The following is a 72,089-nucleotide window of genomic DNA, read 5'->3' on the forward strand; positions in this document are numbered from 1 at the left end:
TTGTAGAAGCACGACAAAAGGAAAAAAGTTGTAATCCTAAGAAAAGAGATTTTTTTTTTCAATGGAAAAGAAAATGACGGGTCATTTAATTACACGCTATAAAAATCCACTTTGTGAATACACACTTCATTTAAACAGCCCCTGGTTTGGTGCAGTGGGATGGGGGCCTAGGCCACTAGGCAAGCGGTCTAGGTTCAAATCCCATGGGCATCACTCCTTGCGCAAGTGGAAGCGTGATGACTCCTTGAGGGCAAGGGGGTAAGACCACAAAGTTTTACGCTGCCAGAACAGTGATCATAAGTACGATAGAAGAGCCAGCACAACTAGGTCTATTGGGGGCGGTTTCTCCTAATAAATATATATATATATAAAAAAAAACTTCATTTAGACATCAATATGTTTTTGTGTTCCACAAAAAGTGTGCACATGAACGCAAAGCAAACATCTAGTAATTGGATAGTCTGTAATTAATGAGATGATGGAGTGTTTGTGTATCAACCAAATAGATATTTGCACAATATTCCATGAGTTAATTAACCTCCAACCATCCCAAAATGTGGGCCTAAATAAAATCAATTTTATCCAAGGCCCTGGATAAGAGGTAGCTTAATTCTACACCCCCCACACAGGGTGGGAGTTGAAGCTGGAAAGAAGGGGTCGACACCTTCTTCCCAGGCCCGCTGCCACTCAGTACCGACTTGTGCAGAGTTAACTTCAACGGGCCGGGTTTCCCGGACCCAACTCGAACCAAACCCTATAGGGTTCGGGTATTGTGATAAATAATAAAAACCCAGTCTGGATCCGAAGGTCCGGTTAATGCACGGACCCGGGTATAGTTTGTAAAATTTATACCAGACCTAGACCCAACCCCGATTAAGACTCCCAAATTTTCAATGTAAAAATGATAAAAAACATGGTTTTACCGGGTCTGGTTCATGTAGTTCTTCCCGGGTCTGGGTATGATTTTTCTTATAGTGGACCCGAGAAACTGAGTCCGAACCAAACCTGACCCGTTGACACCCCTAGTCCTAATTAAGGAAAAAAAAGAAAATTGGCAGAAAAACTGAAAAGAAAATTGGCATTGAATATGTGAAATAACCTTGATTTGTCATTGGCTAAGAGATCGACACTTTAGGTATACTAGTTAGATCGATTAATATCCAGTCGAGATGTATCCATATTCAACCATAGACGATGTGGATCGTAGTTGGATCAGGTTTGGATCTTTAGACTATTGGCATCAGACGTGGTGTTAATATTTTGGTTTTCTATGCTAAATAAACACCAGAAAAATGTCTTTACTTTTTTCCTTTTGTTTTTTCATGCATGCATCAAAAGTGGAGAAAAATGATCAACGAAAAAGTTGTCTGATGGTTGATTTTCTTCTTGGAAAAAGTAGTCCAAGAAAGAAATCAAAGTTTCTTTTATGACTTTATGAGCTATGTACCCAAACATGATTACACGAGGACACACAGGACGCAGGTTCATTCAACTCGCAAGTAGATTTTTTTTTTTAAGAACGGTACACGAGGACAGAAATTTTTAATGCTTTTAACAAATGAAAATCGTAATCAGCGTGTCCTGCTCGTGTCACTTAGGGACACAGGGCAAAAACAGCATGTCCTTGGAACATAACATAAATAAGGATGCAAACGGGTCGAAAGTCAAAACCCCGTAACAACCAAATACATATGGGGCCTCGAATCCGGATTGAATTTGTAACAGCTAAAAATTTCAAAACCTTTATTCTGGATCCGACCCATTTGCATCGCCCGGCATAAAAAAGTGGGCCCCATTGCAATCTGGTTCGGATTCAAATCCATCTGAAATTCGGTGGGCCCGTTTTGGTTCATAGCTTTCCTTCCTGCATAAGGAGTGTTTTTATCTTATTGCTTCAATTTTGTTTCATTTTCTCTGCTTCTGAGCTCTCCTAAAACCCTAGAAATTCAGGTTTTTTCGAAGCCGCTTGGTTCGATTAAAGGAAGGACCATCGGTAAGGGGTTTCATCGTCGCGGTGAGTGATCGGAGAAGAATCTCCTTTCGTTGATACTAATCGTCTTCACGGTCTGGCCTATTTGTTCGATTTTTCGTATTTTCATTTTTTGGGAGTTTTCTCTCCTCTGAAACTCCTCAGAATTTTTTCTCTCGCTTTCTTCTCGTTTGAGCCCTTTCGGAGTTTTTTTGCGATTTAGATGGATTTTTGCGTCTTCTTATGCTTCGAACGATATAATTATCAATTTCCCGATTTTATGATGTTTTATTTTCAATAGTTGTTCAAATTTCTTGTTCGATTCTTGTTGCGCGGGTTCTGAAAGTTGTAGGTGGTCGTTCGTTTCGATCTATTAATGATTAATTGTATTGGATTTTCGATATGCTGTTTCATGCCTTCCTGATCACTTCATGGCATCCATTAAAAGAAGAGTTCGTTGTTATGAATTCTTTCCGTTTTTCTGCTTATACAGTATCACTCTCTCTCTCTCTCTCATTGTTTCTTTGCTCTTGCGTGGGTTAAGTTGGTCGGTAGGCATACATGCATGCAAATTGCAGATAAATATATTTGTATTAAAGTGTTTAGAGACTATCTTAAGTATAAGAATATGGTACCAAGCAAATACGAGCGCTAATCTTTGAGATTATGGTTCTGTTTTGCTGTACGAACACCCATCCATGATTTTTTGAATTCGTAGAGATGCTTTGCCTTTTCCCACCTGTCTTTATTGGCTAGGATAGCTGTATGCCAGATTGAGGCCTTGGTTGCCTTGTTGGTATACCTTACTAGGAAGGCATCTTTGCAAACAACGTACATCACAGCTATTCTATTCGTGTAAAAGTTGTTGGGGTTGACCTATCATGCACTGATTAGCGATGCACCTGTTATGGTTGCTATAATGTCGCTGACTTGAGACTTCAATGGGTTAACCCATTAACAAGACCATAAAAAAATAAGTCATGCTTTCTGGTGACCTTTTCATCCAGCAGACCCAAAATTTTAATACTTATTCAGTTGAAATTCTTGCTAAGACGCCCTTGTGTCTATCTAACTTTCATGTAATTTAAGGGAATAGTGCTCATTGGTATTCACTTTAACTAATAACTGGTTGAGCTTACATTTTTCCCTCCTCATTTTAAGCTTAGTGCTTCAAATTTGCGTTTGTTGGGTTTTTATTTATCATTCCTTTATGTTTTTTTAGGTTTTAAATGTGTTAACGTTCCATGATATTTTGTGCATTGGTTGTATTCTTGTAAATAATCATTTCTAGTATCTCAAGGCCAGAATTTTGAGAAGAATATTGCTTAAAAACCTATATTAGGATCTCTGGGATTTTTTTCTGCTTTTCAAAGCCCAACTTCTGCTTGTATGAATATTCAAACCATGAGTCCATTAAACATTGACTAGGTAAAATACTTATTTAGTCTTATTTCAAGGACATTGGTAGTTCATACATGCTTGAAGATGGAAAACCCATGTACCAAATATTTTAGCTTCCAGAGCTGCATAGGGATGGTAAATCTTGTGTTATGACTTATGAGTATGTAACATTCTGCCATATTTTCATTAGTTTCTTATGAATGTGTCTTATTTTGGTATATATGGGCTAAATGTGTACCACTCTTTAGTATTCTCATTGGTTGCTTATAAATGTGTCTTATTTTGGTATATGTTGGCCATTATAGGTTTGGTACTGAGTAAGAAAAGTTGGTGAGTATGGGAAGTGAGTCTTCTATTCCACCTAATCTGACAAATGGTGAGGCTAACTGACTCGGTATAATTTGAGATTTGATGCATGTTTTATTGTGAATTTTATACCTCTTTACTTCCTTGCAACCTTTTGCTTTTGCATGCTTGTGTTAAAAAGAAAAGAATTAGTCACTTTGAATAATTTTATGGCCATTTTCAGTGCAAAAAACAGAAAAAAGAGGTGCTAATGCTTATATGGAATTTTTTGTTTATGAAAGTACTGAGCTTTCATCTGGATCTTTGTTTTATTAGTTAATTGATCATAGGATTTATAATTTGGATGCATGCCATGAACTTTTTACTTCCTTTTATCAAGTAGAGCCTTATCCATTAAATTAAAGACCTTTATGCATATACTGACTTCCTGTTTTCACTTTTTCTACTGTAACCTGCTAAAATGTTGGTGTATCATGCATTTCCATAATCAGGCATGATCATGCACTGATTGGTGTTTATGGTTTTGCTTGATGAAAATGTCATACTGCCATAGGTTGTTACTTGGAGAAAGGGCCAACCCCAGTGATTGATCTTTGAAATTCTTTTGAAGTGCACTTTGCTTCTTGAAAACTGATGCCAAAGGCCAAGTCTTATTTATTATCTATTCCTTCTTGTTGTCTCTTTAAGAACAGTTGTCTATGTGGGAAATATCATTAAAATAATTTTTCCTTTCATTTTTGGTAATACTGGACTATTATCATGACTTGGTTTTATGATAACTGAGTTATCCAGTTTGCTACTAGAATTCAATTTGATCCCTCAAAATTGACTTCCAACAGTGAAGAGGTTTCTTCAACTTGTACATTATTGATTATTCTTTGGTTCTATTGGAGTATTTGGAGGGGGAAACAGCTACAATTTTGATTATTACAATGTGTCGTTGTTGTGTATATAATATACTAAAATATAGGTTCCTATCTATGTCATATCAAGACTGGGAATCTCTTGTTAAGGGAATACCTTGCAAAATGTTTTAGCAACTTGCTTTCCTTGGGATACTTTTGAACATACCTTGGGGAAAATGAAAAAAGAAATTTGGGAAACTTTTTGTTTTTTCAGATTTAGAAAAATTCATGATAGTATTATAATCAATTTTATCCTGAAGATATTTCTAGATACCGTGTCATTGTCTTTTCTCCCAATTTGGCTGAAGTTAATAGAGAAATGATCACAGTAATGAATCAAATATTGACCATGGTCGTGTCATCCTTTCTCTCATTAAGACCTATGGATCTTGCATGAAGGCACTAGATTCCCATCACTAATGACTTTGCCCTGGAATAAAATGAACTACAGTTTGGTCTAACTTGATGAGCTGAGGCCTGAAGTATTGATTGTTTTCATTGTTTAGAAATTCATAACATGAAAATTTTGTTTGCCTCTTGCGCTTTTTATCAATTCAAGTTGTTTGCTTTTAGCTCATTGAAACATGAAGTTTGAGTTATTTGATTTATGATTCCTGAACCAGGGTCGGAATCAGTGAAGCAAATGAAGGAAGATGATCAAGATGCCAAAGGGGAGTCTTTGAATGAAACTATTGGAAATTCAGTTTTTGTGAATACAGAACCTATGAGAGAGGATCAAGTCCAGAATGCTGTGAAATTTCTCTCAAATCCAAAAGTTAGAGGTTCTCCTGTCATCTACAGGCGTTCTTTTCTTGAAAAGAAAGGCTTGACAAAGGAGGAAATTGATGAATCCTTCCGGCGTGTACCTGTAAGCAACATATTTCATATATTTGATCTAGGAAAGTTACTTGGTCTTCCCTTGAAATTTACTTGTTAAATTTATTTTTTATTTTCTCATAGTTTAGGTTCATGTGTTGCTAGACACATATCAAGGATCAATATTCTAATGGCAGTGGTTTTCTAAACAGATCGTTTATAATTTCATAGTGAATTTGAATTACAGGATCCACCTTCAAATGTTGCAAGTTCACATGTGCCTTCTTCAACTCAAGGTGTGTTTTTAACACCCTTTTCAAATGTTTGTTGAGTTATAGTTTATTAATTTCATTTGAAGCTGATTTTTAGACCTTTATCCCTTGATTTCTCCCTGACACAACCTAACATCATATGATTATTAGCTTTGCTGAAGCCAACAATTTCTAGTAAAATCTGTCAACATCTCATCTTATGACCAACAGATGGCCAGTTGCAGTCTTCTTCAGTATCACAGTCTCAGGCTGCCCCTCAAACTTCAAAACCTTCATCAGTATCCGTTAACAATATGCCCACAGCGGCCAATTCACAAGTCTCTCTCTTTCATTGGTCCTATGCTCTTCTTGCTGTGGGATTGCTTACTGCTTCAGGAGCTGGAACTGGTGTCCTTTTTAAGGTAGGTTTTGATCTTTTTCTTTTTTTTTTTGTATAAGGAAAGATGTAATTACAAGAATTTACCTTCTAATAGCTTTTTTTTAACAAAATCTCCCATTAGCATTAGCGGTGTGGATATGATTTTTCAGTTCCTTGTTTGTATGTTTTTTGTTTAGGTTTCATTTTCTTTGACTCTGCAACTTTCTTATTGGTCTTTATGCTAGTCTATTTATGGCTACGTATGGTCACGTTCCTGTGTAGACTGCAGTCATCCCTAGGTTAAAAGCTTGGATACGTAAGGTTGTATCGGAAGATGAGGATTCTGAAAAGCCAGCACATTCAAGGCCAAATGCAATTGAAGAAGCTGTAGCTGCTGCTGCTGCTGCTGCAGCAGCAGCGGCTGATGCAGCAAAAGCAAGTCAAGAAATATTGACTGCGAGAAATGAAGGTTAGACCTCAAATGAAGGATAAGACATTTCTTACTTCTTCCCTAGAGTTTCATGCAGCTCTTCTTGGTAATTAATTACACTCTCTCAAATTATATGTTCTTGTTAGAGAGGAGATACTTTGAATCACTTATGAGGGTGCTCGATACCCAAGTAGGGGAAATGAAGTCTATCCAGAATGCACTCCATAAATTGGAAGGAAGAATAGATATTTCTCTCTCAGCCAACAAGCAGACAGATGAAAACTTGCAAACAGAATCATCTGGTGTGTTTTCTTTTCCTAATTAACATTTATCTACAGTGATGTGCGTGGTGCAGGTTTGCATGGGTGTGTGTGCATGTGGGCGTATGTGTGTGGGCGTATGTGTATGTGTGTGCATGTCTGCGTTTGCGTGTGTCTGTGCGTGTGCATGTGCATGTGCATGTGCATGTGCCAGCACATGTGGTTGTGCTAGTTTTTCAATCAAGTAGTTTTCTTAACATATCCACCCATGTGCATAGTGTGAATTATGATCTAACATGATGAGACCGCTCATTTGAATTATGTCAAGAGTTAATACCGGTGGTCTCCACCATGAATCCTATCTCTGCGTGTTTTTTGACTTTTGATACATATAAGTTGAAGTCATTAGTGTTGTTTCTTCCTTTTGCTCTTTGAGCCATTAGTTTTAGAGAAAGGAGTGAATAATTGGACCAGATTATAACTGGCTCTGGCATCTTGTCTCATGGTGGAATAAGGCCATTATTGGGCCGTATTAGGATCTATGTAACCGCCACACGACAAAGGGGTAGCCGTACCCGTGCCGACACTACGCCGCGGTTTCAGGTCCAGCGCAGACCTGAAATCCTAATTTGAAAAGGGGCGCCCCACCTCAACAGCAGCAGCAGCAGCAGCAGCAGCAGCAGCAGCAGAAGAAGAAGAAGAAGAAGAAGAAGAAGAAGAAGAAGAAGAAGAAGAAGAAGAAGAAGAAGAAGAAGGCTCTGAGTGTGTAACCGTTGACGGATTTGTGCATCGCGTTGCCGAAATTGGAAAGGCTAGACGCGATTGACATGAAGAAACTCTTCTACTCCTTCGGCGCCACCCAGATCAGTAAACCCTAGACCAACGACGAGAGAGAGAGAGAGGTACCTACCTCCTCCGTCTTCTTCCTCCTTCGTACCCCCATAGAGAGAGCAGAGTTAGAGAGAGGCGGTGAGGCCGTGGGAGGTGGTGTTAAGTAAAAAATGAACCTTATTGTATTGCATCTTTAAAATTTCCGACCATCCCCCTTATTTTTTCAAAATGTCATTTAAAGACACCGCTTTATTCATTTTTTATCTACACCCCCTCTTTTATTCAAAATATCATTCCACAACTCCCTCTTTTACTAAAACCTGTTCCTCTTTTACTAAAAACTTCATTGGACCTACAAACCATTATATGGATCTTGCATTGGACCCACGCTATATATTATATATATATATATCTGTGTCCCTGTACCCTCATTTTTTGAAATTACTGTTTCGTACCTCCGTACCTGTACCCATACCCATACTTAGGTGACAGATTAGGATCAAATTCCTGCATTACCTGAATCCATATTATTCAGGAACCTATATCGCACAAATGCTCTATTTTGACTCCTGTTCCATATCTCTTTATATATTTGTCATACTGGAATCTTTTTAAAAATGGCCATGTTGTATCCTCAGCCATACCTATGTGACATAGTAACTCTAGTAAGATCTAAAACTCAATGAAGAGCACGTTGGATTTGGTTTAGCTTTTTCCCTACCCAATCAGGTTGTCACTAAGATGGGATTAGACTCATATATCAGATGCCTGACCCAGCTTGACCTGACACTCCCGTGAATACATAATGTCATTGGGATTTGATAACATGTGGTCTGTGTCAAAAAGTAGGGAACACCAAATGTACAGTATTGTGGTATGCTACATATAGTCAGGTCCAGGTTGTCAATAACATGGTCATACTTGGATTTTGTTGAGTATATTGTCTCCCCTTGCTTGGTTTTGAATGAGGAAAAAAGTAAGGAAAATCAGACCGAGCCCCTTCTCAAGCGGTCTAAATTCTTGATTATGGGGGAACAATAGACAACCAATGAGAATTGTGTTCTGATTGATTACAGATGTCAGAGGTTTGAGTTCTTATCTCTAGCTCATGATCATATTGGAAATCGAGTTTTAGCGAGTTGCTCTTTGAGGTTTTATTGATTGGTTGAGATGCCTGAAAAAGAAGGCTGTTAAGTGTTGGGTGGGCTCCTAATTGAGCCTGATACAGACTGAAACTAACCGGTTGTTAGAACTAGTTCAATATAGATTGTACAAGTCTGATTGTAGGCAAAGGCTACTTCAACAATTGGTTGTTTAAGCTTAATTTGATCAATAAAGCTGATTCAGCTTCCGTTTATATGCTTGACTTGTATGATTTATGTCATGCTAGATTATGACATGTTAATCATAAATCTTTAAGAAGCATGTGTAACTTAGGACTTATTTTTAAATGTAAAAATTGAGCATGTTAGAAAATGTGACGTTTGCATTCAAGCCAAGTTTGAGAAAAAATCTTTACCAAGTGTTAAGAAAATTCAAAACTTCTTGATTTAATACACAATGATGTTTGTGATTTGAAAAATACTCCAAAATATGGGGGTAACAACTACTTTATCACTTTTATCAATAATTTTTTAAAATATGCTTATGTTTACCTCATAAAAACTAAAAATGAATCTTTTGCAAAATTTAAGATTTTCAAAGCAAAAGTTAAAAATTTTCATAATTGCAAAATAAAGTCTTTCAAATTTGATAGAGGTGGAGAATACCTTTCAAATGATTTCATCTTTTTTTTGTGAAATTCATGGGATACATAAACAAAATACTGGTCCATATACTTCTTAAGATAATGGTGTAGCTGACCGCAAGAATAAGACTCTAGTAGATGTGATTAATGTAATGCGATATCATTGATTGTGAATTATATAGTTGAATTCAAAAAATAAATTTCAATTTGCATACTTAAATTCTACACCATTAGGCCCGCTTTACTATATGGTACGGAATGTTGGGCTGCCAAGAGACATCATATTCAAAAGATGAGTGTAGCTGAGATGCGTATGCTTAGATGGATGTGTGGAAATACAATAAAAGATAAGATTCAGAACGAGGAGATACGTAAGAAGGTAGGTGTTGCACCCATTGAAAATAAGATGAGAGAGAATCGTTTACGGTGGTTTGGACATATTCGACGAAGGCCTAATGATGCTCCAATTAGAAGGATGAAGAAATGGGAAAATATATTAGTTAAAAGAGGTCGGGGTAGGCCTAGGAAGACTTGGATGGAGATGATAGGAAAGGATATGAATGCTTTGAACCTCACCGAGGACATGCATTGGATAAAAATGATTGGAGGAGAAGGATTCATGTGGAAGACCCAGAATGATTTTCTTTTTTGGTTCATATCGCCGACCCCAATTATTTTGGGATGAAGGCGTAGTTGTTGTTGTTGTTGTATACTTAAATTCTAATTTAACTTTAAAGATCAAATTAAAATTAAAATGTAACTTAGATATTTCAAATCAAATTAAAATTTCAAATTCAAGTTCGAAACTTAAATTGAATTAGAAATTTCGATTCAAAACTAAATTAAAAACTCAAACCTAAAGTTGAATTAGGCATGCAAATCCAAATTAAATTCAAATTTGATTCCAAAGTGAAATCTAAAGAGAAAATCAAAGATGAATTTTTAATTAGAATTTGAATTCAAACTTGAATTTCGTTATTGAATTCCAATTGAAATTCAAATTCAAACTTCATCCAATTTTAATTTAAGATCGATGTTAATTCAAATTTTATATTTAAAATCAAAATTCATATTCAAATACTATTCCAAATCCGAGATTCAAATTCAATTTTGAACTCAAACTTAAATATTTGAAATTCAGGTTTGGTGTTAACTAAAACTTAAAATTTCAAATTCAAGTTCAAAGCTGAAATTGAATTAGAAGGGCACGCCTTGCAAGATAAGAGGCCAGGATCGAATCTGTGACCTCAACCTTGTATCTGTCTTGCGGACTGAAGTTTTGATGCTCACATGTTTGCCTCCAACCTAAGCAAACTTGGTATGTTTCATTGTTTTTTAGTTGTCTATGTGAATGTAAATGCATGAATAAACTGGCAAAATTTGTGAAAATAAGTGTTAAAATGTTTTCTATAAGTCTTTTAGGGATATTTGTGATGTTCAGATTGCTGAGAAAAAATATTACTTTTCTGCTATTATAGAAAAGGACTCTGTTAGGTGTGACTCTGCATGGATTTAAGGTGTTTTACTTTTTGAACATGTTAAACCTAATTAAGGGGAGATCTGCAGTATACATGGTAAATATTCTACGGTGCAATCATTTTGTTGTTGCAATTTCCTCCTTCGTTTCCTCTAGCGTTTTAAGGTCTTTCTCTTCCTATGTGATTGCAACACTGTGGATTTGTGAACTCCAATATATTCATTATATCTACTACTAAGGAAGTGGCTAACATGATTATTGTGTAATTGCTCTCATTGTGAGTTGAATGACCATATTATATATGACTACGAAGTTAGCTAGAGAAGTGAAACTTTTGCCACAACTTGAACTGGACAAAAACTTGTATTTGACAATGATGTCCAGATATTAGCCTGGTTATTCATTGACTGGGAATTACCGACCTACACCATCATTTAGTTGCTTAGGTTAAAAGTTGAAACTCAAATGTCCTGAAACCTTGGTGTGTGATGATAAAGATTGTGTTCTTTTTTGTTTCTACCCTTTTTCCTTGTTTGACAATTTATAACAATTCTTTTTTTTCGATAAGAATCTATAGCAATTCTTTATCTGGTTGTAGTTGATTCTTTTGTTATTAGAAAGTTGCCCGTTTCTTATGAAAATGACTTGAGCCAAGGTCAGTCCAGATATACCGTGTCACTCCTTTTGCTTAATTCTGTACCTGGAGTTAGAATCATGTGGGTGAAACATCCACTGTGCTGATTGCATCAACTGTAGAATGCTTTCTGTTTCTAAGAAGGTTAACAAATGCATGCTGATATGATTTTACATCATTCAAAGGTGTGAGATGTTTTAACACCATTTTATCATTGTTCAAGTATTTTCCTCCTGGTTTCTGATCATGTTCAAATGCTTCTCTTAGGAGGAAAAATATAATAATCTGCTAATCACTAACAAAGCTTAAGGTTTCTCTCATATCTTCATTGTTGCGTTTTACCTGTACAAAGTAGACATTTTTCTTTTTCTTGATTCTGACATGCAGTTTTTTTGGCAGTGAGACCTAATTCAGCATCTGCATCTATGGAACCTGTGGCTGCTCCACATCCAAAGTCTTACATGGATGTAAGCAACTTCATCTAAAATTTGATTTTTGCTTTCTACATTACAAAGTTGATGGACTTCTATTAGTCATGCTTGCTGCAGTCTTTTTACATATATTGTCCTATCACTTATACAGTTTATGACTACTTGGCATTCTTAAATTATTTAGTTGTGGAATGTATCGGATGCTGAATGCATGGTTAAGTACTATTGCAACTCTTGCTGTATTTATGCATTATATTTTAGTTCTATTGGCTTAGCCTGGATGATCATTAAAAGGCAATTTTTTTGTTCCAATCTTTGGTTTGCTCCACACATTTCTAAATCTGTTTCTTTTGACATGTGATGTCACTTTTGTAGGCTTGACATAGACATGGTATCCTACATCATTCCCCACCTATGCTCGACCGTCTTTGAGTGAGGAACCATTGCAGAAAGAAGAAACTGCCCTCACATAGTCCATAATGGACCTCTATACTCTAATCTCTTTATCAGCAGCTACAGCTTGCATAGTCCCAGTTGTAGCGTTGTAGCAAAAGTGCACATCCTCTTCACTGAGAGTTGTTTATGTGAGCACTTTAGAAAGCTCAACAGCTCGCTTCACATAGGCTGCACTCATTCTTCCTACAATAGAAATAAGTTCAGGAATTAATGGGTATTCAGTGTGGCTTAGGGACTGATGGAACTTAAAAATTTCATGAGAACTCTAGTAATTGCTGGAATTCTGGTTCTGCTTGTCTTTTGAGTTTAAAGGGGGATGAGATTCTATGAGGGGGGAATTCAGACTAGGAATCAGTGGTACGGAGTGGCGGAGGGAATAAAGAAGCCTCAAGTTTTTCCTATTTTATTTTAGAGAGGGATGGGATTCTATGGCTATTGGATTGAACCCATGCAGTGCCTAAGTAGCTCATTCTGGGGTTTGACAAGAAGGAAATTTTCTAGTGTCCAAACCATGGTTGCCAGTTGAGGAAGCGGGAAGCGAGGCACTTTCAAAATTTTAGGAAGCGTGGGACCACTTAGGAGCGAGTCGGGAATCGTCTCGGAAGCGACCTAGGAAGCGAACCGGAAGCAACCTAGGAAGCGAGGGGAAAATAACAACAACAACTACGCCTTCATCCCAAAACAATTGGGGTCGGCGATATGAACCAAAAAAGAAAATCATTCTGGGTCCTCCACATGAATCCTTCTCCTCCAATCATTTCTATCCAGTGCCATGTCCTCGGTGAGGTTCAAAGGATTCATATCCTTTCCTATCATCTCCATCCAAGCGAGGGGAAAGCAAAAAAAATAAAAATAAAAAATACAAAAAAATTTAAAAAAAATGGGGAAGCGTGGGGAAAGCGTGATGGGAAGCACGCTTCCCATTTAAAAGTGGCGCTTCCCCGCACGCTTCTGAAGCGCGACGTTTCGTGCTTCCGAAGCGCGCTTCCCCTTTTACCTAGGCGCTTCCGGTAACTCTGGTCCAAACAAATTTCCCATGGTGGTCACAGTTACTACCTCAAGTCACCATGTCATTTTTTAAAATTTCTTAGGGGTATAAATTTTTGGTGAATTTGTGAATGCCATAATGTTCTAGGTGAATTTTCTTGGTCCCACTTTCTTACATCTGATTTCTTTCTGTTTCCCCTCCTGCTTTTTATCTTGTTTAGCAGGGGAAAACCAACTTAAATTGCTTTATTCATTGTTAATTTGTTAGGGTGATACTTAACCGTCTGCTCAGCCAAGGCGTCAATATGTTCTGCTCATACCCATAGGTTCAGCCGGTTGAACAGTGATCTAGAGATATGTTTAACCATCAGGTTCTTGTTAAATTATATGTCAGTGTATATATATACTGAAATACCCATCAGGGGTATTTCAGTCATTTTACCCATCTAATAGGTGTCAGCCTATTACAGGCTTGTCCTCGTTTTTATTTTCTTTTTCTTTCTTTTTTTACTTTTTGTACAATATGGTTGTTGGGACAGCCCAACTTGGCATTGGGCTGCTCCCAACCGTTGGGGGGCTAGCCCAATGCCTAGTTGGGCTGCCCCCTTTCCCTCTCTTTTGTATATAAATAGGGGTTAAAACCCTTGTAACTCCAATGCTTTCTAGTATTTTTTATAGTGAAATTACATGTTTTTTATGTGTTGTGTGTGCCCTTCATGGCTTGTGTGTTGTATGCCATAGTGGCTCTTGTATGCAATTATTGTGCTTTTGTAATTGTTCTTACTTTGTTGTTGTATTGTCCCTTGGTGGACTGGTGCTTGTGCACTATCTATTGTTTCTTGTTTACCCCTTAGTGGGTTTATCATTATATTTCTCCTTGTTTCGTGACATGGTATCAGAGCTTGGAATTGTGTAAAGCTTCTTCAAAGTTCGTGTTTGCAAAGGAAGGATCCTCTACAACTCTCCCCATCTCTCTTCATCTCTATCCATCCAAATGGGCAAAAAAGAATCCATGACGGTAATTGCCTTTAAGCTAAATGACTCCAACTACTTGATGTGGGCCATCGCTATGGATTATCATATTAAGGGCATGTTTAGAAGCAAGAAAAACTCTCATAGGAAGAGAAAATGTTGCTTATGAGAAATTTTGGTATGATAACTTTTCAAAAATGAAAAGTTTTCACTTGATTGTGTTGCAGGAGAAAAACAAAATGGGAAAATGTGAAAAAATGAGAGAGGGAGGATGGTGGTAGTGAGATGGATGGTGGTGGGTGGTGGTGGTGAGATGGATGGATGATGGTGGTGGGTGGTAGTGGTGGTGAGATGGGTGGTGGGGAGTGTAAAAATAAATTCTCTTGGTAGGGAACATTCCTCCACCTCCCCCCATGGAGGAATGTTTCCTGTAAAAAAGTGTACTTTTTAGAAAAACTCTCTCAAAGAGAAAGTTTCTCTCATTTGGGAAGGTCGGAAAAACCGTATGGTTTTCCTACCTCGTATCACTTTTCCTACATCTTTCTCGCTTCCAAACCTACCTTGAGGAAAATAAATTATAAGGGTATGTGAGTGGTACTACATGTGAACCAAAACTCATACTCACCAAAAATGATGGTGATAAAGTGAAAATCCTCAATGATGATGAAAGAGAGATTGCACTCAAAGAACATACATCAAGGTGGAGGATTGAGAAGTCAAAAATGCCCAAATTCTTTCTTGATTCCTTAATAGCATGAAACTCAAGATTGCGGCAAGCATAGTCAAATTAAAAAAAGCAAGTGAGGCTTGGATTTTTCTCAAGCGTATGTTCGTGCAAAAAGTTTTGGCATGAAAACATTTTCTACTTGAGGTATTAAACAAGGAGATAAGAGTGTGAGAGATTACTATGTTACTCTCTCACCTCTTTGGGATAGCTTTGCTTGAGGCTAATTGGGAAAGTCTTGTTATTGAAATGAGGTAAAAACAACTTGCGGAGGAACATTTGTTTTCTTTTTTATTCGGGTTAAGACTCGAGTTTGAGCAAGTTAGGTCCAATATCCTGCATAGGACCGAAACTACCTCTCTTGACGATCCTCTTGGAGAGATATATCAAGCCGACACCAGACTTGGCATGACTAAGGGAAGTGAGGAGGTTCTTGTTGTATCAAGACCCGGTAACAATGTCAAAGCGTATAAACCTCCTCAATTTAAAAAAGATAACAATGGAGGAACATAAACCATAGAAGGAGAAGAGGAGTTATTTGTCACTTTTGCCAATAAGTGAGACATATTAGACCAAATTGTCCCAAGCTCAAAAGAAAGGTAGCAACCGAAGAACACCACCCAAAAAAGGTGGTGAAGGTACCATGAAAGAAGAACTTAAGGATTCTATTAAATATCTAACTGAAGCATTTCAACTATCCCTTAAGAACTCATTCACATTTACTTTCGGGTCGCAGTGTCTACTTCCTCTCCTACATATACGCTTTCTTGAAATGATTCCTTTAGAATCCCTCTTATCCGAATGCACATAAACTTTTTATAACTAATGTGTTTTTACGATTGATGAAACTAATCTAGAAATTAAAAGTATTGAAACTTTTTCAAACATTTCAAAAAATTTTCAAGTACCAAAAGTTAGAATTGTTCCAAAACTTAATTTAAATTATTACCCATCTCTTAAATTTTGGATTATGGGTATGAGGTCTCATAAAAAAAATGTTGTGTACAAGATCGCCAATGAGGAAAACTGATTGGCGAAGGCAGGAGGGGAAACCTCTACTATATGCATTTTCTTCATCTTCCCTGTCCTAAAAATAATGACACACAAAATGAAGACATTGAAAAGATAACTTGCAGTGAATCTCAATTTGACATTCAGTATAATGAATCCTAGGATCATCCAACAATCATTCAATACCAAAGAAGAAAGGATAACGAATCACTAAGAGCCTTAAAAAAATATTCAAACATAAAAGAACAATAAACTTCAATCATTAGGCACTCAGAGAGACCACATACTTCAGATAGGTTTGTACCATATGAATCATTTGAGCCTCATTATAAAGCTTGTTTAGCAATTTTTTTTTTATATTTTGAACTTTCTACCTACAATCAAGCGAAGGACTATCCTGAATGACAAGATGCTATTAATGAAGAAATTAGAGCCTTAGAAAAATCCCAAACTTGGGAATTATCTGAATACCAACCAATAAAAAAACAATAGGTTGTAGGTGGGTTTTTAAAGTTAAAATTAAAAGTGATGGATCTTTAGAAAGGCATAAAGCTAGGTTGGTCGCCAAAGGATATGTTCAAGAATATGAAATCGATTATGATGAAATCTTTTCTCCTGTAGCTAGGATGACCACTGTTCGTATACTCAACTATAGCCACTGTTAGGAAGTGACTAATTTTCCAGATAGACGTTAAAAATTCATTCTTAATGGTGATCTAAAAAAAGTATATATGGATCCAGCCTTTGGATATATTGTTCCTAAAAGAAAAGTTCTTCATCTAAAAAAAGCTTTATACAGTCTTAAGCACATTATGAAGGTTACTGCATAATTTCAATTAATAACAAACTATGCAACTGATAACTGACAAAGTAAATAAAAGACAAATACATAATTCAAATTAATAACAAACCATGCAATTGATAACTGACAAAGTAAATAAACGGCAACTACATAATTTAAATTTAAAACACAATTAAAACCTTAACTAACAATATTAAATTCACATCTAAGTCATACTAAAATGTTATAAGTCATAATAAATTACTAAGAGTTCATGATAACTAGAAATATTACATTTAACCAACGTCTTACATGCCAATCTTCATCTCTAAAGTTATAAACTATAAAGATCTTAAAACTAAACTATCTTTTAGAGCCTATTTGCTAAATATTAGGACAATATTTTTTCACTATTGGTATTGTTATTTTGCTACTTTATGTTGATGATATGATCGTAATTGGAGATGATAAGCAAGATGTAGATCAAGTTAAATTTATTCTTAAACAAAATTTTGAAATGACTGACCTTGGTTTTCTTAGATTTTTCGTAGATATTGAGGTTTTATATTCTCCTAGAGGAACTCCGCCTGTGTATAACTGTTTAGTTATACACTGCCGGTCCCAAGCCCGGATAAAGGAGGAGGGTTGCGGTAGGCCAGTGACAGCCAACATAAAAAACTTAGTCATACCCTATGAATATGAACCAATATGAGAATTTCGTTGGGGCGTTCCCTACTGAGCAACGCGCTGTACTCTATAGGCCCGGAGGCAGTGATAAATGGGCAAGGGTTCCCTCACTTTGTTGGACGGGTGGGGGTAAAGAAGTTAGTCCATGACCATAAAATTAGGTTAGCCACTTGGAATAGGGTCTTTAACTGGTAAGTTTGGTAGAGTTAGTAAATGTTATGTGTAGGAGAAAGATTGATATTTTATGTCTACAAGAGACCAAATGGGTAGATGAAAAGGCAAAAGTGATAGAACCTCGGGGATATAAAATTTGGTATACAAGAATAAATAGAAATAGGAATGGAGTAGGGATTGTTATGAGTCGTGAGTTTATAGATAATGTAGTTGAGGTATGTAGAAAGGGTGATAGGATTTTACTTATTAAATTAGTATTAGGTACGGATATTATTAATATTATTAGTGTTTATGCACCTCAAGTAGGTTTAGATGATTCCATTAAGCGTCAATTTTGGGAAGATTTAGATGGAGTAGTACAAGGGATACCTTATAGTGAAAAGCTTTTCATCGGCGGTGACCTTAATGGACATGTAGGCATTAGTAGGGATGGATTTGAGAGTAGGGATGGATTTGAGAGTATAGGAGAAAGAAACGAAAGTGGAGAAAGGATTTTAGATTTTGGTGTGTCCTATGATATGATCTTATCAAACACTTGGTTTAGGAAGAGGGAGTCTCACCTAGTAACATTTAAAAGTGGGGTTAATATGAGTCAGATAGAATTTTTCCTACTTAGAAAGAGCGCTCGGGGTTGTTGCATCGATCGTAAGGTTATACCGGGAGAAAGTGTAGCTACACAACATAGAGTTTTAATTTTAGATCTTAGAATTAGACAATGCCGCAAAAGGGATAGACATAGGATAGATCCTAGAATTAAGTGGTGGGCACTGAAAGGAGCTAAACAAAGAATGTTTGTAGAGCAGGTAGTTAAGGAAGTTGATTGGTGTCTCGAGGAGGATTCAAAATCAATGTGAAATAAGATAGCGGGTGTCATGAGAAAGGCGGCTAAGGAGGTATTGGGTGAGTCTAAAGGCGGTGCACCGCTAGGTAAGGATACATCATAGTGGAACGAGGATGTCAAATTAGCTATTAAGGTTAAAAGAGAGTGTTATAGAAATCTAAGTAAGAGTCGTGATAATGAGAATTTGGAGAAGTATATGATAGCAAAGAAGGAAGCTAAAAAAGTAGTTCGAAACGCGAGGGATAAGGTATATAAGGAGGTTTATGACAAGTTGGATACCAAAGAGGGCGAGAAGGATATTTATAGGCTTGCAAAGATGAGAGATAGGAAATCGAGGGATCTGGGTATGATTAGATGTATCAAAGATGAAACACAAAGGGTTTTAGTCAAAGATAAGGAGATTAAGGAGAGATGGAAAGATTATTTTGATAAGCTATTTAATGAAAGTCATGCCCAGGATCTTGGAGACTTGTCCATTCCTTTTCATGAGATGAATCGTGACTTCATGCGCAAGATTCAAAAGAAAGAAATTGCAGAGGCTTTGAAGAAAATGAAATCAAGAAGGGCAGTTGGCCCAGATGGTATACCTATCGAGGCTTGGAAATGCTTGGGAGAGAAAGGTTTAGAATGGTTGACAAATCTTTTTAACAAGATTTAGCGGACAAATAAGATGCCTAATGAGTGGAGGAAGAGTACTTTGGTGCCTCTATATAAGAATAAGGGTGATATACAAGATTGCACAAACTATCGTGGTATAAAACTCATAAGTCATACTATGAAACTTTGGGAGAGAGTGATTGAGTCTAGGTTGAGGAAGGTTGTCATGATATCGGAGAATCAATTTGGTTTTATGCCTGGAAGATCAACTATGGAAGCTATACATCTTTTTAGACAACCTATTGAGAGAAATAGAGAGATGAACAAGTATTTGCATATGGTTTTTATTGATTTGAAGAACGCATACGATAGAGTACCTAGGGACGTTCTCTGGTGGACAATGATGAAGAAAGGTGTTTCTCTCAAGTACATTAGTATAATTAAGGATATGTATGAAGTAGTAGTAACCAATGTCCGCACTTGTGGAGGGGTGACAACCAATTTTCCTATAACGGTTGGGTTACATCAAGGATCTGCTTTAAGCCCTTTCCTATTTGCTATAGTGACGAATGAGCTTACGAGATCAATTCAAGAAAATGTGCCGTGGTGTATGTTGTTTGCTGATGATATTGTTTTGATTGATGAGTCTAGAGCTGGGGTTAATGCTAAGTTAGAATTATGGAGACAGACATTGGAAGCAAGAGGTTTTAAGTTGAGTAAGAGTAAGACAAAATATATGGAATGTCGGTTTAGTAAGCAACAAAGTAGTGATGAGAGTGTAGTGAAGCCTAGTGAGCAAGAAATACCGGTGGATGATTGTTTCAAATATTTGGGATCTATCATTCAAAAGTATGGAGAAATTGATGGAGATGTAAATCATAGGATAAAGGTTGGGTGGATGAAATGGAAAAGTGCAACTGGAGTGTTGTGCGATCGTAGAATGCCATTGCGGTTGAAGGGAAAGTTTTATAGGATGACTATTAGGCCCGCTTTACTATATGGTACAGAATGATGGGCTGCCAAGAGACATCATATTCAAAAAATGAGTGTAGCTGAGATGCGTATGCTTAGATGGATGTGTGGAAATACAATAAAAGATAAGATTCGGAACGAGGAGATACGTAAGAAGGTAGGCGTTGCACCCATTGAAAATAAGATGAGAGAGAATCGTTTACGGTGGTTTGGACATATTCGGCGAAGGCCTAATGATGCTCCAGTTAAAAGGATGGAGAAATGGAAAAATATATTAGTTAAAAGAGGTCGGGGTAGGCCTAGGAAGACTTGGATGGAGATGATAGGAAATGATATGAATGCTTTGAACCTCACCGAGGACATGGCATTGGATATAAATGATTGGAGGAGAAGGATTCATGTGGAAGACCCAGAATGATTTTCTTTTTTGGTTCATATCGCCGACCCCAATTGTTTTGTGACGAAGGCGTAGTTGTTGTTGTTGTATATTCTCCTAGAGGGTACTTATTATCCCAATCCAAATTTGCAGTTGAATTTATTCATAGGTCTGGCATCACTGACGACAAAAGAGTAGATACACCTGAAGTAATAAACTCAAAGATGAAAATAGATTATGGAGCACCACTGGACGGTTCCACTTCATATCAATAGATGATTGGGGCATTGACATATTTGACTACAACCAGACCAAACGTATCTCGTGCAGTTCATACAACCAGTTAATTTCAGCATTTCCCTACCACTATGCACATGAGTGCTGTGATGCGTATTGTCGTATATTTAAAAAATTCTACCTCCAAAGGATTATTTCTATTTTCTTCTTCTCCTCTTGATTTAATTGCATATTCTGATTGAGGGGGAGACCCTAATGACAGATGCTCAATTACTGGTTTCTGGTTTTTTTAGGAGATTCTTTGGTATCTTGGAAGTGTAAAAAGCAAAAAAAGGTATCTCTATCCTCTACAAAAGCCGAGTATTGAGCTATGACAACTACTACGACTGAAATTTTATGGTTGAGACGTCTTCTCAGGGATATGAAATTGATTGCGACAGAGCCATCACGACTATGCTATGATAATAAGAGTGTAATTTATATTGCTGAAAATCATACTTTTCATGGGCGCACTAAAAGCCTTGCCTTCCCCAAGATTTTATTTCTTATTGGACAAACTTTTGGTGTTCCCACCGTAAGTTTGAAGGGGAGTGTATATATATATACATAAGTATTTTTGTATATTTGTATTTCAGGAGCATTTTTTGTCTTTTCACATGTACATAAAAATAAGTGTATAATTTATATTTTATTCTTTTACTTTCCTCATTTTTTTATTTATTCCCAGCCACAATGGGCAGTATGGGAATAATGTAGGAGTGGTTGAACCCTACCCAACGACTAGATTTCTAGCCATTGGGTAGGTCCCAACGGCTCTCTATGAGCCTTCATTTGTATATAAAGGGGTTAACCCAGAGTTATTAGAAGCTTCTTAGATAGGTGGGAAGCCCATGTTTAATTCCTTTATATTGCCTGATAGGGGCATTTTGGTCTTTTTACTTGTATAATAAGTCGTTTATTAGCAACAACTTTTTTGTCTTTTTTTTTCCTTTTTTCTTTTTATTCTTTTTTTTGTTCTTTTCTTTTGAGCATTGGGGCCCCACATTTGGAGTCGTTGGGGCCCCAACGATCATAAATATGATCGTTGGGATCTCCCCAACGACTCCAAGAGTGGGGCGCTCCTAATGGCTCCTTCTCTTTCTTGTATATATATAGGGATGTCCCCCTTCATTTGTAAGGTGTTCTTACACCCATATTCTCAATAATATTTGCCTTTTTGCCTTTTGGCATTATCCCTTTGTGGATTTATGTGTGTGCACTTAAAGTGCTTGTATTCTCTCTTTGTTTATTGTCCATTGTTGGACTTGTAAGTGTTCTACACTTGATATTTGTATTTTTGCTTACTTCATTACATGGTATCAGAGCCAAAAAAACTCTTCTTGGCATTTTGCCTCTTTTGAGTCTTGGGATTTTTTGGCTCAAGTTCGTGCTTCGTGAATGATTCATGATTGTTGTGTGGATTGGATTCAAGGAAAATATTTACCTGATATGTATCTTATATTTTTAAGTATTTCTTGTGTTATTTATTTCATGCATTATGCATAAGAAAACACTTATTTTCTTTATCGTTATATATATATATATTTATTATTTTAAAACAAAAAAATCTCTTTAAATGGTTCTTTAATCATCGTTGGATTTGTTTTTTTATTAAATATCTCATAAAACTTATTTGTATGTTTTGAAATCATGTTTCTTAAATTTTTTCAAAACTTGCTTTGATATATATATATATATATATATAAAATCATGTATGTTTGACCATGTATTGTTGGCATTTAGATGTTTTATTTGTACAAGTCATGATTATAAATGTCAAATCATGTTGGTATTGTTGAACATGGTTTTGTTCTTTTTGATAAATTGTTACATATTTTAAAATAATGATGTGTATTTTACAAGTATAATTTTATGAAATTTTGCTTGAACTTGAGTTTAATATTTCTCTTTACTCTTGGTATATTAAAAGTAACATATGAAGTGTTAACAATTATGATCTAGCCTATAAAATAATTTTTTCTTAATATTTGATCCTTATACACTTATAATTATCTTACACGATGAATAAGATTGTTTGTTCATGCATAAGGTATTGAGCATAATTTCTTATGGTGTGAGATTTTTAAAATCTCTCTTTGAAATTTCTAAACTTTTACTACTTGTTTTTATGGAAGATGTTTATAGATAAAAACTCCAAGCATTTTTGCATACCCATGATAATCTTATTCTTTATATTGTGAGCCTTCTTGTGTGCTCTTTTGTGGGTTTTGTTGTATGTCCCTTAAATAAACACTTGTATACTGTTATGATGGGGACGTTGGTTCATAATTGAAGGTACGTGATTCTTTATATTAAATTCATGTATGTTATGTGCATTTTATTGATAAAAATAGTTATCTTTTTATTGTTGTTTCATGTGCATTAAATATGCTTTAATTGCATGATGTATATATGCGTGTATTAGCTTGGTTCATATAATTGTATGCATGAATTTAATTAGCTTTTTATTTTATTATATGCATGATTGAAATGCTTAGGATATTATTTATGCATAATTGTTTATCTCTTCTTGATGAATCATATGTCCTTTAATGATCAAATTTTTTTATGATTAATGTTATGTTATGTTTTCTTGAAAAATAAGTTGATTTTATGATTATGATTCGATTTCATAAAAATTCATCTTTGAGGAATACTCATTTTGTCTTTCTTAGTGATTATCTAATGTTCTTAAAATTATTACTATTTTGTTTGAAAAATTCTATTATTGTTTTCAAATATATTGGTTTTAAAACTTTATAACTATTGGGCTAGGATATTTTTCTTGTGTACTTGGAACCTTTTAGTTTGTTCTTTCTATACAGGTTCTTAAAGATGTGATGGATTGAGAAAGGAATACCTTCGATACATCGTGGAGATAACCAATGAAGGTGCTTGGGGATGATCACCAATAAAGATATTTGAAGACTTGTATTTACACAATTCTCTTATATGCTATAAAGATGGAGATTCCTTCTTTTGATTCTTTTTTGTATTTTCAAACTTTCAGTATAACTTTTTTCCGTCAAGTTTGAGGGGGAGTGTTAAAAATATATATATATATATATATATATACGTACGTATATATACATATATATATACGTACGTATATATACATATATATACATATAAAATCTATAATTCCTTTGTATTGCCCAATAGAGGCATTTTGATCTTTTTACTTGTATAATAAGTTGTTTATTAGAAATAACTTTTTTTTTGCTTATTTTTCTTTTTTTCTTTTTATTCTTTTTTTTGTTCTTTTCTTTTGAGCATTGGGGCCCCACATTTGGAGTCGTTGGGTATGACCGTTGGGAGCTCCCCAACGACTCCAAAAGTGGGGAGCTCCAAATGGCTCCTCCTCCTCTTTCTTGTATATATATAGGGGTGTTCCCCCTTCATTTGTAAGGTGTTCTTACACCTATATTCTCAATAATATTTGCCTTTTGGCCTTTTGAGATTATCCCTTTGTGGATTTATGTGTGTGCACTTAAAGTGCTTGTATTCTCTCTTTGTTTATTGTCCATTGTTGGACTTGTAAGTGTTCTACACTTGATATTTGTATTTTCGCTTACTTCATTACAACCCGCTTCCTTGAAACTCGCTTCGAAAGCACGATACTCCTCGCTTCTGAAACTTGATGAGAATCTCGATTCTCCCACACTTCTATGATTTTCACATGCTTCATCTATTCTTGTTATATGTTTTCTCACTCTACTTTTCATGTTTTTTATGTGTTTCTTCTCACGCTTCTCACTCACTTTCATGTGCTTTCTCTAAATTGGTAGTCATCATTTTTATGTTTTGTTAAAAATTTAATTCTTAAACTAAAAATCATGAAATTTAAGAATGGTCACTTTTATTTTAGTTTTTATTTGTGTTTCATTTCTATTCCCATTCAATTTTTTTATTTCTCACTTTCCGCTTCCTATATATTTTAAAATGCATCACTTTTCGCTTCCACTTCTCGTATCGTTTCCCGTTTTTTCTTCCTAGTCTGGCAACCTTGGGTTAACCCCCCTCTCTATTGCATATTTTTCTTTTAAGGGTTATTCCCTAATAAAGTGTTTATTTTCTTGAGTGTTCTCATCCCTTAAGTGGCTTCTTTAAACTTTTCTTTGTGTTAGACCCATAAGTGGTCATTTCTCAAGGTGTGCTTTAGCCCATGAGTGGCTCCCTAAAGAATCACATTAGTTCATGACATCAGCATGCACCAACTACGCTGCACATGAGTGTTGTTCTACGAATTGTCAGATATATCAGGAATTCTATAACCAAAGGGTTATTTCTGTCTTCTTCCTCTTCTTTAGAGTTAATTGCTTGTATTGACGTTGATTGGGGAGTAAATCTCAATGCTAGAGTCTCAACTACGGGTCTTTGCTTTTAGGAGACTCCCTCATATCTTGGAGGTGTAAGAAGCAACAAAAGATCTTCTGTCATCCACTGAAGCTGAATATCGAAGCATAGCAACAACTATGGAAATTATCTGGCTGAGGGGTCTTCTCAAAGAAATAGGCTTAATCATCTCTAATCCTTCAAGGATGTGCTCCGACAATAAGAGTGCAATCTATATTGCAACCAACCACACCTTCCACGTGCAAACCAAGCATATAGAGATGGACTGCCACTATGTTCGAGAGAAATTTTTGCAAGGGACCTTTCAATTACTTTATATTACTTCAAAATGTCAATTGGCAGATTTCTTCACTAAGGCCTTGCCTTCACCTTGTTTTTTATCTCTTCTTGACAAACTTTTGGTGATCATACCGTAAGTTTTAAGGTGAAGTGTTAAATTATATGTCAATGTACACACATATATTTGTAAACTGAAATCTTCCAATCATTTTACCAATGTAATAAGTGTTAGCCTACTAGAGGCATGTCCTCTTTATTATTTTCTTTTTTTACTTTTTGTACAATATGGCTGTTGGGGCAGCCTTGTAACTCCAATGCTTTCTAAGCATTTTCGTAGTGAAATTATATATTGTTTATGTGTTGTGTGTGCCCGTCGTGGCTCTTGTGTGCACTTATTGTGCTTTTGTAATTGTTCTCACTTAGTTGTTGTATTGTCCCTTGGTGGACTAGTGCTTGTGCACTCTCTATTGTTTCTTGTTTACCCCTTGGTGGGGTTATCATTGTATTTCCGCTTGTTACCTTACCCTTCTAGGCTATACTATCAAATGACAAGAATGAAAGAGGACATTCAAATTGCATCAAGTATACCACAAAGATTAAAAATATAATGTTGATGTTGTTAGGGATGGCGGCAGATGTACTTCCTGTAATGAAACACAAGTGCATAAGCACAAAATAGTCCACTAAGGGACTATACAAGAGCCAAGAGGCAATGCACAATCAGACAAACACAAAAGTGCTAATAAGGCTTATAAAGAGCCAAACACAAGAAGACAAGCACAAAAGTGCTAATAAGGCTTACAAAGAGCCAAACACAAGAGTGCTAATAAGGCTAAGCCAAACACAAGAAGATAAACACATAAAAGCAATAGCTTTTATTGAGATAGCTTAAGAAAAAGCATCAAGTTTATGAGGGCCTAATACCCTCTATTTATACCAGGGTTACCGGAAGTGCCATAGGACATGGGGAAGCATGCTTTTCAGAAGCACGTTTCGGAAGCACGAAACGTGGCACTTTCGAAACGTGCTCGCAAGCGCAAAAAAAAATTGGGAAGCGTGCTTTATCTTCTTTTCTCATTTTTTTATGTTTTTATTTTTATTTTTATTTATTTCTTCTCTTTGCTTCCCCCTCGCTTCCTAGGTCGTTTCCGGTTCGCTTCTCTTCTCACTTCCGAGACGATTCTTGGTTTGCTTCTAAGTCGTCCCACGCTTCCCGCTTCTTAAAATTTTAGAAATGCCTCGCTTCCCGCTTTCACCTACTGAATCACTTCTCGCTCTCGCCTCCCAAACTGATAACTGATTTATACACATAGGGAGACCAAGGAGGAGCTTCCAGTGGTCATATTTATGATAGTTGGGGTGACTCTCAATAGCTCTATGGGATGCCAAAACTAACCTTGGTAAAAAAAGAATAAAAAATAAAAATAAAAAAGGAAAATTACAATATAGTCCCTAGTGGACTATTCTAATTACATATGATAAAAAAGACCAAAATATTCTTATAAGTTATGATTACTTATAAAAGTATACATATATATATATATATTATATATATATATATATAAATGCATTTTAATCATACAATTTAACACCCTCCCTCAAACTTACAGTGAGATTATCGAAAGTTTGTTAAGAAGAAAAAAAACCGAGGTCCAAGAAGAGCTTTGGTAGAAAAATTTGCAAGCCTGTACTTCGTGGTGACGTACGACAACTCAATAATTCCTTTGAGATACTCATCACGTATATAGTGGCAATCTATCTCAATATGTTTTGTTCTTTCATGGAAGGTGTGATTACTTGTAATGTAATTGATGCTTTTATTGTCACAACACATCTTCGAAGATTTGGAGATGAAAACTCCCTTATCTTGGAGAAGAGTCATTAGCCATACCAGCTCCATTGTAGTTATAGCCATTGACTTATTGTTTCTTGCACCTCCAAGAAATTAAGGAATCTTCTAAGAAAACACAAAAACTAGTTGTTGAGATTCTATCATTTGGGTTACCACACCAATTTACATCAGTATAAAGAGTTAAATCTAAAGATGAAGAAGAGGATAAGAGAATCCCTTTTAAGATTGTGTTTTTAATATATCGAACAATCCTCATAACTGCAACCATGTACACTGTGGTAGGAGCATGCTGAAACTGGTTTGCTGCATGGACTGCATGAGCGATATCAGGTCGGGTAATAGAGAGGTAGGTGAGAGATCTAATCAATTGGCGATATGGAGTAGGATCTTCGAGCAATACACCATCTTCAAGCCTTAATTTGACATTTATGACTTTTGGGGTCTCCAATTTCTTTTCATCTGAAACTCCTAACCTAACACATATGTCAACAACCAATTTCATCTAAGAGAGAATATATCTTCCGGGTGAGTAGGCAACCTTAGTTCCTAAAAAATATCTCAAAAACTCCAAATTAGACATATCAAATTTTTTCTTTGAGACAAATTTAATTTCAATAACTCCTTTATCATTTCCTGTGATGATCATGTCATCAACATATAGAAGAAAAATCATAATTTTTGTACATGTTTTCTTGCTAAAAAGAGAAGTATTAGTATAACAATAGATAAATCCCAATTTAATCAAAACATTATTAAATTTATGATACCAAGCTTTAGGGGCTTGATTAAGAATATACAAGGCCTTTTTAAGTTTAATTTTTTTTTATTTATATTAACTCCTGGAGGGGGTGTTCATGTAAACTTCTTCGCCAAGTTCTCCATTTAAAAAAATATTTTAACATCTAATTGATAGATGAGTCATTTTTGGATAGAGGCAATGACAATTAGAGTTGGAACCAGAGTTACCGAAAGCGCCTAGGTAAGTGGGAAAGCGCGTTTCGGAAGCGCAAAATGTCGCGCTTCTGAAACGCGCGGGGAAGCGCCACTTTTAAATGGGAAGCACACTTCCCTTTTATGGGAAACACACTTCCCTTTAATGGGAAGCACACATCCCATCACACTTCCCCCACACTTCCCCCATTTTTTTCAATTTTTTTTGTATTTTGTATTTTTATTTTTTTTTGCTTCCCCCTCGCTTCATAGGTTGCTTCCGGTTCGCTTCCTAGGTCGCTTTCGAGACGATTCCCGATTCACTCCTAAGTGGTCCCATGCTTCCCGCTTCCTAAAATTTTGAAAGTGCCTCGCTTCCCGCTCTCGCTTCCTCAACTAGCAACTATGGTTGGAACATTTGTCATTCTTTCGACGGAGGCAAGGTTTTTCTCATAATCTATTACATATTCTTGTGCATATCTTTTGACAACCAATCTTGCTTTATACATTTCTAATGATCCGTCACTTTTGGTTTTGACTTTAAACACCCATCTACGTCCTATAGGTTTCTTGCCTAGAGGAAAATCAACTATTTCAGATGTGTTGGCTTTCCTTAGAACATTAAGTTATATTTTCATTGCTTTATTTCAATGAGGATATTGTTTGACTTCATTATAATAAGAGTGAAGAGTTATTAAACATGCTCTAAAATTAGGAGAAAATAAGTCATGATACAAATCTACTAGGAACATTAGAGATTCAATTAGATCTCCTAAGTTGGGATTCTTCTAAGGATATGTTTTGAGAGAACTTGTCAAGTGCACATTGATAGTCACTTTGACCACACCGAGTATATACATGCATATCATTAGGTGCATTCATTTAAGCTTTCATTTTGATGGCTAACTTTATCAACAACCGGATGTTCAATATTAGAGTTATCAATTAAGCAAGGGTCAAGCACATCAATAGAGTTACGGTCATCATGTCTTGGCAATAGATCAAATAGAAATGAATAGTCAATTTCTTCTTTAGTTCTTTTGCTATCAACTCCATTTTCATTTTCAAGGAAGGTAACATCTTTAGAAATATAGAGTTTGTTGTTTATTGGGTCAAAACAATGATGCTTTTTTTTATTTTCTCCATATTCTAAGAAAATACATTCAATGGATTTTAGAGATAGTTTATCATTTTTATCGGTAAGCACATAACGCTTACAACTAAAGATTCTTAGTCATTTTAAAAAGTTTTTCAAATGAGGAGACATTTTGTAAAGATGAAAATGCTATATTTATTAAGTTAAAGTTAAAACGGTTTCGACTCAAATTTTTTTTGGAATGTCCCTAGAAATGAGAAGGGTTCTAATGGTGTCTACTATATGTCTATGTTTTCTTTTTGCTAACCCATTTTGTTGAGGAGTTCTAGGGCAAGATCTTCGATGACAAATTCTATTTGGTTTCAAGTAATTTTGAAAATCATTTGACATATATTCCCCTCCCGAACCCAACTTAAGTATAAATATGTTACTAAAAATTTGATTTTTAATCTTCATATGAAATTTCTTAAAGAAAGAGAACACATAAGATTTAAGATTTAGAAAATAAACTGGTGTATCTAGTGAAATCATCTACAAAAATAACATAATAGGAATAATCTCCTTTTGATATGACTAGTGAAGGACCCCATACATCTGAATGCACTAATTCAAAAGATCGAGTAGAAATAAAGGATCTATGAGGAAAGAGAATAACTTTAATTTTTTTAAAAATGCAATCTTTATAAGATATATCTTTTTCATTACAAATATTTTCTAAAAAATGAAAGAGATACATCTTCGAAAAACTAGGATGCCCAAGTCTCTTATGCTAAATATCAATATTTTGTCTTGTACATAATTACAAAATGACTTGGGTCGAAGTGACAAAAAATCTATAAAGTAAAGGTCGCTTCTCTTATGGCCTTGCCCAATCAACTTTCTTGACTGGAGACCCTGCACAATGCAATCTTTAGATGAGAAAAAATTTTTGCAACCATGGTCGAAAATTTAAGAAATGAAAAATAGGTTTAAATTTAATTTTGGAATAACCCTTATTTTTAGAACAAGAAATTATTGAGAATTTTAAGAATTTTTAGAATCAAAAGTTCTAATACTATTTATTTTCAAAGAAGTTCCATCGGTGGTTGAAACATAAGATGAAGTAAAATTAGTGCAAACTTCAGAAAGGTGATTCTTACGAGGGGTCATATGAAAGGAAGCACCCGAGTAAAAAATCCACATAGTTGGAGGAGAGGAAGAAGATGCAGTAGCGACGCTTGAAGTAGAAGATGATTTGAAAAGTTGTTGAAGTGTCTTCGATATTTGAGTAAGATTGTTTTTTATATCTCCTCTATTCTTGCTAGATTTTTCCTTCTTGGGTGTGATTTCTACAACGGAAGTAATTTTGTCCTGAAGCTTTGGGCAAACCGGTTGTTCGTTACAATAGTGACAAATGGCACCCTTCTTATATCCATTATTATAGTTGGATGCACTATTATAGTTATTTTTTACAAAGTGGGGGAGGGGGCTTATAAGCCCTTACATTGATACCCGGCCTTGTAACGGCCAAAATATCATCACTCTTATTAGTCATGACAAGGTGAGTTTTTTCTTGGCATACTTCGACAAAAACATCTTCAAAAGACATAGCTTTTGGCCCTATGAATAAGAAAGGACATCACTTGTTCAAATTTTGATTGCAGACCATGGAGAAATTGAAAGAAGTGTTCTTTTTCAATTTGCTCTCTTCTAAGCTTAACATCTTTGGGAGCCACTCATTTTGGTTCAAGTAGTGCCAATTCGTCCCAAAGAGGAGATGACAGACATGTTCCCTTGTTTAGTGGTTCTAATATTGTCTTGACAAAAATAGTCTATTAAGATCTTTTTGGGTATACATGCCCTTAAGAAAGAATCAAGCTTCATTGGCTATTCTAAACTTAGCAATGGTAAAAAAGAATAAAGAAAAATAAAAATAAAAATAAAAAAAGGAAAATTACAACATAGTCCCTAGTGAACTATTCTAATTACATATGATAAAAAGACTGAAATACCCTTATGGGTTATGACTAATTACAAAAGTATACACACACACACCCACATATATATATATATACATTTTAACACTTCCAACACATCTTTGCATGTGTTGATGTCTTGCATAGGGATGCTGTTATAACTGGATTTTCTTTTGATAGGCAAGCTGGGGAATAACCCCATGCTATGTCACATGGATATGGATGTAGGAACAGGACACGATGCAGATATGCTTGGTACGATACAATAATTTTCAAAAATTAGGACATGGGGACCCAGGCATACACACATATAGACTTATGTATGTTTGTGTGCGTGTATAAAACAAGTCTAAATGTTGACATGGATTAGGCATGCTAAGTGAAGTATCTGTGTGACGTAGCCCCCATGGGATTTGACCAAGACCCCTCCTCCAGCTATCTCATTCAGTTCATTATATTTGGACTTTTGATGATCTCAATCTCTTTAGTTTAACATGCTGTAACAAATTGTTTAGTTAAATGCTCCCTCTCCTTAAATTTTGATATCTCTTTGAAGATGAAATTATGCAATTTACTACATTTAGCTAACATGACTTGATCTGCAATTTATATTGGTTTCTTTCATGAAGGTTGGGCTTTGGTGCGTAATGGTTAGTTGAAAGAAAATGTATAATAATCTTAAAATTTAAAACCATTTCCCTGTTGTATTGGACTCCAAAGGTGTGAAGATTCTGAAGCTAAGGTCAATTGTTGTAAGTTTGACCAACTGGAACAAAGAGCCAGGCCGTGAACTTTTTTTCCGACCTGGTTTTTGTCCTTTTGAAGAAGTTGGTCATGCATGTTCTGAGATGTGTTGCATGAGATCTCTTTAAGCATCACAGTGTGATGTTTAAGGCCAATTTACTTGCATTTGATTAATTTCAACCACCATATCATTAAAAACAATTCTGTGGTTTCCTACCAACGTTAATTGCTTGTTTGGATTTCTATTATGTGATATGTTCCTGTTTAGCTATTTCATTTCTATCGTTATATCCTATGGGTGCGGGTGCGGGGGTGCGGCAAAAAAAAAAAAAAAAAAAAAAAAATATATATATATATATATATATATATATATATATATATATATATATATATATATATATATATATATATATATATATATATATATATATAAGGGGGTTCCGGGGCTTCCCCCGGTGCGGATCCCGCTGCGCGGTCAGCGGGCGGCACACACACACACAAGATTTTTTTTTTTAAATTCCGCAGCCCATTTCATAGGGCAATTTAAAAAAAAAATTCCAAAAATCGACCAAAATGACCCTGGGTGCGTTGACCGCACCCAGGGTCGGGTTGACAGCACCGGCGATGCGGGTGTGGCACCTATCTGGCTAAATCCCTGTGACATAGGTTATTATATCTTGGCAACTGACATGCATTTATGGTGTTCATTTGTGTGGTTCATGAATGTGTGATAGACCTAGCTACTCTCTCTCTCTCTCTCTCTCTTGCTGTTTTGATTTCGTCATGTGTGCTCAGGGAAAACTTATCTAATGTATGTTTGTCCTGGGAAAGCAAGTATAGTCTTTTGGTACTCTTTTGTGTTCTTTGACTGCAATTATTATTCATCTGATGCCAATCAAAGAAATTATTAAACTGATGGTGCATTTTTCTTTTCAAAAAGGAAAAGAATTAGATAGCTGTAGCAAAAGATTTGCCTTCTGGGCATCGTGCCAATCATTGATGGCATATTCTTCCTTTTCATGTATACACTTTTTGAGAAAACTTGTGTAATAATGAACGAGTTCTTAACCATTGAACGGACAATAATCTTCTGGCACTTATTGTTTGAAATCATTGCAATTTAATTTTAACGAGAAACTCTTAGAATGTTCCAATTTGTCAAACAGATAATGGCAATGATACAGAGAGGTGAGAAGCCTCCTAATATTCAGGTAATTGCTATATTTATTACACAATTCTCCACTATCCACGAATATCCATTAGATTAGGAAGATCTTATATTAACCATCATCTTTAACTTGTCTCCTGTCGGTTGATGCCAAGGAAATTAATGATAAGCCTCTGAACCCGAATCAGCCACTGTCAAATACCCGTCTCTTGCCAAGACCCAAGGTACGTTGCTTTGTGAGGCCTGTATATTTTCTGCCTCAGTAACCCATTTGTCCAGAATTTTAAAGGGAGTCTAAAATTAAAGGCATGATGCTGTGAACCTTTGTTCTACCTTTTTGTCTTTCCCTCTACTACCTCTATTTTGAAATGGTTCAATATAGTCTAGTTCCTCTCTTGGCCTATGAGTGGTCTTTACTGGTAATTGCATGTACAAACTGTTGCATGGTGTTGATTTAAAGTCACCCTTTTGTTATTGGGCAGCCATGGGAGGTTAATCAGAGTCGAACAAGTTATGAAGTTAAGTCGGTATCAGGATTGGAGCCTCATGTCAATGGGACTTCTCAGTTGAATGCCAGATTCACTAGTTTTTCCCCCTTTGACAATTCAGAGACTTGGTGGCAGCGCAAGACCCTTAAAATAACCGACATTGAGCCTGAAAGAGGGTGGAAACCCGTCTCGGATGAAATGCGACTGGACGATAGACCAGCTCATCGAGGTTGGGTCCCACCGCGACCGCCACTTATTTCCATGCCCGAAGCTGCTGCATCTATCCGACAGCCAAAATCCTTGATTCCAAATGAGCTGATCACTGGAGAGCAGCTGATGCCACATTCTGAAATCAGTGGAGAGGCAGAGATCTCCAGAGCTCATTCTGCAAGTGTTGCTGAACTCAAGGAGGTCATTGGAGTTGCAGAGTTGAAGAAAGCGGACGTTGAGACATCTCACATGATTTCAGGTGGCAATTCATACATCACAGAGATTGAAGAAAGTGGCTGACATCAATGGAGAGACTCTAGAGATCAAATAGCAAAATGCAATTCCATTCTGTTTGTCTTTGTCAATGTCTTACTGGTTGCTGCGAGTGCGTCACAACTGTCTGCAACATTCTATATTCCACGACGTTGCAACTTTCTGCAACATTTCATATTCCACGAATCCCTCTGTGTAAAGACTCTTTTCTGTTATGGAAAGTTACAAATATTGTCCAAGCATGCGTTCGAATTTCAATGTTCATTAGAATGTGAATGTCATCGAGTTGATGAGATGTCACGAGTTAAAAATCCAGGGGGCGCCTCTTGCTGCAAGGTCAAAGCTGGTTGTACTCTCTTTGGGCAGGGGGTGGGGGGCACCTCAAGGGTTTTACCAACTACCAACCTTGTATTTCTAACTCTCCGTAGCGGGATCCACCCTATGTTGTCAGATTTCGTTGTCACAGGTTTTCATCAAATCTTACCGGTAGAGCCTAAGGGCTCTGCACACTTGGTCAGGTAGGTCAGTTTGAGGCCTTCAAGTTGAAGGACATCACAAATTCAATATTTGGGGTGTGTCCTTTAATGGTGGTTTCTCTTTGTTATAAAGAAATACAAAAAGAAGTGACCCAGTAGATGTGATCTACATGCTTCGTTTAGTGAAAATCTTTCTAGTCGCTAGAATCCAACCTATGTCCAAGAGTATGGTGATTTAAAAATCAAGGGCTGTAAAACCATCAAAGTTTTGTTTTTAATCATATTGTTATTGAAAAATTACAATCTAAGGTCGATTCCTATCAAATTAACCATGTTGAATTCATCTATAGTGTCAACATTGTATAAGAAAAACTTCCAACAAAGTGATCTCACACAGTATAAAGATAGGGATGAGTGGATGCTTCTCAAACAACAAAAGGATGAGCGGGTTCCACCCCTTTCCATATAAGTGTATTTTTCATTAAAAATCTTCTGAATCTATTTTGAGAAATAAATTAATTGCTATGCTTCGTTATGATGTGAAGGAAAATAATTAAATCATATTAAAGTATCAACTGCTAACATAAATTATCGACATAAATAATGAACAAGAAAGGTTAGCCTGTCGGCTGACTGATCCCATGAGCGGAAATGACGGAACTATCTTACTCAAACAATCTTGTACCGACATGCTTATTATATTGCTTTTTTTTTTTGAAGGCAAGCTGGGGTTAGGCATACTCCCCACCAGTTTTTTTTTTTTTAGAGAATAAGATATGTATTTAAATGAGAAAACGATACATATTTGACCAGAATGTTGAGGTATCACACTGAGTCCTAGAGACGGGAAAAAAACAGAAACAGAGTGGCAGTGGATCTAGCAGAAAATTCCTGTTTTGACCGATCCAAAGAATAGATTGGTCAGGCCACTTCCTGCGTGCCCTGCAAGTGAGTTTCCATCTGAGTTGCTCGAGGATGTGGTCTGGACATCTGCTGATGTTTCTGAAAATACATTAGTTCCACTCCATCCATACTAGTTTCTAAGCCGATAAAACCCAAACACGCCACCAAATTTTTCATTTCCTTCATCTTGGGTGTAGGCTTGCAATAAGAACCTGCCTAAGGAAAGAGATGTTATCCCATCCGACCCCACCTGTTCTACAATGTACCATGTGTTTTGAACTTGCAACATCCCAACATAAGGTGACGAGCACTGACAACTCCTAGCAAACAAGCGGAGGTGTCGGCAGCACTTCTTATTATAAAATAAGAGGAGAGGGTTAAAAAAGGGAGAAGCTGAAACAGGGCTGTTACAATTACTGGTAAAACAAAGAATACTTTGTCTACTGATTTTTCATCCGGAGAACTCAGAATCAGTTTCTGACGAAACTGAGTTCTGTGTTTTTTTTTTTCACTAGGTCACTCGCGCATATTCACACATAAAACAATGGTTTTTCTATGAGATGGTAAACTCTAAAGTTGGCACTCTGAAAGAGGCAGAAAGACGGCTTTTTGCAACTTACTGCTGACTCAGCTTCATTGCAGCTTGTATGGACATATTGTCTAGTTTCAAATTTAATTGGATCAAGATTTTTCATTTCAGGATCATATGTGAAAATCCAAACCCAGGTATATCCCGCATGCTTATTGGCTTATCGAATCCAGGAAAACGTCTGTGAAATTGGGAGCCAAATCTATTGAATTCTTATTATAGTGCATCTACTGTGAGAGTGCAGTACTTAATGTAAGCATGAACCCTCCTGTCCTATGTCGGTGGTGGGTAGCCTTGCTAAAGCTCTCTCTCTCTCTCTCTCTTGCAAACTAGGAGCAAAATCTTCTCTCATTATTAGAAAATGACACTTCCATAATGCAAAGTCCCCTCTACGTTGTAGGCATCTACTTTTAGGTTGGGCCGACACCTGCCGTTGTTTCACGAGCTTTGGTATAAACATGTACATTTCTATAGGGTTGCTTTGATGCCGTTCATCCATGATGATGAACGACTTAAGCGGCCACGATTATTGCTTTAGTCTCAACCGTGCATTCTTTAGACGGTAAGTGCGGTCCATTGCAACAATTGACGGTGCTGAATTTTTTTTGTGGGGCCCATCTGAGGCATAATTAGCTATCCATCCGTGGCCGTTTGATGCAGTTCATTGCTATGACATAAAAGAGACCCTGATGATAAATCGTTAGGGGTAACCCTGACCTGGTCTACTCTCTTTTTTGTTAAAGGCAAGCTGGGGTTAAGCATAGAAGTTGATTTGATAATGTTTTCTAATGCACCACAAGGATGCAGGTCAATAGTGGCACCATATTTTGCCTTTATTGGCCTATTTTTTCAGTGTTATAGCGTCGAGAATTCTCACCGATAAGTCATCGAAAAGAATTGGCATTTGTAAAGTAATAACAATGATAATGAGATCCTCTTGCCTTTATAGCCTATAATGACGAGATCCATAGCTCATCGTTACAGGCTACGGATAAACTTGCAAGCAAAAAACATAAAATTAGTTTTACATCTTTTTTACATTCAACAAAAACAAGTAAAAAATAATATTTTAGAAACACACTTCAAATACAAACCCGCTATACCCCCTACCTCCTCTCCAAGCCAACAAATATATACATTTTTAATATTCACATAAAAAAGTAAATAAGAGACTTTAGAAATTATATCATTTTCAACAAATACATTTCAAATACAAACTCTACATCCTCTCCAAGCCTGCAACAAATATATACACTTCTAATATTCATATAAACAAGTAAACAAAGAGAATTTAGAAATTGTATCATTTCTGCAATAAACACACTTCAAATATAAACCCACTACATCCTCTCCAAGCCTGCAACAAACATATACAATTATAATATTCACATAAACAAGTAAACAAAACGAGTTTAAAAATTGTCTTCTCCAAGCATGCAACAAACTAGGGGTGGCAAAACCTGACACGACCCGCCAACCCGCCTCTTAGGCGGGTTTCGGGTTTGGCTTAAACTAACTCGTTTATTAAACGAGTCGGGTTTGTGTTAGGGGTATGCCAACTCGCCAACTCGGTTGACCCGTTTAATAAACAGGTTAGGCAGGCGGGTCAACCCGTTTACCCGAACCCGACCCACCAACCCGCCCGCCAACCTGTTTACCCGACCCCGACCCGCCCGCTAACCCGCCAACCCGTCCCAACCCAACCCAACCCATTTATTAAATGGGTTGGCGGGTCGTGTTGGGTTACCCGTTTAATAAACGGGTCGGGTTCGTGTTTGCCACAGTCGACCCGTTTATTAAACGGGTCGGGTTCGGGTTGAGGTATGCTAACCCGCCGGGTCGACACGCCAACCCGACCCTATTGCCACCCCTACAACAAACACACTTTAAATACAAACCCCTACATCCTCTTCAAGCCTGGAACAAACATATACACTTCTAATATTTACATAAACAAGTAAACAAAGATAGTTTAAAAATCATGTACATCCATCACAGGAGAATCAATACAATTATATCATAAACAAGTAAATATTTGCATTTCACTTAATCATCTCAATATATATAATAATTTACTTTTAAATATATATCCAATAATTACCTTCCAATAGTCTTTGATTAAAAAACTTGGTTTAATGGCATCCTCGTGAGCTTGTAGAAACCAACTCATTAACTCTTAGTCATGTCATATTGTAAGTTTTTAAACATTGTTGCATAAGTCATGAATTATCTATTTGTGTTCCCTTAGATACAACTCAAATTCAACGCAATTGTCTAGCGCATACCGATGAGCTCTCGTATTTTTTGAATATGAAAGTACAATTGGTAAACCACTTGCGAATTTCATGTGAACGTTATGTGAGAATACAGATAAACTAGGTGACTTTGCTGTGCTGAGCCTATCATCATGTCAAATCCGACAGTTAAATCTAATATCAATACCACTAAGATACATTGAGCAAAATGTCACACATTCTGTTGAAATATATGCCTCAACAATGAAAGCTTTAGACCATGTTCTATTCCTCAGAGTTCACTTTAATCTATCAAATAATTTCTCGATAAGATATATCCAAAGATATTGTATTGATTTCGGCTTCACGTGGTAGATGAATGACTAGGTGCACCATGACAATAAAAAATACGTGTAAAAATATCTTCTCCAAAGTGTATAAGATTATTGAAATATTTTTCTTTATCTACGTTAAATCATCTTTTCTTAGTGTCCTTGTACATAACAGTCTGAACATATCGCTCAGACGAATTAAAGGTATGCCGATTGTCTTATTTAGATATCCATGAGCTGTAATATAATATATATTCTCTGTCAAACTCCTTCCACACTACATAATTTGATGGATGAATTAGTATGTTCTCATCATTTGCACACCAGGTCATGTGCCACCTCATATTTGATGTTATTTTCGTTGTCATGAACAAGCGTTCCAACCCTAGCTTTACAAAAAAATATCGTAACACCTTTTGAAGAACTTTCTTTCCTTTTCCTTTGTGTGGTTTTCATCTTAAAGCATTTCACTTTGGGCACGTTACGTTCTTTTCATGCAATTCATAGAAAAACATGCATTAATTCACGTATGCATCTATCATCACGTAATCAAAGCTGGTGTAATTTATAAATTTATTTACCTCGTAGTACGAGTTTGACAATCTTTTTCACTCAAAAAATGCCTCATTCAACAAATCAATTAGTATGTCAAACAATCTGTTATTCTAATTATTTATTATTTTAATATGTAACAATTTGAGAATGAAAACTAGTTTTGTTAACTTTGTATAACCTGAATATGGATCACTACGGCCATCACCCATTAAGTCTTGAAGGGGTATGTGTTCTCCATCATCATTTGGAGCTTGATCCAATGTTGTCCCCCATAATAATGTTGTTCAATATTTTTTCAGCTTGATTGTAAACCTTTGTCGTATCTTCGCTCTCATTATAATTTAATGCACTATATCTACGTCGGTTTGGACCACACTCAAATGAGACTGAAATTACGTCGAATCAAGTGTATTTTGGTTAGTTGTAAAACTTTAAATTTTTTATTATTGTAGTCTTGATATGAACATCGCATCCTACCAGTAAACTCAACATGAGCATGTGACGCTTCAAGGAATGGATCAATTTCAGATGTATAAGGTCCAATACTTCTGTCATGAATGTGTATCCACAATTGATCAATATTTATAGATGACGACCCTACTACATTCAACAAGAAGATATTTGATCAATGAGATATATATGTTTAGTTGATATATATATATATATAAGTTTATTCATTTATGCTAATAAAAATGTCTTAATATTCTAATAAAGACCAAACATTCATTACTTGCCTAATGATAATAAAAAAAAACATAATAAACCTGAATTCCTACAAACATCATAAATTATGTATTTATGATAATTGATAAAAAACCATTAATATTCTAAGTAAAATTGAGCATTCATTATTCATGAATTCATGTTTAATAGTAATTAGAAAAAGCACAAAAAAACCTAAAACCCTAATTAAACACTTATGTTATTTTCAAGAATCCAAATTAATACCCTAAATCCTAAAAAAGTCATGTATTTATGTTAATTAAAAATTCCTTAATATTCTAATAAAAATCAAACATTCATTACATGCCTAATGATAATAAAAAATACAATAAACCCTAATTCCTACAAATAGCATAAATTATGCAATTTTGATAATTAATAAAAAAATATTAATATTCTAAGTAAAATCAAATATTCATTATTCATGACAAGCCACTGTAGAATTTACTTTGGTAACTTTTTCACAGCTTTTGCCTTCATCGAATTTCAGAAAAGCAAATACCCACAAAAAAAAATTGCTTCATTGGATAACAGTAGTATACTCCTCTCTGTCCATCCTTTCTACCACTTTCTTGCAGCATCACATGACCACCATTGGGACACAATTGCTGGCTTTGAAGCCAAGGAAAAGATCCAAACTTTAGTTATATATATCATCAACGGCTCCTGTTTTTCTGTTTTTTTTATTTCTTTCATTTTTTCTATAGCTTTCATTGTAAATTTATTTGGACAAAGAGCATCTGCCTGTATTTGTTTTTTTAGGCCAACCGATGCAGAACTACAACCGTTGTTCCTTGTCGGGATCAACTCGCTTGATTCAGATATGAAAATAAATAGAGAGATGGGATCAATTGGGCCGAGTCCTCTCGTGATCACTCACCAACGGGGGGCTCTGCTTGTCTGGTAGGAGCAGCTAGGTCACGTCACCTTGTGTTGGGACGTTGCAGGTTCAAAACCTAATGGTACAATTGTATGACTTGGCAGGGATCTGAATAGCCCAGCTCGCCTTCCAAAAACAACTGACAGATCACTCGATTTTATAGGTGCCCATTGAATACCATCATGAAGGGGGGCGGCATCACTTGATTTTATAGGGGCCTATTGAATACCATCATGAAGGGGGCAGTAAACCTGGCTGAGATAACAAGCCCTGGTGATATTGAAAATGCCCTTTGAAGGAAAAGCCCTGGTGGTACAAAAAAATACCCTCGAAAGGACTCCTGTGCTCCGCACCATTTGGTGGTGATTTTCAATATCTTCAGTTGTTTGTCGTTAATATTTGCATGTGTCTTTAGGAGTTTGAGTCATAAAAACCCATTTTGTTTTCGGGGGTGCTGCCCCAGAACCCCCAACTATCACACCAAAATTTTCTTATCGACGAGACAAGTGTTTTGTGGCAAGCAAAATCTTGCTTGAAATCTGGTTGTACGAGCACGTCCCGAACATATGGCCAGAACAAGTGATTCCTGAAGTGTCTGCGATTGAGATATAGTGACTTTGAATGGGATATGAATTGGCAGTCTTTGAAGACCTATCGATTGCTGCTAGGGCTTGAATATTATGTTGGTTCACACATATTAGAAGCCCAAATTCACCAAGCCATATATCTGGAGAGAGCTCTAGTTAGCTGGTCCATTCTATAAGGTTTCCAATCATTGTGATGGGTGCCTTTGCCAGTTTTTGCATATTCATGGGACCATGAACAATAGAGTAGCTGAATACAAACTGCATGAGGTCGTCATCGATATTGCTTAATGGAATTCTTGTATGAAGCTGGTTTCTTTTTCTTGGGATTATGCACCTCATTGCTTTCATGTGATGGTGTGGACATCACCCAAAACTATTTCAACTGGTGGGAGAATGTTCATCCACATATTGACTTTTCTTACCTTCCATTGGGGGCTCTTTAGTGATTGTAAATGCTAATTTTTGAATGAATGTATGAGTTTTTGGCTTTTTTCAATGTAACTTATAAGCATGAAAACTGAAAAGAAATAACATAAATGCATGATGACTTGGCATTTTGGGGGGGGGGGGGCTGGGAGGTCTCGAAGGTTTTAGATGCAATAAAATGCTAACTACCATTCATGAATTGCTACTGAGAATCCAATTATTGTTAGCAACAAACCTCAAAAAATGGGTTTTTATGACTCAAACTCCTAAAGACATGCAAATATTAACGACAAACTACTGAAGATACTCTAAAATGAGAGAGAGAGAGAGAGAGAGAGAGAGAGAGAGAGAGAGAGAGAGGGATTCATGTGAGGGAGGGAGCAGATCAAAGGGAGGGGATGGCCGACGGCAGCTCCATGGAGGGTGGGCAAAATCTGGCATCGGGTGAAGGCAGCCAATGGTTCGGCAGGTGGAAGATTAGAGAGAAAGAGAGAGATATATGAAAAGGGCCCATCCAACTTCTTTTATAAACTCTATAACGGTGACATAACTATCGCCGTTATAGATTAAAACCTATAATGATGATATAATTGTTGGCGAGACCTTTTGGCCGTTAAATATAGCCGTAAAGTATTTTAATGACAATATCTAATGGTCAGGTAATCTCGTCGTTATTTATAAACTCTATAACGGCATCATAACTGTCGCAGTTATAAGGTATAACCTATAATGATGAGACGTGTGCGGGGGCAAGGCATTCCAGGGGATATCTAGCTTATCATTATTGCTAAGCTAATAATGGCGAGATTCATAGCCGTAGTAGAGTAATAACAACGAGATATTTATATCTATTATTATCTATCAATTAACAGGGCAAAAATCTCGTTATTATTGCTTTATCAATAGTGGCAAGATTTTGTCTCGTTGAAAAAGAGTCGCCGCTATTTACCCTCATCCTTGTAGTATGACAAAATATTATTTTTGCTTTAAAAGTTGTTCTTTTTCTAATGTAAATCGAGAGGGATCAATTTATGAGAAAGTCTAACCCATTACGAATTATCTAGAAAAATATGAAATTCAAAGAAAATACTAAAAAATAATAGAAAATGGCTGAAAGTTAATCAAAATAAGAAATAATTGGAATAAATCGAGGATAACATTTTTTGAAATTGACTCTCAACACTAAACTGTTAGGGGAAGAATTCTAATCCTAGTAGACTCAATCTAGTATTATTGATAAACACCAGTTAAAATAACAACTCCTAATTCTATTAAACTACTAAAAGAAGACATTGATCAATTACTAAATTTCAATATCCATTACAATGACCCAAATAAGTAAATATCCAAATTAAAATAAAATGGATCTCAAATGATCCAATGAAGGATATGAACCCGGATATATATTGCTTTGCTCCTACATCATTCTCCTCAAGTTAAAGAAGACTTGCCCTCAAGTCTTGATCTCACTTGCATTTTTTTCAATTCCATTCCACCTTGAGGGTTATGGGCCCACAATGTGAAAATAGATCTCAATGTTGTTCCCTATACTGAACAAACCAGGCAAGATTTGCTTTAATATGTGTTCAGAAACTCAGAACGTTCTTCCTAAACCACCCATAGTATCCAACTGCATTTTTTTGTTGTTCTAGATCAAATGGATCAAGTAGATATAGTTTCGGTTTGATCCAGTGTGAAGAAGTCCAAGAGAAAATAGCTTGGATGTCTTGATTTATCATTCTGCGATCCACATGTTGTTGATGATGCACTCCAAACATATTTGAGTTATGGGACATGTCTGTTTTAGGTGATGTGGGTACATGTGAAGTTTGGGTCCAGATAAAAGATAAGGCATGATATGGTTCTTTTGGAATTAAATAGGTTGGTTCAAGATGATGGTTTTGGTGAATATCTGATTGGATCATGAATATAATGATTCATCAGAGCCAGAATGGCTTGGGGCAAATACTCGAACAACACCTGAGGGGGATAAGTTTGATTTAACTCTGATTTAGATCCAAAATACGTATAGGTCTGGTCTTGAACCAGTTTAGAGTGAAACTTAAGCTTCGTCCGAGTCTGATTAAGTCCAAGTTGAGTTTGGCTCTGATGATTTGGACCAAAATCAAGGGGTTGGGCCCAGTTCAGAGGCTGTACACATTGGACTAGACCCAAAGTACCTAGAATCGAGGTGTTAAAGGTCAAAATTGGTGGAAACCGGCTTGAATTTGGACCCAAAATGCTCGAAACTAGGTTATGGATATGGGAACCAGGTTGGATACCAACTTCTGCATCAAATCAGTTCATCTGATTCCTAAATCACAGGGATCCCTACCTGTTTCAGGAAACCGTGTAATGCTTTCGTGAAACAAGCCGAGTAGGCAGTTGCTCCCATCCACCGTCGCCAACATAGTGGGCGCCCCATGCAGGGGAGCCCCCCTCCATCCTGCCTCGTCCGACGGGCGGCTGGCTGTCAGTGGGGACTCCCATCAATGTGCCCCACGTGAGTCTGAGGGTGGGTGGAACGGTGGACCGAGTTCCGTCATTGACCACCCCAGACAATGGAGAGGGTGGTGTATGTTCGCCCCCGATGATTCACTGAATCGCACGTCTGTGTTCGGGGCTTTGAATGAGCACCACGTATACAAGCACATGGGGCTCGTATTCCCGTGTATGTTGACATAACTTTGCATCAGACTCTGGTGTTGTTGCAAAGACTTAAGTACCCTTTCTTGCTATTCTTCTCATAAAGTGATGGTTTGAGAAAGTGACAAAAATGCCTTTCATTCAAAAAAGAAAAAACAAACAGTTCAAAAAAAGGACAAACATGTCCTCCATCCAGAAAGTCGAGGATGATGTTGACTCTTCAAAGTCTTCTTCTTCTTTCTCTGTTCAAAAAAAGGACAAACATGTCCTCCATCCAGAAAGTCGAGGATGATGTTGACTCTTCAAAGTCTTCTTCTTCTTTCTCTATTCAAAAAAGGACAAACATGTCCTTCATCCAGAAAGTTGAGGATGATGTTGACTCTTCAAAGTCTTCTTTTTCTTTCTCTGTTCAAAAAAAGGACAAACATGTCCTCCATCCAGAAAGTCGAGGATGATGTTGACTCTTCAAAGTCTTCTTCTTCTTTCTCTGTTCAAAAAAAGGACAAACATGTCCTTTATCCAGAAAGTCGAGGATGATGTTGACTCTTCAAAGTCTTCTTCTTCTTTCTCCGTAAAACACTATAAAACCCTCTCTCTCTCTCTAGAGAAGAAATCAAGGGAGGCAAAGAGTTCTTCCTGGAGAAGGCCATGAACATCAACCCTCTCACTCTCTTTTCCTTCTCTCTCTACTTCTGTGCACATCCAACAGACAATCCTACATTGCTCCATCGCCATCTTCTTCTTTTTCTTTCTTCGTAAAACACTGTAAAACCCTCTCTCTCTCTAGAGAAGAAATCAAGGGAGGTAAAGAGTTCCCCCTGGAGAAGGCCATGAACACCAACCCTCTCACTCTCTCTCCCTTCTTTCTCTACTTATGTGCTTGATTTAGAGTTTTTGCCCTTACAGGAGGGGGGTCCGGGGGCTCCCCCCGGCGCGGATCCCGCTGTGCGGTCAGCGGGCGGGGTCCAGGGGGGCCGCGCCCTCCGAACCAAAAATTTTTTGGGCCTTCCAACAACGATTTGTAGTATTATCAGGGTTTCCTACATCAATTTGTAGTATTTTCGGGTCTCCAACGAAACACTATAGTGATTTGCGGAAGACACTACAAATCGCTATAGCAATTTGTAGTGTCTTTCGCAAATCGCTATAGCGATTTGTAGTGTTATTCAGTAAGCAAATCGCTGTAAATCGCTACCCAAATTAGGACCAACTTGTCAGGGCCATATCTCCCTAACCGGAGGTCATATTCCAAATCCGTAAAAAGTGGTGTCTTCGTTATTGAGTCTAGTTTATTTCTGTAAATTTTTAGTGATTTCTATTGTCATTTCATTCCTCATTTTAACTAAAAACTAGACCCCTATTATTTTGTGTTATTTGAGTTGCACAACACCATTCTCGCTTGACATCCACATCTTGATTCTGACATGCTCCTTGTTGGATTTTCCATTAATTTCTTCCAACCTTGCTTGAAACAAAAATATGTCTTTCTCACCACGATACTCTGTGCATTTTTTGACCACGACACCCGGGACCCGTGCCGGGGGGAGCCTCCGGACCCCTCTCCTGTAAGGGCAAAAACTCTAAATCAAGCTCCACAACGAATCAAGTTGAACGATGCTACCCACGCTGGAAAGAGCCCACAAACCCTCCTCCTATAAGGGCAAAAACTCTAAATCATGCTCCACAATGAATCAAGTTGAACGATGCTATCCACGCTGGGAGGAGCCCCTAAACCCTCCTCCTATAAGGGCAAAAACTCTGAATCAGACTCCACAACTCATCAAGTTGAATGATGCTATCCACGCTGGGAAGAACCCTCAGACCCCCTTTTCTGTAAGGGTAAAAACTCTGAATCAGACTCCACTACTCTTCAAGTTGAATAATGCTACCCACGTTGGGAAGAGCCCCCAGACCCCTCTTCTGTAAGGGGAAAAACTCTGAATCAGACTCCACAACGAATCAAGTTGAATGATGCTACCCACGCTGGAAGGAACCCCCAAACCCTCATCCTGTAAGGGTAAAAACTCTGAATCAGGATCTGCAACTCATTTAGTTGAATGATGCTACCCACGCTGAGAGGAGCCCCCAAACCCTCCTTCTGTAAGGGTAAAAACTCTGAATCAGGCTCCACAACAGTTAATGTGCAGGTTAGCCGGTGCTTGATGGAGCAATGTAAGTTCTTCTGTTGGATGTGCATAGAAGCAGAAAGAGAAGGGAGAGAGAGAGTGAGAGGGTTGGTGTTCATGGCCTCCTCCAGGGGAGATTTCTTTCTCAGATAATCCTGCAGTGCAGAGACTGGGTCTTAAATAATCATCTTTGGGGCACTTAAGTCTTTACAACCACTCCTTTTCAAGAATCGTCATTTTTTTTTTGCACCAATGGAGTCGAGGGTACTTAAGTCTTTGCAATCACATCAAACTCCAATGCTAATTAATGCTGACAAACATGGGGATACGAGACACACATGCTTACATACGTGGTGCTCTTTGGGACCCCCAAACATGAGATGTAGCTAACTGCCCTGTTCGGGGGGGGGGGGACATATAACCTGCTTTGCAGACAATGGAGCAGGTCCCTACCGGCAGAGCAACGTCAGGTTGGTCAGAGGCATCATAAACTTAAGGGAGTGGGGGAGGTGGAGAGGAGGGAGGGGCAATGGCAGAATGGGGAGAGAGGGTAGAAACCCTCCTCCGACATTTTGCAACAAGGGGTTCACACTCGGTGGTGGAACGATCGATGGTGCCTCGTTGCTGTTTGCCAGAGCCTCCTCCCTGCTGCATACCAGTTGCATCCCTATGACCACCGATGTTGTGTCATCGACCTCTTGACAAGGGTTTTCCTTGGGTGCATCCTCTTTGATGGGTCATTTTTCTAAACGTCGTTCAAGACTCTTAACTTGTCGTTCCATCACCTCAAGTCGATGATTCATCATCCTCTAGTCACCTTGTATATCATTCATCTTCTTTTTTTTATGGATGCAATATCATTATTCAGTCGAAGGACAATCTTTTTCAACGACACAATGTTCATTGAAAGTGCTACTAATGCATCATTGTGTTCACTTTCAGACATCATAAACACGATCAGAATTTTAACTCTAATTGATGTAAACTAAGAGGGCTCAATTTATGAGAAATTCTAACCCACTACAAATTATCTAGAGAAACAGAAAATAAAAAAATGCTGAAAATAATAGAAAATTACTGAAAATTAACCAAAATATGAAATAACTAGAATAAACTGGAAATAACAATTTCTGAAATTGACTCTCAACCTTGAACTGTCTAACTTTCTAGGCATTCCTTATATTTATAGGAGAAGAATTCTAATCTTAGTGTACTCAATATACTATTATTGATAAACACCAATTAAGAAAGCAACTCTTAATTATACTAAACTACTAAAAGAAAATATAGATCAATTACTAATATCCAATGTCCATTAACATGAATCTCAAATGATCTAATGAAAGATGTGGACTTTGATATGTATCGCTCTGCTTGCATCCCTCTCATTTTCCTTTCCTTACAACAATGCTTAGTTTCTATTAGATCCTCATGGAGTCGTATCAAGTTGGTGGTTGAAAGTTCAAAGAAGCCGCATAAACCTAGGAGGAAAGAAGTAGAAATGTTAAACTTCAATTCTAAGTAATTTTGTTCAACTTGTGGGCAAGTTAATCAACCATTCTAAATAATTTTGCTCTTTTTTTTGAGCAAGCTGCTTAAATGGCCTTTAATTTTTCAATGATTTGTGCGTGTAATCCTTGTGCAGGGGCCATGCTAATCTTCTCTGGATCGTTCCAATTTTATTAATGGTAGATCAGGTTGAAATAACTTTGAATGTATCTTAGGTCAATTAGGTGTTTATCAGCTCCGTGATCAGCATAATTTTATTTTTGAAGGGCAAGCTGGGGTTGAGGTTAGTCTGACCCCTACCAGTTATACAACTATACCATTGGGTTTTGAACCTGCAAATAATTACTGTGTTCGTTTCATTAAAAAAAAGAAAGAAAATAAGGATCGTGTTTCAGATTTCAGCAAGAAGCAACGATGCATTTCAAAGATAGGGGAAGGGGAAGAAGCCAGTGACAAATAAACGAGCACCAGAAAAGAACAAAAAGCAAAAAAGCAAAAAAAGAAGAAAAAGGAAAAAAAACCAAAAAAAGACGAAAAAAGGAAAAAAACCTATAAGCGAGTGCAAAGTCTTTGTTTCTTCACACTGGTCATGGAGTGATCTATTATAATATAAGATGACAAACTGGTCCTATCGTTAATCAGGAGGTTGGGTAATAACAGTGAAGGCCGCATTTCTTTATTTGGCTCCGCATTTCATGCCGTGCAATCATGCACTTCATTTGAGTTTCGAGACCTCAAATAATCCTCATGAAAAGGATTTGAGTTGTGAATTATTTGTATGGGGGATTGAGAACAAGGGGTGTGTTTGTGTGTGTGATTGAATTATTTGTAATGGGGCTGGTAAGTGGCAGTCAACGATAGATGAAAAGTATTGGCCATTTTTTATTTGACAAGGAGAGAGAGAGAGAGAGAGAGAGAGAGAGAGAGAGAGACCTCGGGTATCGGTTTAATAGGCAGAGGGTAGAGAGTACCTGGTTCAAGTTAAAGCATAATTTCCAACACCCCATCTTTGACCTTGCGGCAAAAGATGTTTCCTGTGGGTTTACCAGGTAAGTGTGAAGTCATTGTTGGCGATCTGGAGGAACTCTTAGATTTACAATTCGTAATGTGGGAAGATGATGAAGATATACTACTTTGTAGCTGATCACAATATCAAAAAATGTATTTTGGTTTCAAATCAAGGGGGTAATACCATATTCAGATCCACACGTTATTGCTATTTTGAAACAGTTTCATGTATGGATTCAATTGAGTGGGTGGCCAACAGGTGTGACTAAAACCACGCGTGCTCCTGCACTGGCATGACTTAATGCCGAAATACAAGTTCCATTCCAGAGCTCTATGAGCTGTTCAGATCAGATATAAATGCCTCTTAACTAGATGCCAAATCAAACCATGATCATCTTTATATGAGTCCATATGCAACCCTTCCTCCCTCATAGATCTACAAACAAGGTAAATCTAATCAAAATCCAGATCAAACCCAGTTTTCCAATTTAACAGATAGATGCTAAAACTAAAAGACCCACAACTGATCACGCCAAGACAGAGTAGGATCTGAGTGGGTCCTTTGAGATCCATATCCAGACCCACCAACTGCAGGTTGGACCAAAGATCTACTCAGGCTAACCTGTCCCAAATTCCAATGGCAGCTCTAAGAGTGTAGTGTACTACTCCATTCCTAATGCACGTGAAGGCATCATTCATGTCAGGACTCAGTCAGGACCAAGTGAAAAGAGAGTTTGAAAGATCCATGCTTTCACCACTACCAAGGGCTGGTCACGGAGTGGGGATGTACGTTTTTGTTGAAGACTTGCAGACCCTTAAAAAAAAAGAAAAAAAAAGGGAAACAATTGTCCCATATAGGCTCCACCACCTGTTGGGATCAACGGTTAGGATCCTTAGGATTGATCCGTACTAAATCAGGCGGTTCACTTGCTGTCGGTGCTCTATCACCATCAGTAAAAGCACCTCTACAGTTAATGCCAAAATTTCCGGATAGGTACCTTTGCCATCTGAACTATATAGTTAGGAGAGCTAAATGTTATCATGACCGCGACATCATGTTTGACAATCAAGGTTTCAATCGTAGCTTCGTTGCACACGTGTGATCCACACACCTGGCTTGTAGACACACACAGGGGTTGATCTTAGGTAGTACTGGACAACTAGGTTGACCCCAAATGTCAAGTTCCCATGATACGGTATTGCCACTTGTACAAAAGGGCTAAGAAAGTGTACGGTAGACTGTACATACTATCCAAGTATAAAGCACCCTATTTTCGAGTTCCTTTTGGAATTAGTAGAAACCGGTTTTGAATCGTGAGGGGCTTAAAAATAAACCGCACATAATACATCAAATTTTGTGATTCAAAAACATATTTTTACATTGAAAAAATACTGCCAAAGATGTGATCCTTAGCAAATAGACTATGCTAAACACATTGGATCCATGCAGATTTTTCAAATACATAATACATACAACATACTATACATACAAGATCAATAATATATATATATATATATGGGAAATGACACGCTAAATGGATTTTTCTACCCTTTCAGCGTTTTTTTTTTGCAGTTTTGACCCCATAAATGTGTTGGGCATAGTCGATTTACGAGGAATCTACACCTGGATCAATGTTTTTTCGATGAAAAATAATATTTGGAGCCACAAAAATTTACAAACATTTTAGACCATTGATTTTTTGAACCTTATAAAAACCCACATGTGTCGGAATAAAACACTTCAAGAGCCGATCCCTATAAAATCAAGTACATAGATCACTTCTGTACGATCAGAATTTCAAAATAAAATAAAAAATCCTGAAAAACTCGTTTAGCACGTAAGAGAGAGAGAGAGAGAGAGAGAGAGAGAAGTGGGAAGCTACCCAACACATTCCTGCCCAACACTGTACCCGATGGTTTTTTTTCAAAAATCTGACCATACAGATGTATTTTGCATGATCGATTCACTAGGAATCAACTCTTGGATTATGTATTTCAGATGAATAAAATGGTTTTTGGAGCCTCAAAAGTTTTAAAAAATGGTAGACCGTTGATTTTGGAACCTTATGAAAACCTATCCACGCATTAGAATCAAATGATCCAATATCCGATTCCTATGAAACCAAGCACATAGAACACATCTTAAGGTTAGAATTTTGAAAAAGCACCAATTTTTTTTAAGAAAACCCATCGAGTATGGGTGGGGCATGAATGGGATCGGGTAACTTCCCATTTTCCTATATATATATATATATATAGTCACTAGAATATGAGAATTAAAAGTATGGGCATTTTCGACACTTTTTTTGCAAAATTCAACCATGTTGATGTGCTTGGCATGGTGAATGCGCTAGGAATCAACCACTGGATTGTGTATTTTTGAATGCTTGAATATTTATGAAGATTGAGCCATTGATTTTAAAAATTTAAAAAAATCTTGTTTATGCATCAAAATCAGATGATTCAAGAGCAACTTTTCTTATAAAACCAAGCATGTAGATTACATCCATGCCGTTAGATTAAAGAGAAAAGAACAAAAAATTCATAATCTTGGTTCACATATTAGTTCTCATATTCTAGTGACACACGTATACTTTACTGTGCATAACCCCCAGCTTGCCTTTCAAAACATAAAAAAAGGATACTGGTTGAGAAAATTTGATAATTTTACAGTTGGAGACAGAAGGTTGCTAGGGCTTATTTTTCAAACGCGCTTTTTGAGAAGCTATCGTTTTTTTCGAGAATTATTTTGTGAAATTATGGTTTCCATGCGTTGTGTTACTCGGGGTAAAAAGACGAGAAAATTCATTCTGCGACCAAGCTTTAAAGATTGAAAAATAAAGCTCGAACAAGATTGTGCTGTCACATGTAGGATATGAGAGACCTTTCTTCCCAAAACTAGACTCTCCTTTTTGAAAAGCGTCAGCTTGATGTTGCAGTAAGCATTCACAAAGACGATGAGTATGAACTTAATGGCTGCCATGGAGAAGTCTTAGGCTGATTGAAACAGATCCTTAGGTATTCATTAAAAAAGAAGAAAAAGAAAATGGGCAACCAATGTGGGGTAGCTGTTCAACAACTCACATGGTTCCACACATGAATTCTTGAAGGGACCAGTGGGAAATTAAGAACAATGTCACTTTCGCACCACCACCCTTCAGCATGTTCCTCCTCATCTGAGTTTGGTGGTGCAAATAATTCAGTTGTTTTTATTCTTAGTTTCTTATGTTTAGGTCCTATATGACATGGTTCAATCGATTTCCACCCAATTTGGTACCCCTACCTTAGCCATTCACGCCGCTTGTCACGTTCTGATCCAGTCCAAGCCTATGAGGTGATTCCTGCGTGCCCCACCCTTAACTTTCTCTTTTTTAAGAACGTTAAATAAAGTAACGACTTTGAAGCATTTTTTTTTCTGATAATTTATGTGGTGGAGGAGTGAGGAGAGATGAGGAAAGGCCAGGAAGGGAGACGGTGGAACATGGGGTGCTCATATTGAGGGAAGTGGACGGAACTTGCACATGCCCTACTTAATGGTCACTACATTGACCCTCAGGTGCACGAATCCACGACACGTGGCAATGTGTACCACGGGAATGGCAGATCTTGTTGCTTTTAACTATTCCAATTTTATAACTTGATGTGTCTCATATGCCTCAAATTGTGGAGTCATCAGTTTTGTTTTGATAACCATAGTTGCAGTTGTGAAGTGACTATACCATGGTTGAAATAAAGTTGAGAATGTAGTTACTAGGGAGAAAGCAAGCATCTTATTCCCAGCATTCTTTCTCCGTTTTCCTCATTTCCTAAAGTAAATTCTTCTAGCTGTAACACGCTTCTTTAGAGTTTTCTAAAATGTGGTAGTCATTAAAAATGATCAAAAGAGGATTGCACCCTTGTTCTCTGGTTACCTATGTGAAACTAAAAGATCACAAAATTTTTAATGCATGAGGAGCATCAGAATCCACAGGAATCTTTCCGTAGATATCAAGAGGACGCTGTGAAAAGGACTCAAGTTCAACAACTGGTCATTAATAAACGCTACAATACATGTGGCACTTGATTGTATGTCCGAAATCTGACCAATGCCGGATCCAGTAAATGGAGCTCTCAACCTAACAACAGTCATCTCAAATATGAGGAGAGATTATCTTAGCACAACTACTTCTTGTGATGCCCCGTGGGTGCTTTTCTTTACCTTCTTAGTCAAGTATATATACCACTTGATCCACTGTTCTTTTTTACTCTGTGAGGAAAGCAACCGACACCAAACAAGGAAATATGGGACAAAAAAAAAAAAGCAGTGGCACCAATCAATGGCTATCTTATTAAAATATTGTAATAGTGGACGTACGTTGCCTCCTGTTGGCAATTACTGTTTTGGTAATAACCATTCACGCCAAGCTTTGTGTTTTATTTATACATGAGAAGCCACATCTCTCATCATATTCTCCACCTCTGTATCACATTACATCACAGCATATTAGAGACACATCTCAATCTCTCTTGAGGACCTCTACACTCTGTACCAGTCAGAAGACAAAGTTGAGCTTTGAAAAGATGAAGCTCCTGCTTGTGTTTCTTCTGCTTTTTCTGTCGGTGCAAGAGAATGGGGTCCCTGCTGAAGCACAGAGAGATTTTGTTAGTGTCAGAGGGATGCATTTTGTGATAAATGGGTACCCTTTTTATGCCAATGGGTTCAATGCTTACTGGTTGATGTATGTGGCTTCAGACCCTTCTCAGAAAGGCAAGATCACTTCTGCATTTCAGGAGGCATCTAGCCACGGTTTAACAGTAGCAAGAACATGGGCTTTTAGCGATGGCGGGTATGGAGCACTTCAATACTCCCCTGGTGTATATAATGAAAATATGTTCAGGGTAAACCTTTTATCATAAACTATTTGTTTTGTTTTGGGTCTCTCTCTCTCTCTCTCGGAATTCTTTGTTTGGTGGTCATGTTCTGTAGCGTCTTGAATTTGGATGCAGGCTTTGGATTTTGTGGTGTCTGAGGCTAGAAGATTTGGAATCAAGCTAATCTTCAGCCTGGCCAATAACTACGATAACTTTGGAGGGAAAAAACAGTATGTTTCGTGGGCCAGAAATCAGGGGCAGTATTTGAGCTCTGATGATGATTTCTTTAGAAACCCAGTTGTTAAGGGATACTACAAAAACCATGTTAAGGTACATCATTCATCATTGTGCTCTTGCTATTCTTCTTCTTCTTCTTCTCTCTCTCTCTCATTCATTTTACTGGTGAACTTGCAGACTGTGCTCACAAGGGTCAACAGCATAAATGGGATAGCTTACAGGGATGACCCAACAATCTTTGCTTGGGAGCTCATGAATGAACCAAGATGCCCAAGTGACACCTCCGGAGCAACCATTCAGGTGACGATCATCCCTTTTCCCCTTTTAGCTTCTGCCAATACCACTATTGCAAAAAGAAAACCGCTTGGAGTCCGAGAGTAGATTCACTGATCCAGTGATCGGGCCACAGAAAATCACTCCACATGTAGCGATTTTCTGTGTCTTGTGTTTTACATAGAAAAGCGATTGTCTGTGTTTGTGTTTTAAATCGCTACACATGCGGTGATTTTCTGCGTTTTGTGTGGCCCGAGTACTTCGTAAAGTCGTGCCCATCACCTAACTATGCCTCGAAGTGCTAGCCCCATGCCTTTGCCCCTAGCCCTACTCAAAATGAAAAGAGCCAAATTCGATCACACAACCACCTGTCCTTGGTCAAGGACAGAAGTATTCCTCTTTAAAAAAAAAACAGTTATATTCCTTACTTCCCAATATATGTATATATATATTAAATTGGGTCACTATGAAAGTGGACAGAACCCATTTTCATAATCAGGTATTGCAATGATCAAATCAGGTAAGGGGTAGCGCTGATAGTAGTCTCTCAAGGGTCTCTTTAATGCCGTTCATCCATGTGATAAGCGACACCCCCAACCACCATTTTTTTTGTTTTGGCCTTCATTTGTATGCTCTAGATGCCATTCATGCGGAGCATCAATGGCTCTAGAAAAAGTTTTAGGACCCGTCTGTGAGGTAAGTATTCCAATCATAGTGTTTGTGAGTCCCTCCCTTCGGATGAAGGGCATGGTCCTTCTACTCAGTCCTTGTTTTTTCTCTATGACAATGAACCCTCTCCGAGAACCAGGTCACTTAACGACCTCACCCTCCCGTGAGATAAGCCCCGGGTGAGGTCATCAATACCCAAACCCTTATGGAGTCAACAATTTAAAGGCACCCACATACACCTTGTGGAACAAGGGATAAAGGGGTCAGTACCTTCTCCTCAGGCCTGCTGCCACTTGATCCGTGTTTATGTTGGGTTTTCATGGAAAAAAAGCACTCTAATTCTTCAACACCAAACATCTATCCTTATAAATAGTTTTATCTATTGGAAATTGTTTCTTTTAGAAGAATCTGTTGGGAATTGTTTAAACATCAGTCTGAACAACCATTGATCCTATACAGTATGTCAAATGTGAGGTTAGAGAAACAATCGTAGATTTTTTGTACACATTATACATTAATAAAGTACTAGCCAACGATTGTTTGACAGGGGTGGACGTCAGGCCCCCGTGCAACAAATATATATTTAATTATAGAGACTTCTTTACATTTTATGTTTTCTTTTTCATAGTTATTATTATTATTTTTATTTTTATATATGCCGACGCATAGTGACAAATCTCGGGAGATTCATACAAATATCACGAGAAATTACCTGAAAGATAAAAACGGTAATTTCTCAGAAGTTTTTCGTCAATAACATAAATATCACGTTTTAAACATGATATTTATGTTTTTATCGGCAGTTTATAGTGAAAAAACCGTGTGTTTTTTTTTAAATATTTTTATTTATATTTATTTTTAAAAATTAAATTTTATTTTTTAATTAAATTTTTTATTGCCTAAAAAACGTGAGGTTTTGTAAAAAATTCAAATTCTCGTGAGTTTTTGGCTGCCGATATTTTGCTGTTTTCAGCTTTTGCCACCATGTGCCGACGTATTTAGACATTTCCCAAAAAAACAAAGATTTTTTAAAATTATCACTAGGTTTCAGCGAGATTTCCCCCATGTGTAGTTTCAAGTATCATGGCTACCCTTCAAGTTTGCTTCAGGCCCACCAATTCTTGAGCCTACTTGTTGATCCCATAAGCAGAAGCACAAAAGGGTTTAGTTAGTTAATTAGGCTCAGGCTCTTAATTTCTATAAAAAAAAAGGCTCAGGTGCAGTCTCCATTTTTATTCTCATTTTGGCCCTGTCAAAGTTCTTGGCTTATACGAGTTAAGTACTATCCAATCTTTTTTTTTTGGGTCAAATACTATCCAATCTTTTAATCATGTTAAGTGCTTGTTTAACTTGATGTTTCTTGGGCAGGCTTGGATTACAGAGATGGCAGCTCATGTGAAATCCATAGACAGTAATCATCTACTAGAAGCTGGTATTGAAGGCTTCTATGGGACCTCATCAACGAGGAGTTGGCAATTCAACCAGGGTTTCCAAGTTGGAACAGACTTCATCAGAAACAATCAGATTTCAGGCATCGACTTTGCTACAGTTCACTCATATCCAGACCAATGGTAAATCTCAAAACCCATGATGCTACTACTATCACACCAATCAAACTTCAAAATTTATTTCACCAAATATGGATGCCTAAGCTAAATTTTTTTTTGTCAAATTTCCATGAACCCAAAGCACTAGCCTCCACCCAACTAGATTATGATAAAATGTACATGATCTGCTTGTCCACAAGGGCTTCACATCTGGCTAGGTATGTGAGCCTAAGCTGTTCAAGTTGAAGGATGTCACGAATTTGATACCCGAGGTGTGCATTCCTGATCAACATCGGCCACAAAGCCTAAGTCAATGGGAAACTAACGATGTCCGAATCATAATGACAGTGTCTCCTCTTATCAATGACAAAAAATCCGTGGTCTAGTCCTGCAGCCTGATTAAAGAATATACAAAACTTAGTACATTCATAAATCTGACTGTAAATGGTTGCATACCCAACCAACTCTTGGGGAATTGATGGCAGCACTAGGCATACATGCCAAGCTCAAGAAATTTGAGCTCCATTGAAGAAAGTTGTTTGTAAAATGAGTAGGAAAACAGTTACAATATCAGGGTTGATTAAAAAAAATCAAGGATCTAACAAAAATGCTGTCATGTGCAAACTCACATGGGACTTTCTGATGATGAAAAAGATGTCATGTTAGGCATGCACATGCCATCATTTGTGGCTTAATTCAAGGCGCAACAAAATGCGTCACTATTCTTTCAGCATTAGTATCATTGAAGAAAAATGACTTGTCATTTAATTATTTAACAACCAATATATTGGGGTGGATTATTTATATCCAGTTCCTCTCAGTTGATGTGTCCAGCTCGATACAGTTGCACTTCTTTTTCGATAATGCATTTAGTGGGGTTTCGTGTTTTCTTGGATATGTTAAACAAACAACTAATTATTGCCATTATTTGGTTCTTTTTAATGCTAACGCGAAGATAAGGGCTGACTTCAAGTCGGGTTCTTGCGTGCTTTCTTGTTTTTCTGTTTTAGGCTAACTGGGCATGGCATTATGGGCCCAGCCCAATAACATAATGACAACCATTAAAAAGTAACATTTTATAACCAACCATTTTCTTGGGAGATTATAAACTTACTTTTTTTTCAAAAAAAAAAAAAATCTTCAAGAAAATCTTGACAAATTAAATAGACCCCAATGGCCGTCCACATGGTCTGATGCTCATGAATAGGTAGGTCTTACCTACCCCGAGTTCAAATCTCTATGTAGGAGCCTTCTTCCACGACCAAATAGGAGACTCATTGTGGGTCGAGGGTGCAGCCAAAATGGTGACTATAATTACGACAGGCTAAGATCAGTGTCGCCAGGTTTTTGATCTTGGGTGTGGTTTTGTTCGGAAAATAAATGAAAAAATAACTTGGGTACATTTGGTTGTGTTTTTGAAAAGTGAAAGTATTGTTCAAAAGAGTTTCACTTTCAAAATCTCAAATCTCATAAGAAACTCTTAAATCTTATTTTTGAGTTTTATGCCATTTCACTTTTTATAAGGTTTGTTTTTGAAGTTGTGTCAAAAAAGATTTATGTTTGGTTGCTTTTGAGGTACCGTTCAAATAAAAATCACATTTTAAAGTGTATTAAGGAACTCATGTATTCGAACCAAGTGTACCCTTAGTGAAAAAGATGTACAAATGATAAAAATGAGTGTTTTTTTCTTTTCCAAGTTTTAGCTAAGAAATTTATTGGCTGCCACACTACATGCTCTACTCATAGTCCATCCTGTATATTTGTAGCCTACCGTTTATTGTCCATGTATTGCATGAGCAGGTTACCAAATTCAGGTGATGAAGCCCAGCTCTCCTTTTTGAACAACTGGCTGAATGCCCACATAGATGATGCGCAGAACATCCTCAGAAAGCCATTGTACTTTGCAGAATTTGGCAAATCAAGCAGGAAGTCAGGGTTCAGTATCGACGAGAGGAACAGGTTGATGGACATGGTTTACAGCAAAATATATGCCTCTGCCAGAAGTGGTGGCGCCAGTGCAGGTGGGGCCTTTTGGCAGCTGCTCACAAGTGGAATGGACTCCTATAGAGATGGGTATGAGATTGTTCTCAATGAGAGCCCCTCAACTACCTATCTTATCGCTCAGCAGTCTCGTAGGCTGAAGATGTTCAGCAGAATGCTTGCCAGGGCTATAGACGTCAGGAGATGGAATAGAGCGCAGGCCCTCAGGGCTCAGTGGGCAAGTAGACCAAAGAGTGGTAGGACAGGCAACTGAAACAAACAGTAAGAAAGGAAAAGTAGTGTAGATTGCAGATGTTGGTAGTTGTAGATTATGCTGGAACTCGCTTTAAGATGTCTGTTCATCCAAGAGGATTCAGTGCATATGTGTTTGCCTTGTGTATCATATCAAGCAAAGATGCTGGTATGTGAGAGTAGGGACTATAAAAGTCAGCCTTCATGTTTAGCTGATGTTGGTAGTAGGGGATACGTTGGATCTTAATTTGAGATGCATGTTGCTCATACCAGAGGATTCAATGAATGCATGTGTGTGCTTTGTCTATCAAATGAAGTAAATATGGTTATATGACAGGAGGACTATGAAGGTCACTCACTTTTCATGCTTTTCAATTGTTGAGCCAGCTTATAATTCTGTAGGGACCATAAAAGTCAGCCTTCATGTTTAGCTGATGTTGGTAGTAGGGGATACGTTGGATCTTAATTTGAGATGCATGTTGCTCATACCAGAGGATTCAATGAATGCATGTGTGTACTTTGTCTATCAAATGAAGTAAATATGGTTATATGACAGGAGGACTATGAAGGTCACTCACTTTTCATGCTTTTCAATTGTTGAGCCAGCTTATAATTCTGTAACACAAAGCAAACTTCCATCTTTGGCTTCCATACTGAACGAGTGGTTCTTTGTTTTAATTATTTATTTTTTTGGTGATACAATAGTTTTAGGTGAGGGACTTCACGGACTAGATTCATGAAATCATTTTCTGAACTTACGAAGCAAACGTCTGCTAATCCTCTGGAAACATCTAGTAACCAGGCGAAGGAGATGTCACAAAAAAATACCCAGATCTTAGATAGCTGCATTGCTTAAAAGCAAATTTTGTATACGTCTGAGGAGACGAATTTTCTCAGGATTCCCTTTCCCTGATGCCACATAATTCTCTGTTGACTTAGACAGACAAGCCATATTAAAACTTTTCTCGTTGAGCCGATAAATCTATTTTACTATACAAAGTGTGCATCCGTCGGCACACCTTCCAAAAGTCCAGAGCAGATGCAGTCGTGCGTGTTTCAGTTTATCAATTCCTACCTGTTCAGCTTAGGCTTTGTTTGGGAGGCTTGAATTTGAGGTGTGTTGTGGTTTCCTAGTCTCTCATGCTTTATCACTGTTTGGAAGCAGTGGCATTGCCAAAACAGTACATCGGAAATGGAGTTGGCAGAACAACACATTTCAACACCATTCAATGATTCAAAAGTGGATGATTTTGGCAAGACATGGTAACAGTGTTTCCATCCTAATGCAAGGCTACCAAACGGGGCCTTAAATTCCTTCAACAGATTTAATTTTGAAACCAAATGACTTGTTCTTGGTATCATAGTGACAAAAGTTTAAAACGGCAATTTCTTTGGGAGATTTTCAACTTTCTGAATATTTCTCAAGTTTTTTTGGCAAAATCTTGAGAAAAAAAAATCAAATAACCTTTCAAAAAATAAACAAAATTTAAATAAAATTAAACTAATTACACATTAATTTTACATGTAAAAAATACAAAATCTATTTTTTTAAATTTTATATAGTTAAAAGGTCATTGCATGTCGAAAGCCCACATAAGGAGGTGTTGATACGATAAAAAAAAACAGAAAAAACGAGAGAGAGAGAGAGAGAGAGAGAGAGAGAGAGAGAGAGAGAGAGAGAGACGAAAGAAACATCAACATTACTAAGAGGGGATCAACAAAAAGTTGAACCCGTGAAAACAAAAAAACAATAGACCCAAAACAAAGGGCCGAAAGCACGAAGGCAAAACATAAAAATAGAAGAACACATGGATCAACCAAGGTCTTGAGGAAGAGAAGGCGGTTGAAGGGGTTGGATAACATGGGAAGAGAGGCACATAATTGCAATGAACTAGATTATTGAAGGCAACCGAAATTTGACGAAAGATCACATTGTTGCGAGTCATCCACACAACCTACCAAGAAGTAAGAAGCCAAGTTCTCCAGATCAGCCTTCACCGCTTGCAACTACGAACCCGCGGTAGACCCCACAAAAGGTCGAGCACGAAGGATTCTTGTCTCACGATGACTACAAGTTGATTCCATGTACTTTTAAAGAGATCTACAAAGATTTGGCATGCCCAAAACAGATGGTAGGTGGATTCTTTCGCCGCTTGGCAAAGGACGCACCTACTCGGATACTGAAAACCCACCTTCTTAAGATGTTCGTCTGTACCCTATCGTGTAAAATTAACCAGTCTAAGAACCGAGAGCGGGAAGTTGGGGCATTAGCCCATAAAAGACACTAAGAAAGTCAGTCAGCCCCAGGCAGAAGAAGAGACCGATACAGAGTTTTGGTGTAAAAAATACCGCTAGGCGTAATTGCCCATTGCAAAAACTGTGCGTCGGAACCAGTATCACCATCTTGCATGAGGACGAAAGACATGACCTTAAGCCACATGCAACACAAGTGCGAGATATGAAGTCTGCGGAGATGATGGCTATAATGGATCACCTCAAGAAAATCGTACTTAGCATGGAGTAGAGGAGCACACAGATTGCCTAGACGGTGCACCATCTAGCATTGCTTCATGACGAGAGCAATACTCCTTAGTCTAGGAGTGAAGATCCCCAGACCAGCCATATGCCTTGGTAACACCTACGAGCTTCATCCAACCAAGTGGCGCTTAGTCTGAAGTTAGCAACCAGACCAAAGAAAATCCGCCATCAAATTGGAGAGCTTCTTCTCCACACCGTTGGGCATCAGAGACATGGACATAAAAAATTCTAAGATAGAGGGAAAGACATTCCTAATAAGGGTAAGCCGATCGGCGATGGACATGTAGAAAAACTGTTAGAAAAAATTTTTGCTCTGAACTTTTTGGATAGTGGCAGTCCAAGTGGCTGAGGGGATGCACTTTTTTTGTAAAGGGAGACCCAGATAGAAAATAGGTAAATCTGAAGTTACGCAACTAAAAATCTGCTAACCGACGGCCAACAAGAAAGGTGGGGCATTGAACATGAACATGCAACATTTACTGTCATTAAGGGATAAACCCGAAAAAGAGAAGAAAAATTGAAGGATGAGCTTGAATCTCAGCATCTGTTGCACGAAAGCGTGGCCAAAAAGGATCATGTAGTCAATATAGGTGAGAATATGATGTGAGAATTCCTAGATGTCGATGGGATCAATTATGCCTTTATTTGCTGCCCTCTTGAACAACACCACGAGACCCTCGACGATGGCGTTAAATAACAAAGGGGAGAGATGGCAACCTTACCAAATACCACACCCAAGCTTGAACTGCCTACCTCTTGCTTTGTTAAGCTTAATCACAGATTGAGCATTTGATACCAGCTCGTGCACCCATTGAGAGAAAAGACAACCGATACCAAAGTTGGCAAGCATGTGGAACAAGAAAGGCCAATGAATCGAGTCGAAGGCTTTATGAAAGTCGAGCTTGAGAGAGAAGAAATGCTAGCCGCTGATATGCAAAAAGTAAAGAACTTCTGATGCCAAGATGAAGGAGTGCTAAATCTGCCTGTGGGGGATAAAAGCGAACTGGGAGTCTGAGAAGATTTGAGCAGTGACAACTCTGAGCCTATTGGCCAAAACCTTAGCAATAATATGGTAGAGCGTACTCATAACCGAAATTGGACGGAACTACGAGATATCATAGGCCGCCATGTCCTTTGGGATGAGAGAGACAATGGCTAAGTGCGTGTGAACCGACAACCAACAATTGTGATGAAACTCAACGAAGACATTGATAACGTTATGCTGAATGCAAGACCAAAAAGATACAAAAAAAATCCACGGGAAAGCCATCGTCGCCAAGAACTTTCCATCCTAAAAGATCGTTGATAGCCGAAATGATTTCAGCGTCAGTGAACTTAGATTGCATAGCTTTTGCTTGAGATTGATCAATAGCCTGGACTAGAAGATGTCCAATAGTGCCATCGACGGAGGTCTGAGCAACATAAAGGGTCTTGAAATAGTGAGAAACCGCAGGAAGGACATTGTCGGCGGAGTAGCTGACTCCCCCAATGGAGATAGAAAGAATAACATTCCTTTTGTGGCGGTGCAAACGTAGGAGTGAAAGAAGCTAGTATTGTTGTCACCAGCCGCAAGCCAATGCACCCTCGCCGGTTGTTTTCATCGAATTTCATCCTTGATCCGCCATGTTTGAAGAAGCAAAAAAAGCTCAGTAGATCTGGCCTTTAAACTTTGAAGAGTAGAATCAGAAAGGGAGTCTGAAAAGACATAGAATGATGAATGGTTGGCAACTCTTGCTCCTAGGCATCCATTTGCTAGAATTTACTAATATTATGATTCAAAAGCCAAGCTTTGATATCGCGGTTGAGGCAGAAAAGTTTTTCATAGCACCAGACGACTGCCCTGACCGCAGTAGAAGGCTTTCTCAACGAACGGTAGAACGCAGATTCGAAGTCCGACTCCTTCAACCACCACTTTTCAAAGACGAAAGTCCTTACAGAGGTAAAACCTCCCCCCCAACGAGTGACAACCTGGCTATGGTATGAGATAGAAGGAAGAAGTAGGAAGCAAGTGATGTCGAGGAGGATCTCCAGCAGATCGAGGGAGACAAACACTTGGTCAAGCAGCCTGTAGCACAGACAAAACCTTCTATTTGACCACGAGAAAAGCTCACCGGTAGGAAGAACAGGGTAAAGCTGCTACTGTTGGACAAAATCCTGAAAACTCTGCATAGAGGCAGTCAGAGAAACGAGAAGGTTTGAGTCATGAAAAGACAACAAGCAGTTAAAGTCCCCCATAAGAAGGTGCAACTCCAAAAGAATCGATAATCCTACTCAAATCAGACCATAACGCTAGTCGAAGGGGAGAATAGTTTGGGCCATAGACAATAGTGATCACCGTGGGAGGGGCCTCCGCTTTCAAGAAAAGGACAATCAAAAGAGAGAACATGCCATCGTCGACTTGGGAGATACCCAAAGAAGGCTTTTCGAGAATAAGAATACCACCAACATAGTGGACCGCGGGCTTAAAGAAGAAGTCTGCCCTCTCCAAATTTCAGAAATGACAGTGCACGAGACATCTTCTATTTTTGTTTTGCATAGGGCAATAAGATCTGGCTTTTCCTGGTGAATCTAGTTTGCCAGTAATAGACGCTTATCGAGAGAGTTTAGTCCTCTGATATTCCAGCATAGAGTCTTCATAGCTGAAAGTCAGCAAAACTTCGAGGGGTGCGAGCTCTGGCTAAACGCCTAGGAGAACTACCAACATGGGAGGCTAAGGGGTGCGGGTTGCAATGACACCCTCGACAGGCAGAAAAGGCCCCAACACCTAATTAAGGGAACGAGGAGGGAGTCAGCATATGGAGAACAACCCTAGATTGGGGTGCCACAGAGGAAGGGAGATGGTTGGAGACTGCAACAACAGATGCGAGCATGACACTTGAGATATGAAGCAACTGTTGCGAGGAAAGAGAAACATCTAGAAGCTGGGCAACTTCATCAACTTCAATACCCAACGTAGAAAAGAGATGGCTTTGCCCTACTGTAGGATCAACACCCATAGCAGATGAGTCTCTAGAGGTAAAGGTAACCGGCTCCCAAGACGAACCATGGCCGACTGCCAGATGCAAAGAAGGGTGACAAAACACGAAGTCTGCGAAAGATAGGAGGAAAGGAGCCTGCAAGCAAATCACCATGCAGTTGATAGCTTGATAGGATAGGGCATTGAAAACCATAACGTGAACTGCCAGGCCATCGAAATGCCTGCATGGGAAATGGATGTACTGCAAGTTCCAAAAAAGCTTATGCTTATAAGACCCACACATGTCTCCAGAAGCCACCGTAAAATCATGCAAAGCGGAAACACAGGGGGAGCCACAGGTTGATAATGGCACAACAACCTTGACAGAAGAGGTATTGGAAACATGAGCGTGTGGAAACAGGATGGTGGAGACTGCTGGGCAGGAGTGCCAGCATCATAGGTCGGATTCCCAAAAGCCTCGATAGTGCCAAACAAAGAGGCTCTTGGCGACTGAAGGGATCGAGAACCGAGAAGCCACCTGCATGGGTACAAGAAGGAGGGTGGATTCCCAAATAAAGGGTTCCCGAGAAGAGCACCAACATCACCATGCGCCATCAAAGTACCTCAGAAAGGGGTGCCTGGAGATAAAGGCTCAGTGAAACCTTGTAAATCAAGAGCATGGGGAAACAAAAGGATGAAGGACAACTTGTCAGAAAAGTCATCAGAGGTAGGATTTTCACTCTCCTTGGGAATACCTACCAAAGACGATGATGGCGGCAGAGAGAAGCGAGAAACGATTGGAGCACCGGGCAAGCTTCAACGTCCACTAAAAACAGGAGATAACGAAGATGGTGTCGCCGCTGACTGTACGTAGGCTTTTTCGGTGAACAACATGGGCAATGCAATCGACTGGCTGATCGAAACCCAAATAGATCCGATTTTGAAAGCCTGAAAAGATGATTTGGGCTCATGCAATTTGTCAACCTACACCCAAGGAGAGAATGAGGCGTGGCGCTGGGGCATCTGTGATCTCTCAGTAGCCTGGCAAGAAATCGACTTCTGTCGCAAATAGCAATTAGGGGGGGGGCTGGGGCATGCTTACTCTTCCAGATTGGATGCCACCGAGAGAGAAAAGAAGTGGCACAACGATGATAGGCAACACACTTTCGAAAGTTAAGAGAGAAGCACTCGACGCACCAACAGTCCCCAGGCTTCACGCGGTGCAGTTGAGGGTGAGAACGAAATTCGGAGAAAGAAAGCTGTTAGGAGGGCTTAACATCCTGCCAACCCCGATCATCGCACCACCTAGAAGAGACCCGAAAGAAAAATGATGCGTGAAGCAACGCCCCCACCGAGCAACTCTAAAGAGTCTCCCTCCTAACACACACACACAGAGAGAGAGAGAGAGAGAGAGAGAGAGAGAGAGAGAGAGAGAGAGAGAGAGAAACCACTCATCATTGGATCAAAATCCTTGATGCGGTTATGCCGGAACCCCTTTTGTTCTATAAAATCCCCTTTTGCCCTCACAACAGGTCGGGAAAGAAAGGGCTTAGGGCTTGGTCTATGGCTCTACTTGAAAAAAAAATGAACAAAAAAATCCAGATAAAAAAATAAACTAAAAAAACCAAGGCAACAACCTTGGCGATATAATGCGAGATTTACAAATTCTCGTGATATTATCGTGAGATATTGTCACAAACGAAAAAATCGTGATATCTTGTAAATCTTGCAAAAAAATGCCTTTTTTAACTTTCAAAACATAATTAGCGAAAAACATGCGATATTTGTCACTATGCTTGGTATATAACCACAAGCAGCCAAACTTCTCGCACTGGAAAGAAGTAGGACCATTAATTAGAGAAAACCTAAATGAGGTGTTTATTAATATCAAGAAATATTTACATGGCTCAACGGATCATACCACCTCAAGTAATTTATTCCATAGGCGTTCCTAAAATTCAGTAAAATATCCTACCATGCAGCGAGAAGCTATTAATTTACATAGAGGGAACCACCCTCGCATCCGCTGCTTATTCTGGGAATGCAAACTAGAGATACAGCTTCTAGAAGCCCAACACAGTAGACTCATTTGATACAGAAATTAGGCTTCTATCTCAGAGTAGTAGTATTCCTGAACCAAGTAAATTACTGCCTTCTCTTTATACTTGATACTGTACAGGAAATGCTCATCATACTTTGCTATGTTCCACTTCCATTGTAGGTCCATCTCTAGAAACTGAAAGATCCAGTTCGGAATCATCTTAAATTGCAGTCCCGTCATTGATGGTTGCGTTCTCCACTATTATAGTGATGCCGGATCGAATATGGAATCCTTCAGATGGTCGGTCTGCTTCTTGAACATTCTACAAAGACAAGAAACTCAAATCAACATTTTCAGAACCACAAAACCATGAATTCAAGTTAGGTCAGGCTCCCTTATTTGCTACGGTGATTCATGCCACTCCCTTTTCACATGGTTGGCCTTCATTTTTCAAGAACGTCAGCCATCGGGTAGGTTTTCTGTCCGAGCCTAGTAGATATACAACACAAAGTATAGGCTCCACTGGCAGCTCGAACCAGTTTTTACAAACTTGACATAATTTCATACTCGGTTACTAAATAATTGCAAGTAGCATGAGCAACTGCTTATGTTAGAAAAGCAGCCACAAAACCTAAAAATTCAAATCTTGCTACCATTGGCTAGTAGTAGTGAAGGCAATTATGCTTACATCTTTGTTCACAATGACCACATCCTTCCCAATCCTAGCATTCTTGTCAATGATGCAGTTCCTGAAAGAAATGATTTTGGTGGTAACGATATCAGAAACATAGTGCGACTAAGGTAATGTAACACATTATGAAACAGCGACTCATTAACATCACCTGATCTTGGTGTTTAGTCCTATACCAATGGGAACCTTTCCTTCTGCCAGTAGCGATGCAATTTCAGCTTCAGTTTGGTAATAATCAGCTCCCATCATCATGGTATCCTAAATATTGAAAAGTTGTTACTGACAAATGCAAGACTGTGTGGCTCTTTTAACAAACTCATCTTAGTCATCGAGAAGCCAGAAACCATTTCAGCTTCTAATGTAGTCAAGATATGCAATGTCAGAAACGAAGTTTAAAAGCTCACCTGCAACTCCACACCATATTCTAGACGTGAACGCACACCTACAACGGAGTGCTGAACACTGCATTCTCGCAAGAAACATCCATGGGAAATTATTGAATCCACAACCTGCATATTATTTACAAACTCACATTAGGCATACCTTGTGTTTTGCAAAATCCAGGGCTTCATCAGAAGCACAAATCAGAAGAGGTCTTGGTCATACCCGGCATTTTTCTATTTTGGTTGGAGGAAGATATCGCGGTGAGGTGAAGAATGGTGTATTTGGATCATAGAAACTAAATTTGGGAGGCTGCACCAGTAGTTAAAATTAAATAAGTACAGACTGCTTCATAGCAAACCAATTAAGCCATATAATACAGTTCTAAAAGTTGAATCGGGTACAGTGACATGCCTGTTCCGTAAGAGCCAGGTTGGCATCAAAAAAAGATTTGATTGTTCCAATATCTTCCCAGTAATCATTGAATAAATATGCCTGTGGGAAAAGGAGAATGTTAACTATCAGTTGCATTTTAACCTTGGATAAGGTGGGATCTGGTATTATGTGATCTATGAGCTTGTTAAAGTCAGAGCTGCAAACATTGATGACAGAAACATGAAAAATCTACCTGCACATTGTGCTCTTTAACAGCTGCAGGGATGATTTCTGATCCAAAGTCATTGGCTGTGGGATACCTCCATCTGTCAAAAGGTAATAAAGAAAAATTAAGAACCACAGATCCATGAAAGTCTAGAAGAATAGGAATCTGATCTTTCAACATTGTTCTGAACCCAAAATACATCAATTTAGTGAAGCATCACTTAATCTCAGTTACCTTAGTAGCCTTAGTAGAACAGATGTTCTAAATACATAAACTCCCATGGATGCAATGTATGGATATTCCTTAGCTTCCTGAGGAGTCAACCCTAAAAGAGTGTTGTCCACTTGCTGCATACTCAGAAATGGAAAAAAAAGTCATTTACAATAACTTACGAGCTTCACAACCATCATCCAAGAACCAAAAGAGAATTTCTGTGACTAACCAAAGATAAAAGAGCCTGTGGGAGAAAAGGAAGTGAAGCAAAAATTAGTTCATACCATGGATTTTAGATCAACACCCTTAGGTTTCTCAGCAAAATGAATAATATGACTTTTATCATCTATCTTCATCAATCCATAATCAGATGCGCGACTGCCATATTAATAGAAAAAAGTCAGAAGGTGGTGTCCAAAAATCTAAAAGATCCTGTTAACACCCCATTTACTTGTAGGTCAACTTGTGCATGTATGTGTGTGTGTGTGCGTGTGCATGTTTTATGACTTCAATACTTGAATGACCAAGTTATCTCGTTAATCTGGATTCTAAATAACTGAAATTCAATCTCTTAGCTATAAGCACCAATTATTACCTATCATCCATTGGAACACATGAAACAGTTATGTCAGCACCTGTATCAACATGCCTCTGCATAAGACAACAATAATTAGTGCAGAATTTTCAAATTTTTTCTCAACAGTATTCTACCATGCGTGGAAAGCTGTACGCGACTGAATTTTTCATACCTGCACAAAGTCCATGTAATTCATTCTGTACAGATGATCACCAGATAATATAAGGATATGCTCAACATTCTTATTCTTCACATCCTACACAGTTTAGAGACATCATGTCACACATCAAAATGGTAGACTGAAAAGATGATAATGATGATTCAACTAATTTATTATAAAGGAAATGTAATATGTTTTGCACAGAGCACTGACCTCAAAAACCCATATAAATTGCCTCACAGCATCTGCTGTGCCCTGGAACCAATTCATTCCAGATTCACCAGGAGTCTGAGTGGCTGCTAATACCTGTCAAATTAGAGTGAAATGGTGTGAGGAAAGAAGCTTTTATACCACAAACTCATATAAGATATATTTTCTTTTCTCTCTGTGGCAAGCACGATGAAGAACTACTTGATATGTTGGCAAACTGAACTGTCTTACCTCAACAAATCCATCACCAAAGTTGACTCCATTCCCAAAATTGTATGTGCGAGCAAGATGGCGATTAAGAGATGCAGAATTAAACTGAGTCATGATGAATATCTTGTTTATTCCACTGTTAATGCAATTGCTCATTGGAACATCAATGAGTCTGTAGCATCCTCCAATGGGTACCTAATCACAGATCCAAGCATAAACAGCATTTTTGAAACTTTGCAATGACATAATAAAAGAATAATTAGAGTGCAGTATAATTTGACATATAGTATGCACTAAAACATAATACCCTTCATTAAAGCACAAAATATAATCATATTCCAAGCAATCAATATTAAATAAAAATGGTATAGAGAGCATGATAAGTTGACGGGATGTGTGATTGCATCTCCAACAGGGTTAACCATGTTGTTTTGCTAATTCTGCTCATAAGTATAATGACAGAGCAGGAAGACTTAGGCCTTAGGAATGCATCTATATCCTAGCATCTCTTTTCAAACCTTCTGCTAACAACGAATAAATGTAGAGACAAGAGGTGATCTCCTTTCCTATTACATTAGGAAGTCCAATCCTTAAGAACAGGGTTGAGTGCATAAGGGGGCAATGATTCAAAGTTGAAAAGACAATCACAGAAAACAAGCCATGTTTGTGTCTGTTATCACCTTATAAAAAATCCTTCAAAATTAAAATGGTTAGAGAATACAACCATAAGGAAAAATGGGGATCCAAACTTGCATACCGCTGGCTTAGCTCTTCTACGGGTGAGTGGAAAAAGCCGAGTTCCAGCACCTCCACCTAATATTATTGCAGCAACACTTTTTGGATCTGCTTGTTGCTTTATAAAAACTGGTTCGCGGAAGGTCTGTATATGCAAGTTGAAGTTCAAGTAAGAGCTAGTATTAACACATTCTACAATATGATGTAGCAACAAATGACAAGATTAGTAAATATATTCACTCTTCAGAAACTAATATATCTGTAAAAATAAGCCACCCTTTACATGGAAAGACAAACAAAATTATACAAACCCTGTTTATAACTTATAGGCTTCTAAGAAAAGATGCTAGTATATGAGATAGCATGTAGGCAGTCAGTTTCAAGTGAAAGCTGAACTGAAACAATTGTAAACGTTAGAACCATACGGACCGTTTTAACAGAAGAAGAGCCAATATACTATTTGTAATCCACTTATTTATAAAATTCACTATGACCAACTATAATTGCGAATCCTTGTTTGTTACATTAACCTTGTGGATCGCTGATCACCCTACAGACAAACTATTAATCTACAGCGGAGAAATAGGATCATAAAACCAGGATGTTCACCATAACAAACTAGAAACATTCACATGCTCGAACGACGACCAGTTAACCAACATCACCAATCAAACACGGGAATTGGAAAAACTAAAGCCAAAAATTTCATCACCATCAAACATAGTTTAATGGATAGGTCATCCTGATAAGCAGCACTGATTTGCCATAACATGTCAAAATCATGAAATCACAAACAAGTATTTCACATATTTCTCTCTGCATGAGAATCATTCAGAAAGAAAAATAAAGCATGACCTATCATGACAATAGAGTTACGAAGTCCATTACAACCAAGTGCAAAATATTAACCGCAGAATTTATTAAACTTGTAATATTCAGTACAGAAAATAAAGAGTACCACACTGCAATAAGAAAGAAGTTGCAAAATCACAGTACACCAAGACCAACTGCAAAATATTGGGTCATAGAAGTACTTAAAGAACTACATACCAAGATCTCTTTGTTGATATCAGTAAGAACGGAGCGTATAACTCCAACATTTACCCTTCCACCTGAGCTTTCAGATTTCATCTTTTTCTCCAACAGGGTACTGAAAACTACCCTGTTCTTTAAACACCCATCACCCCAAAACTTGGAGTTTTCGACACAACCACCTCTTTTAACACAACTCAATGGCCCTTGAGTCTTCAAAACCACACTAGAAGAATCCATGGCTTGCTTTCTCAAATATCCTTCAACTTCAGAAAAACTAATTAAAAGGCCTAGAAAGGAAACACAAAAGATGCAGAAATCTCAAGAGAGATGGACAGAGGGAGCCTATTCCAGAAAAGGAAGCCAAAAGGGAGGAAACCCAGATGGGGTAGTCGTGAAACTTGATTGGTAGTCGTGAAACTCGATTCACGTATGCTTTTAATCCGTGTAAAGTGGGACCTCAATTGCCAGAACCATGACTAGTGTATTCTTGGAACTCCCCACATTGACATGTGATGAGGGTGCCAATCAAAAACATTTTTATATCAAGCACAACAATACAAAAAATCTTTCTCCACCACCTCGTTCACCAAGGACCGTTGATACCTCTGTAAACAAACGAGCTACAGTGTTCTGATTGAATCATGGAGAAATGTGCATCGTTCGAGTTCGAGCGAGCGAGAGAGAGAGAGATGCCACATGGCTGGGACCGAAACGAAGGCTTCTAAATAGCAACACTTTGTGAAAGGAAACAAACGATCCCAGGCCCTCCTTTTTTGGCTCCACCTTAGTTGGGGTCGTTGCCATTAATTTCTGGATCTTTTACCCTCAATAACCTGCTTTTCACCTCTTATTTCTCGGTAACTGCTACTTTTTAATCTGACCAACAAAATTAACCT

At 37.8% G+C, this 72,089-nt stretch overlaps 3 protein-coding genes and 1 pseudogene across 6 annotated transcripts; 2 read left to right on the forward strand and 2 right to left on the reverse strand.

Moving 5' to 3' along the window:
- The first annotated feature begins 1,898 nt into the window (after nt 1-1,898).
- On the forward strand, nt 1,899-34,284 carry LOC149826992 (peroxisomal membrane protein PEX14-like). 4 transcript variants are annotated; one of them, XM_090019098.1, is made up of 11 exons: nt 1,899-2,014; nt 3,676-3,746; nt 5,205-5,449; nt 5,645-5,693; nt 5,880-6,070; nt 6,310-6,496; nt 6,604-6,759; nt 11,806-11,873; nt 33,070-33,114; nt 33,227-33,295; nt 33,554-34,284. In XM_090019098.1, exons 2-11 carry the CDS (start codon nt 3,707-3,709, stop codon nt 34,067-34,069), a joined length of 1,566 nt encoding a protein of 521 aa, XP_089875224.1. In that variant the 5' UTR covers nt 1,899-2,014; nt 3,676-3,706; the 3' UTR covers nt 34,070-34,284. The 4 variants fall into 4 exon arrangements, with proteins under 4 accessions (XP_089875224.1, XP_089875226.1, XP_089875227.1 ...); XM_090019099.1 differs by having other exon boundaries at nt 1,996-2,064; XM_090019100.1 differs by lacking the exon at nt 33,227-33,295.
- A 13,833-nt stretch (nt 34,285-48,117) lies between these two features.
- LOC149826993 (U6 spliceosomal RNA) lies at nt 48,118-48,227 on the reverse strand (annotated as a pseudogene).
- Nucleotides 48,228-53,457: 5,230 nt separating this feature from the next.
- On the forward strand, nt 53,458-59,220 carry LOC149826994 (mannan endo-1,4-beta-mannosidase 7-like). Its single transcript, XM_090019102.1, has 5 exons — nt 53,458-53,914; nt 54,023-54,217; nt 54,302-54,424; nt 56,435-56,637; nt 58,414-59,220. Exons 1-5 carry the CDS (start codon nt 53,597-53,599, stop codon nt 58,865-58,867), a joined length of 1,293 nt encoding a protein of 430 aa, XP_089875228.1. The 5' UTR covers nt 53,458-53,596; the 3' UTR covers nt 58,868-59,220.
- A 6,969-nt stretch (nt 59,221-66,189) lies between these two features.
- On the reverse strand, nt 66,190-71,906 carry LOC149826995 (glucose-1-phosphate adenylyltransferase large subunit 1-like). The gene is made up of 15 exons (XM_090019103.1): nt 71,209-71,906; nt 70,181-70,303; nt 69,445-69,618; nt 69,217-69,309; nt 69,016-69,099; nt 68,862-68,917; nt 68,551-68,644; nt 68,288-68,400; nt 68,081-68,153; nt 67,867-67,947; nt 67,678-67,764; nt 67,476-67,580; nt 67,223-67,329; nt 67,069-67,129; nt 66,190-66,702 (listed from the first exon to the last, which is right to left on the reverse strand). Exons 1-15 carry the CDS (start codon nt 71,428-71,430, stop codon nt 66,601-66,603), a joined length of 1,575 nt encoding a protein of 524 aa, XP_089875229.1. The 5' UTR covers nt 71,431-71,906; the 3' UTR covers nt 66,190-66,600.
- Nucleotides 71,907-72,089: the final 183 nt, after the last annotated feature.

This window comes from Nuphar pumila, chromosome 10 (genome assembly GCF_984573655.1).
Source record: "Nuphar pumila chromosome 10, dmNupPumi1.hap1.1, whole genome shotgun sequence".
Classification (NCBI taxonomy): Eukaryota; Viridiplantae; Streptophyta; class Magnoliopsida; order Nymphaeales; family Nymphaeaceae; genus Nuphar; species Nuphar pumila.

Coding starts and splice junctions, on each gene's coding strand:
- LOC149826992 (XM_090019098.1), top strand. CDS start 3,707: ATGGGAAGTGAGTCTTCTATTCCACCTAATCTGACAAATG. Junction 5,694..5,879: donor TGTGCCTTCTTCAACTCAAG/GTGTGTTTTTAA, acceptor TATGACCAACAG/ATGGCCAGTTGCAGTCTTCT. Junction 11,874..33,069: donor ATCCAAAGTCTTACATGGAT/GTAAGCAACTTC, acceptor TTTGTCAAACAG/ATAATGGCAATGATACAGAG.
- LOC149826994 (XM_090019102.1), top strand. CDS start 53,597: ATGAAGCTCCTGCTTGTGTTTCTTCTGCTTTTTCTGTCGGTGCAAGAG. Junction 54,218..54,301: donor ACTACAAAAACCATGTTAAG/GTACATCATTCA, acceptor GTGAACTTGCAG/ACTGTGCTCACAAGGGTCAA. Junction 54,425..56,434: donor CCTCCGGAGCAACCATTCAG/GTGACGATCATC, acceptor TTTCTTGGGCAG/GCTTGGATTACAGAGATGGC.
- LOC149826995 (XM_090019103.1), bottom strand. CDS start 71,430: ATGGATTCTTCTAGTGTGGTTTTGAAGACTCAAGGGCCATTGAGTTGT. Junction 67,581..67,677: donor CCAAAATAGAAAAATGCCGG/GTATGACCAAGA, acceptor AATAATATGCAG/GTTGTGGATTCAATAATTTC. Junction 67,130..67,222: donor GGACTAAACACCAAGATCAG/GTGATGTTAATG, acceptor CATTTCTTTCAG/GAACTGCATCATTGACAAGA.